The sequence below is a fragment of the Emys orbicularis genome, chromosome 5, assembly GCF_028017835.1.
Source record: "Emys orbicularis isolate rEmyOrb1 chromosome 5, rEmyOrb1.hap1, whole genome shotgun sequence".
NCBI lineage: Eukaryota > Metazoa > Chordata > Testudines > Emydidae > Emys > Emys orbicularis.
Window position 1 is genome coordinate 127,190,381 of NC_088687.1, and position 72,089 is coordinate 127,262,469.

Genomic DNA, 72,089 nt, shown 5'->3' on the forward strand with positions numbered 1-72,089 from the left:
GTTGGTCAGCGCACACGCCCTGGCTCACCTCATGCCTCTGACCGAGGGAATAAAGGACAGGATAGACCAATCGCCTCTCCAGTTCCTTCCTCACCACAGATCAGGGAAGATCTGAAGCAGAGGGGAAGGAGGGCGGGAAGTGGAATACAGATAGGGACCACACATCTCAAAGAACCTCCAGTTACAGGTAACTAACCTCCTCCTCTTCTTCAAGCGAAGGTCCCTCTTGTATTCCGCTGAAGGTGATTAACAAGCAGTGTCTCAGCAGAAGGAGGGTGCGAGGAGGCAGACACTAGGGCTGAGCGAAGGACAGACATTCCAAAGGAGGCATCAGCAGAGGAGCCCTGGACTAGGGCATAACGTCCCGTAAAGGTGTGAATGGAGCTCCACATGGCTGCTTTACCCCTATCAAGGTGGCGCATTTCCTGGAGCGCTGCCATACTCGCTGATTGTGCTCTTGTGGAATAAGCTTACCCCATGAGGTGGGGAGGGAAGACTGGATAGTTGATAGCAGAATAGGATGTAGTCAGAGATCCATTTGGAAACCCCCTGGTGCAGAACACTTGTCCCCCGATTCTTTCCATTAGAGCGACAAATAGTCCTGGGGATTTCCTGACTGGTTTTGTTCTGTGTAGGTAAAAGGTCAAGGCTCACTGCACATCAAGGGCATGGAGTCTCTGTTCCTCTGAGGAAGCGTGCAGTTTAGGGAAAAAACAGAGATAAGCAGATCGACTAGTTCAAGTGAAACTCTGCAAGAACCTTGGGGGAAATCTGTACAAAAATGCTAAAACTATTTACAACACTAAATCCTATTTTAAGGGCCAAAGCTGAAGCTACAGACAGAGAGGTTCTGATCTGGACGATGAGGTGACAAGAAGGAACTGGCGAGGCGGTTGGTCTGCCCCGCCATTTATCCCCTCGGTTGGAGGCAGGTGGTCAGCCAGGGCACATCTGCAGACCAATGGACACTACTTTCAAATTCTCCAGCTCTGGACGCATGGTGCACATTCATAACCCACAGTGAAATACAATAGGGACCATCACTTGAAGAAATCTTCGAGCAGAATGAAGGAGGACTGGTATTGTCACAAGATGTCTGTCCAGCAATATGGCTTCCAGCAGCAGTAGGTTCAGAGCAAGCTGCATTTTAATACGCAATGCAAAGCTAGGAGTTTTTGTGGTGAGAAGTGTCACATCACATGTGCTCTGGGGTTCTTGCAATGAGAAAAATGGATGTAACCATCTTTTATGATGCCATTTAAATATATAAAATCTGAGACTCTGGGTGGATAAAAACAAAAACAAGTCTTTGATCTTGCTGTCTCTATGCAGACTGGGAGACTTGTCTGGGTAGGGACTGCAGGAGTGGGCCCTCTGATGGGAAGGGATAAGCATTAGTAGTCTGTAGCTTGAAGTCCACAGAGATTCTACAGGAAATAGAGGGGATTATCTGGCTCCAAGGCTGGGTCCAGATTAACATGCTTGGGGAAAGTTTCCCCAAAAGTGCAGGTCCAACAACTAAGACTGCACTGGCGGATCCGGTGTTTTTAACCTCTGAGTTGTCTAACCGTACTCAAAGGAGATCTAGCAAACAGCAATAAAGATATCTGAGCCTTGTCTACACTAGCACTTTCACTCCTGCTACCAGAGGTGGAGCGCTACTGTAGCAGCTGGAGAGTTCCCAGTGAATGCCAGCACAGACAGGGCTTAGATTAGTAGGAGTTCTACCAATCACTCTGGTGTCATGGTTTGGCAAAACGATAGCAAGAACTACTTCCTTTTGGAGATAAAGCTAGCGAACAGGACAGACAACAATGGCTCCTGGTGTTCCCACCAAACTAAATATTCCAAAATGCCTTTCTGACAAAGCAGGGGTGACTTCACACAGGCATTAAGAGAAATAAATTTGCACAACAATAAATCTCTGAGAGGCAGCATCTTGATTCCTGTCATTACAACTTCAGGGCCCTGCCCACATGTTTAGAAGTACAGAGTTCCCATAGCACCTTCCAAGTTGCATATTTTAAAAGCGTATCTCGCTTATGCAAATCAAAGGTGTTACAGTCAGAGATACAATAATAATGTTACATTTTAACCTTTTTTTTTTATTATTAAAGGAAGTTGGTGACTTAACTGTGTTTCTGTCTCTGTGGGAGATTAGGGTATTTGAACCAGTTTTGGCTTATCACATAGATATGAATGAGGCATATTACAAAGGCACAGGTATCAAATAAAACCAAGAACATTCTTTTAATTAGACACCCCAATAAAAAAAATTAAATTTATGTATTTTCCCCTTCATTAAGAGACTAGTTATTTTCATTGTCTGGAAAGGTTTTAGTGCAGTGATTCTACAGCAACAGAAAAAAAATAAACTAAAAAAGGCACAAACTTTTTTTTCCTTTCACTTTTGCTAACACTTTATAATGGTCTATTTTTACTCAGGTTAATAAATCACTGAAAGCAGCAAGAAAATATTATGCCAATTTCTGTACACTATACAAAAACCCCTACCCTCCACTTCAGGAGAAATGTACAGCATAGAAAGACTTTTAAAAAATAGATAGTAGCCTGCAAAGAAATTGTGTTAATTAAGCTCTTGGTCTCTTGAAATAGTGCCCTCCATTATCTACTTTTTCCCTTTATTACTGGGACAATATACCATAGAGCACTGCCATTTTATGTATGTTATAGATTGAGGCAGGCAGAAATCCAGGGCTGAGAGTGTGAATTGCTTAACAGAGTAATAGGACAAAAATCTTCTGACTTGGATGTGCCTACACCTACTCCCTGGTACCTCTCACCCTGCTCACTCCTGGATCTGGTATTGCGTATGGAAGCTGGAAGCTGTTCTCCCTCCCTGCCAGCTAGAAGCAAGAGCAGACAATGAAAGAAAGTGCTGGGCTCAGGAGACTAACCTCACGCCCTCATTAGGCTCCAATTTCTCTACTGTGAAAGCTGCCTTTCTCCTTAACACTTGCTAAGCATGTGCAGGCTTCCTCCCTATTGAAAGAAACACCCATGGAGATGCTCCCGCCCTTGGTAAGCAGGAATTGCACAGACACTCCTGAGTTTGCCTCTCTTGTCTAACAGGCCAGTACCATGGGCTACCAGCTAGTTAGGAACTAATGAACTCTGGACCCAATTCCTACCTTTACACTTATGAATCTCAGTGCAGGAAAGACCCTGGACTGGAAGTGAAAGGCTAGCGTTTTAGTTTCCACCTCACAATAGAATTCACATGTGTGTTCCTGTCCCACTTCTTACTAGTTAAGCCTTCTCTGTCTGGTCTTCCTTTCATTCTTTCTAGTAACCTTCTTACTTGTCTCTACTATTTGATTTGACAAGGATAAATTTGTTCCCTCCTCTCTGAAACTCTCCTACCTAGTTGCTTCTACTATAGTTATAAGTGTTAGGAACATATGTTCAGTCCCTTATCAATTGTCTCATGGTTTTCTTTCCCCCACCTCACACACATAATACTTCATAGAATAGTAACTTTTTTCCCCAGGAACTTAAGTTAAAGGGGGTTTCCCTTTAAATGTAATAAGATAGCTGAATCCCACCACCCACACCAAATTAAGTGCAACCAGAAATGTTTTTAATATTTCTGATACCACATTTTAAAAATTAAAACCTACTGATTTTTCCCCGACATAATTCATGCAAAGTTGTTATTTGTTTAAATAAGTTATAAAATTGGTATAGCTAGAAGAAGCTGTAGTCTTGGTTATTCTTTTGTTGGCAGGCACTGTACATACATATTAGGTACAGACACATGCCGAATCTGCTTTGCATTGCTTTTTGCATTGTACAAGTCACAAATCTGACATTAAAGCAGTTATTACCTTTTATGGAAGGCTGCAGTGAGGCCATCTACAATTATTAAACAGCAGCTGGTTAAGATAATATGTATGCTTCCCCCCCACACTCCCAAAATGCAATTATCTGTCACACATTGCTTGTCTGAAGTGTTTAGATTTGTTGCTCACATTAATGTGCAAATGTGTTGCCATAGAAACTGCAGCCCCCATTATGCTTCAATGACACCATTCAGCAAAAGCCAAAACAAATATAAAATTAAAAAAAAAAAAAAAACCCAAACAAACAAACCCAGAAGGCAGCAAAGAGAAACTCCAATGCACATGCGGAAGTCTGGCCCAGGACTGCAGGATATGCATGGATATAGAACAGCGCAGGAGATATTTAAGTTTGATCTTACTTTACAATATGTTACAATGGGGCTCAGAGTTCAAATGGTTCAAGTCTGTTTGCTGGCTTAGGAAGGAAAATGAGAATGGAGAAAAAGTCATGGTTACTGGATGCACCAAGGTTCTTTCAGATATTTGGCAGAATGAGGCACATCCAAAAAAAGTGCAACACCAGTGCCTGGATGGCAGTGCTGTGTGTTTGAGTGCGTGCACACACTTCCTCTTCATGCATTGTAGCAAGCGTTTTTTTCACATTTTCTTTGAAAACTATTAACCAGTAATTTATAGTAAGATGAATGCATATTCTAGTTACTGGTGCATGAAATACTGAGAAATGCATTCAAGTAATATTTCTGCACTTACTGTATTATGAATGTCATCACTACATTATCTTACATTTGAAAAAAAATACTATGTACACCAGACCAGTGGTACTATTATGTTTGTAAGTTTCTGTGCTTTATGTAGGTACCTGGGTAAGATTGGAACAACAGGTTGTAGGTCCACTCTGACCTACCAGGTCATTAACACTGTATGCATTAGGAGAGCAGTACTTCCAGCCTCAGCACCACCACCTACAGCATGCGAGAAAGGATCCTTATTTTGTACAATCAAGCTGTACAAAGCAAATTAAAAATGAAATGAGGGAACGAAACAAAACACAATTGAAAACAAAAACAATGGGGAAAAAAAGGGCAATTTTGGGGGGATAGGAGAAAACACTTTGTTTTGCTTTTGTTTCTATTCTTCACGCAGCTGCAGGCGGTAGCGGTGGTAGCGAAGCTGGAAAAACATTCTCTCTAGTATGGAATGCGTCATCCCAGGGAGGGTGTAGTGTTCAATGATGCCCACATGTTTGAACCCTAAGGATTCATACAGCTTGTGGGCTGCCACCTTGACAGCCGTGGTTCCCAGTATAATGGAGGAATAGTTGTTGAGCATGGCAAACTCCAGCACTTTGCGGCCCAGGGCCTTGGCAATCCCTTTACCCCGGAAGTTGGAATCTACGGACATGCGGCGCAGCTCCATGGTGTTGTCTTCCTCATTGCCTCTCGCAGCCACGATTCCCACCACATTTCCGTCCAACACAGCTACCCAGAAGCAGGAGCCTAGAGAAGACAAAGCAGAGTCTGAAGCTGAAGAATGCAACTGCCCTTCTGCATAAGCCTACCTGGGCTTAATACATCACTTTATGCCGACAGAGCCAGATTACAAAAGTACTGAAATCAATGCGAGTTGGGCACCCAACCTACTTAAGTGCTATTGAAAATCCTACTGGGCACCTATCTGCATATTTAGGTGCTTAAATAGCTTTCTGCATCTGGCCCAAAATTGCTTTCTTAAGACTGATAAGAGATTGTTATTGCCCAAGAGGGAGATCTCCTCCAATTTAAAATATCAGACTTCCTGTTTGAGACCAAAATTGTAAAGGACATTAGACAATACACCTGTGTAAGGTGACCAAGGGAATTTGTCCTCAACCTGCTCCAAGATTTAATTCTCAAGTGAAAGCCTGAAAATGTGTCAAACTCAGGGGCTCACTTTTCCTAAATCATATGGGAATGGTGAAGTGGAACCATCCCATATGCCACCCTGCCCTATTAGAAGGTTATCTGGTATAAAGGTGTTGCACTTATTCCAATAAAGCACACAAAGGGAATTTATTAACTCTCCCTAACACATCAACATTACATATCTTTGGTTTCTTGGAACGGCCTTAGTTAGAGGGAGCTCTGTGTCAAAAGCAGCTGCAAAATGAGCTTCTTTATTGTAGGTTTTATTGCAAAATTCCTTATTTGATATACCAGCATTGTCAAAGGACTAGTTCCATGGGACATGTGAATAGCCTGTGTACAGTATAAATTAGGATAAAGTGAGTAGCCCTGCAGCCAGCCGCCTTCAGCTATGGTCTCAAAGCTAAGTAGGACTAAGTGCACGGATTACTTGGACAAGAGATCAACAAGAAAAACCCAGTAGCTGGAGGAAGTTATGTTAATGATTTAGTAGGCAGCATTCTTCCTCTCTGAGTCAATAATGAACCAGAGCCCGTCACAGTGTTAAGGAGTTACTGGGGATATTGTTGCCTTTCAGGTGAAACGTAAAACCAGTCATGTTATTTAGTGTCCTACAGTGCTTTCCTCCCAGAGTATGGGATGTTGATCCTAAGCGGATGTCAGAATTCCCATTGAGTACTTGCAGTCTGTCTACTTAAAACTTCCATGGCATTGTCAACTGGAAAAAAAAACAACCTACCTTTCCATAACTGTTCTTCGAGATGTGTTGCTCATGTCCATTCCATTCTAGGTGTGTGCGCGCCCACGTGCACAGTTGGAGATTTTTGCCTTAGCGGTATCCGTAGGGTTGGCTGTGGCACCCCCTTGAGTGCTGCGCTCATGCGCTGGTATATTAGGCGCCAACAACTCTATGTCCTCTCAGTTCCTTCTTGCCAGCAACTCTGACAGCGGGATAGGAGAGGGGGTAATGGAATGGACATGAGCAATGCATCTCGAAGGACAACAGCTAAGAAAAGGTAGGTAACCGCTTTTTCTTCTTTGAGTGCTTGGTCATGTTGATTCCATTCTAGGTGACCCACAAACAGTATACTTGGAGGTGGGCTTGGAGTTCAGTCTAGGGCTTGCAGCACTACTCTACTGAAGCCAGCTTTGTCCCGGGCCTGGTGGGTAAGTGCGTAATGGGACAAACGTGTGGATGGACGACCAGATGGCCTCCCTATAGATGTCCTGGATAGGTACCTGGACTAGGAAAGTTGCTGAAGAGGCTTGCGCCCTGGTTGAATGGGCGGTGACAATCACCGGAAGGGACACCTTTGCCTGATCGTAGCAGCAGCGAATGCAGGCAGTGATCCAAGAAGAAATTCTTGGAGTGGACACCGGATGACCTTTCATCCTGCCGGCCACCGCAACGAACAATTGTGTTGACTTGCGGAATGGCTTGGACCTTTCAACGTAGAACATTAGTGCCCTCCGGATGTCTAGGGAATGCAGTCTATGCTCTGCCTCCGACTTATGCGGCTTTGGAAAAAAGACAGGTTAAGTAAATGTCCTGGCCCGTATGAAACTGTGAGACCACCTTGGACAGGAAAGCTGGGTGCAGCCGCAGCTGGACATTGTTTTTGTAAAAGACCATATAGGGCGGTTCTGAGGTGAGCACCCTAATCTCAGAGAGACCCAGCAGATGCATGTTATTGCAACCAGGAAAGGAGAAGGAGAAAGCAGGAAGTCAGAGGTTCCAAAGGGGGGGGTGTCCCGTGAGCTGTGACAGCACAAGATTCAGGTCCCATGGAGGAATGTGGTCCCTGACGTGCGGGTAATGGCACTCAAGGCCCTTTGAGGAACCTGGCAGTCCTATCCTGAGCGAAAACCGACCTACCCTCAAGCAGCAGATGGAAGGCTGAGATGGCGGCCAAGTGAACCTTGATAGATGAAAGGGATAGGCCTTGGAGCTTGAGATGCAGAAGGTAGTCCAGGATTAATTGCAGTGCAGCTTGCTCGGGCTGAATGCCTTTATCTGAAGTCCAACAAGCGAACCGCTTCCATTTAGCCAGGTAGGTCGCCCTGGTGGAGGAGCTGTGAAGGGAACTCCCTCCAAAACAGAAGCAGGATTCTGCCACCACACGAGTGATGACAGTACATGGTCCAGGACCCTGACCACACAGTCCATGCTGTGTCTGTTGGGGATGTAGACCAATGCCAGCCATGCCTGCATAGGCCTGAGGCAGAGCCGCGTGTGCCAGACCACATAAGCGCAGGCCACCATGTGGCCTAACAATTGCAGACACGTGTGAGTGGTGGGCTTGCATGCATAAGATCAGGTCTGCCATCGCTTGGAACCGAGCCTCGGGGAGGAAGGCTCTGGCCTGAGGCGAGGCGAGGACCCCTCCAATGAACTCTACGCGTTGCACTGGAATTAAAGTTGACTTTTTCTCATTTATTAACAGCCCCAGATCTCAATAGGTGGAGCAAACCAAATCGAGATGATGCCGCACCTCATCCCAGGAAAGGCCCTTTATTAACCAGTTATCGAGGTACGGATAAATTTGCATCCCTCAGCACCTCAGGTAAGTGGCCACTGGTGCTATGCGCTTCGTAAACACTCTCAGTGCTGACGAGAGACTGAAGGGCAGCGTCATGAATTGAAAATGGCGGTTGCCCAACACAAAAATGGAGAAAACGTCTGTGCTCCAGGAAAATGGAAATATGCGTCCTTTAACTCGAGGGCAGTGTACCAGTCTCCCAGATCCAGGGAGAGAATAATGGAGGCCAGAGAGACCATACGAAACTTCAACTTCTTGACAGACTTGCTGAGGCGGCACAGGTCCAGAATGGGTCTGAGACCCCTTTTGCTTTGGGGATAAGGAAATAGTGGGAGTAGAACCCTTTCAAGTCTGGAGGGACCTCCTCTACTGTCCCCAAGCGTAGGAGGTTCTCGACCTCTTGAACGAGTAGCTGCTCGTGAGAAGGATCCCTGAAGAGGGACAGGGAAGGGGGGTTGGAGGGAGGGTCAACCATGAACTGCAGGGTGTAACCCGAAGATATTATGTTGAGCACCCAACGGTCTGAGGTCAGCTGCGACCAGGCCGATCGGAAGGGGCGCAGGCGGTTGAGGAAAGAGCAGGGAGGTGGATCCTGGGAAGTGACTGGGGTGCCATCCTTGGGCGCATCCTCAAAATGCCTGCTTCTGGCTTCCTTGGCCTCTGGAAGAACCAGGCTGGGCAGAGGAATGGGAAGACAAAGGGTGATGACGTTTAAATCCTTTGTCTCTGTCCTTCTTTCTGTAGGAGCTGGACCGAGGGACACCTCGTGACCTTGACGGAGGTGGAGGGGGACGGAATGGCTTTCTAGCCTGCTGAGGGGTGTGTAGGCCTGAGGAACGGAGGGTGGCATGGGAGTCTTTAAGGCCATGGAGCCGTGCATTAGTCAGCTCCAAAAAGAGCCCTGCTCCCTCTAACGAGAGGTCCTAAAGGATAGTCTGCATCTCCTGGGACAACCCAGAGGACTGTAACCAGGAGCTGCATGTCATGACCACCGCAAAGGCGATTACCCTGGCTGCTGAGTCCATAGTGTCCTACACCATCTGGAGGGCACCCCTCACCACCGCTTTTGCCATCTTCCACCAAGGCGGCAAACTCCTGGACTCGGTCCTCTGGGAGGCCCTCCTTGAACTTGCTGATGGAGTCCAACAGGTTGAGGTGGTACGTGCCTAGTAGGGCCTGATGGTTAGGATGGTTAGGGAGGCCCTCCTTGAACTTGCTGATGGAGTCCAACAGGTTGAGGTGGTACGTGCCTAGTAGGGCCTGATGGTTAGACACCCAAAATTGCAGGATGGCTGTTGAATAAATTTTCCTGCCAAATAAGTCCAGCCTCTTGGCATCTTTATTTTTTGGTGTGCCACTCGCCTGTCCCTGCCTGTACCTTTTGTTGATGGCAGACATGACCACGGACCTCTCTGGAGGGTGGGTGTACAGGTACTCAAATCCCTTTGCTGGGACATAGTACTTCTTTTCTGCCTTCTTAGAAGTAGGCAGAATGGAAGAGAGGGTTTGCCACACACACTTAGCAATTTTTAGGACCTCTGGGTGGGCGGGTAATGTAACCCAGGCCAAGGTGGAGGAGGGTATGACATTAAAAGAGATTGGACTCCTCCAAGCTCTTTGACCTCCAAGTTTAGGTTAGCAGCCACCCTTTTGAGCAGGGCTTGGTGTTCCTTGAAGTCATCGGGGGGGAGGGGCTTCTTGTTTGCAAGGGGCCTGCCACTGCTTCATCTGGAGACGACAAAGACAACTGCACCGCAGGGGGAGGGGCAGCTTTCCCTTGCTCGTCTGGGGATGGCTCCTTGGGCAGCGGGGCCCGCTGTGTCACCCCAGCATTGGCTTCAGCACCGTGCTCAAACTCCAGTGCCGGCTATGCCAAGGGCAGCTTGTCCGATGCGGTCTGGGAGGAACGGTGGGAGTATGGGAACGGTATAAAAAGGTACACGCCACGGGTTCCAGTACTGCCACTGAGTGGGCCACTGCCCCTGCCACCACCACAGGAGCCACGCCGGTCTCACGGCCTGGTGGTGATTCGCCTTTTTTGGTGAGGGGCTGAACTGTCCTTTAGACTTGGACCATTGCCCTTCCAGTGATCAGGGCAGAGCTGCAGATGCCTGGGTCTGACCCTCGACTGACCCCGGCAAGGAGAGGGCAAGGAACGGTTCCTGCCTGAAGAGCGGTACCGGGGAGCTGAAGAACGGTGCTGCATCAGAGAATGATCCCGCACTGGGGGGAGGGTTCGACGCCTGGGAGACTGCCTAGGCGATGGTGATCTGCGACGTGGCAATCTCTGGTGGGAGGCCCGATGGTACCGTGTGTACGAGGATCGGCGTCATGACTCACATGCCCCGTGCCTTGTAGGTGGAGATCTTGGCATCAGGGACCTGGGTCTTCTGACCAGGGACCGAGGCTGCAGTGCCAGGGTCCTAGGCTGCAGTGATGGGAATCGACGCCTGAGATCCGGGGATGCTCCGCTGCTTTAGGAGGTGGTCCCATAACTGGCTTGCCCATAGATGCTGTGGCCTTAGCCAGGTCCATCGCCTGGCTTGGCGTACACAGTGCTGGCTGGCCTATTTGCTCTTTGGCAGACAGGCCTGCTTTGGGCACAGACGGCCTTATGAGGGGCTGGAACCCCCTGCTGGTCCCGGGAGTCAGAGGTGGGTCCCTGGCTGGGCTACGGGGTCCAACCGCAGTGGTGTCCCCAAGTAGCTCCGGGGCGGGCATGTGGCCTAACAGGTCTTTGCCCGAAGCCCCCTTTTTCTGCAGTGCCGGTACGCCTGTCGACTTCGACCGCTTCTTAGGCACCAGTGAGGAGGAACGGTGCCGGGCGGATTACGGTGCCGGTGATGCACTGAGCGCAGATGCCAAAGTGCCGGGTGTGGAGTCTGATCGAGAGGGCTCCGAGGCAGGACAAAGCACAGCCTCCTTGAGGAGGGCCCTTAAGCGAATATCCTGCTCCTTTTGAATTTGAGGACAAAAGTTTTTAATGTAATGGTCTAACTAAGTACCTAACAACTAAAAACAAAGGAGACAGAACAATGGACTGTAAGAACTGCTAATGCTCTTGCGATGCACGACAAGGCGCTCAGACCAAGCCTCAGGGGCAGTAAGAAGGAACTGGGAGGGTGTAGGGTCGGCAGCACCTAATATACCAGTGCATGAGCGTGGCACTCAAGGGGCACCACAGCCGACCCTCCGGATACCGCTAAGGCAAAAATCCCAACTGTGCACATGGGCGCGCACACACCTAGAATGGAATAGACACGAGCAAGCACTAGAAGAAGAACGTTATTTCTCACTCCTGCTGCGCTGTGTTTTACCCTACAGGTGACTTCACATGAATGGGGAGTGAAACAATCCCTAAGAACAGTAAACGGCAGCATCTATGTGGATGAAATATGCTGTGTAAGGGCATATCATCATAAAAAGGAAATGATGACCTAATAAACAAGCAGGGAATATCCTTCTTCACCTAGTAATTGCTTTCCTAGAAACAGCAAGCAAAGCATGTCTACAGCGATCATCCTTGGGTGCTGCTCTTACGGTAAGAACACTACCTGCTGCGGTACATCAACACACTGCCAGAAACGTAGAGAAGCTGCTAAGCTGGATTACTGGAATGACGATTGTGGACACTTGCTCTGAGCATGCCCACAGAAGACCCCTGGGCAAGGTCTAAGCCTTCCATAAGCATTGTCCCCCTAAGTAAATGTTTCCACCAAAACATGCCGAATCCGCTTTGCATTGTACAATTCACTGATGTGGTTTTACAACATGGGCCATGTCACTGAACCTTCTTATGACTCAGTTAGCCAAATCTGAAAAAGATTGCTAATGTCAGGATTTCCCTGATAAACCAGATGCTGCGCTCAGCTTCCTTGGACAAAATCAATCGAATCAGTTACAAAACTAAATCCAGGAAACAAGCCCTTAGGTCTTGTCAGCATATTCAGATGAAGACATTAGCTCCAAGGACATTCATCTCTGATCCTATTATAAACAAACAGTCATTACACCGTTGCTTTCTAGGCTAACAACAAAATTTTTAACACAGGGACCAATCTTCACTCCTTTATTGTGAGCGGATACAATTCTCCTTTTATGTTGTCATATTGACAACGCTGCACGTTCTGCTGATTTTCTGTGACTTACAAGTGCTGAAAAATGGAAAGCACATTCCCTCTGTACACAAATGGTGGGGCTGCAGCAGGACACTGCTTTTTGCACTGCAGAAGTTTTAAACAACAAGTCCTGTGGTTATTGTGATCAGCCCATCCATCATGCACTCATCTGTATAAGTGTGGTCCATTAAAATACTCCTAATGAAATAGTTAACTCAGATGACTCAATTAGATGGGATAGGATCGGGGACTGCGGGGGGAGAGCGCTCTTTGGAGGGATGAGAAGAGCTGGAAGGAACTACAGGATCTCTTCCCTCCCCCCATCCAGTTCCACATTTAGGGCCTAATCCTGCAAAACATCCTTATCCATATGAGCAAACCCAGTGGCTTGAATAAGGCTAAACAAGCAAGTAAGGACAATTCACAAAAGGGGGGGGGGGGGGAGGTGAGAGACTAGGCCCCAGGTTGACTCCCCTGAATCTTGGCAATGCATCAGGTCAATTCTGGGAGGCGACACGAGCAATATGATTCACTGGGAAGTAATAAGGTGTTCTCTGCTCCCCCAGCAATTCAGATTGCTGCCTGTCCAGCATTCTGACCCCTGCCAGCCCTGGAACCTGACCCATCAGCATGGCAGTAAATAATGGTACCACCAAATCAGACTACAGGGCTAGTTCCAGATCAGATGTGGTTTGTTGTTCTAGCAACACAACGCACCCCCTTTCTCTCTACTCCAGTTACACCATTTCCACTCCTAAACTCGGAATGGAAACTGGGCGGGAAATGGTTTTCCATCCGCTAAAGTGTTCAGATATTTTTTTTAAAGTTTCCTATTTCAGATCAAGAGATGGGTGGGGTGCAAAAAAAGTGTTCAGATTAGCCAATAACCCTTAGGGAAGTCACCTGAGATGTAGGAAACCCTGGTTCAAGGCCCTACTCTGCCAAATTCAGGAATTCCATCCTAGACCTGAGAAGTTATTCTCCACTGAAACACGCACACATTCCCATTAAGTATCAATTTTGACAAATCAGCATTTTCCAACAAAAAATATTTGGTTGAAAAATTCCCGACTAGCTCTACTCTCAACACAATGACATGTGGCACACTTAGGTTTAGAGAAAGACTAGGATGAGGGATGGTGCCCATGTCCACTACACAAATGCCTCTAAGATTTAGAGGCACGTAAATCGAGTATCCTCTGGGATTCCTGCCTTCTTTTTTTTTTTTTAAAGCAAATTACTGCAACAATTTTAAACAGGAAAAAAAATCTATTTTTAAACCTGTGTTAAGAAATTGCTTCCCATTACTTTTTCTTTTTAAATCAAAACTGGCCTTCTGCATGGTCCTGCACGACCAGCAAGCGGGGCAGGCCATTAAGGCTTACCAAGCAAATCACTTCCAAGACTTAACAAATAGTTAGTTTCAGGTTTTTAAATCCATTCCATATTTTAAAAAGAAGTTTTTAAATTTTGGCTTTAGTTCGTTTTCAAACTCCACATTTCTATACATTTCAAGCCCGATACATTTCTGATGCACCCAGCCCATCACCATGGCTTCCAGGCTCCAGACTGAATTAGGATGCATTTTGTTCTGTGCTTTCAGACCTTTGTTTGTGCAGCTGGCCCAGGCTCGGGGGAAGGTGATATGACCACCTCCTTTCTATTAGGTTAAAACTAAGACTTTAAAACCTAATTATAATGATCTTGAGTTTAAAATTAAAAAAAAAGGTATGTGGCACATTACCAGTTTGTGTTCCCAGCCAACAAAGCAGCGAGGATACATCTGCTTAAACAATACAAGCCATATTCTGCTCCCATTTCCAGCACAGCTATCCCAATGACTTAACAGGTCTGTCCCTTCTAGGTGGACTGTTGCTACTGTAGATTTATTTTATCCCACCTAAAGGCAAGAAAAACAGTCAGCCTCGAACAAGATTTCATTTTTGCTGGTGCCAGGTTTGAAGAATCCTTCTTGGGAACCATCCAGTGCACATCTGTTGCTGAGTATTATTCGAAGGGGAGCAAACTGGTGGTAAACTGCTGACCTGAGATCCACCCGCCAAATAAGACACTGGCTCGGAGAGTGAACCACCACATTTCGGAACAACAGGAAAACTCTGCCTTTTCAACCTGTCTCTTAACGGTCAGTATAACCTGTGCTGATTCACAGGCCTATCACTAATTCTTCCTGGTGACTGGTCCTTCCATCTTGCTGAATTAGTTCTAGAAGCACTAAAAAGAATCACTACCCTCAAAAGTTCAGTTCTACACATCCTGAATGAGGACATGGCAAAGGCATTCAGGGGGGAAAGCCTCCTATTCTTTCCCTGTTGACTTTTTTCGTCCGTGGGGTGGAGAACGTGTATCTCCTTCCCCCATCTATTCTGAAATTACAGGTTTGAGTCATAGGCCTGCAGCCTTTCTGCTTTTCATACATTTTTGTCTGGACTGAAATAAAATAGCTAACAGATCTTTCTTGGCAGAAGTAGGTAACAGAATTAATAGGGTGCTATTAATACCAGGAGTTCACATTTTATTCTCGCATAAATTGGCTTTTGCTGTTTGAAAATAATCATCACTGGAGAGATGAATAAACATCTTGTCAGCGACGAGCCTCCATTGCGAAACCTGTTCCTTTTTAATTTTCCTCAACTTCACCCTCATCTACCTTCATAGACTTAGAGAGACAAGGTGGGTGAGGTGATCTTTTATTGGATCCACTTCTGTTGGTGAAAGGGACAACAGAAATTTGTCCTTTAAAAGATACTAACTCACCCACCTTGTCTCTCTAATATGCTGGGACCAACACAACTACAGAAACAAACATCTGCAGGCTTAGCTCCTTTCCATCATCCACCACTTCCACCCAGCTTAAAATACCCTCAAAATTCTTGACCTTGGCCAGTTATTGCATGAAAATCTCCTTAAACGAGCCCTTCTTTACAAACATCTATAACTGTGTTCTTTAACCACCTTGTCTTTATAAATACCATTGCTTTCTTCTTCTCTTCACTGTTTCCCTGGTATAATGACCGTTCTCGGGCCATCATATGGTCAGTGCCTTGAAAAACAGCAGGGCTTCCCAGGTGTCCGTTACATAACAAAGGGTATGTCTAGAGTGCAATCACAAGGTGCTATTCAAGCTAGTTTGAGTACGTCTTCTCAAGCTGCAATCTAGCTAGCTCGGATCTTGGAGCAGTAAAGCCGTGGCAATGCATGCTTCAGCACGGGTGATACAAGCCAGCCTAGAATCCTGAGTAATTACTTGTAGGGCTAGCCCAGGCTGAAGCCCACAGTGCCCCAGGTTCGCTGCTCAAGGACCCAAGTGAGCTAGATTAAAGCTATTTCTGGTATAGCTACTGGAACTGCAAACACATCCCATGATGCCAGTACAGACATATGTCAAGGAGGAGGATGGATGGGCCAGTGGTTGAGGGAGCTCATGTAGGACTTGCAAGATCTAGGTTCAATTCCTTCTTCTGCCACAAGCCTTCCAGTGTGACCCTGGGCAAGTCACTTAGGATCTTCTCTGTAACATGGGGGTAATGACGCTACCCTGTCTCACAGGGGCGTTGTGTGGATAACTACATTAAAAAGACAGTGAGGCACTCAGATACTGGGGGCCAGATAAGTATCTAAGGTAGATAAAAAAGCTCAGGTTTTAGATAAGACCCTTCTAGAGCAGCAGTTCTCAAACTTGATTGCACTGCGACCCCTCTGAGAACAAAAATTACTACACTGAAGGGGAGGGGAAACTGAAGCCTGAGTCCACTCAAGCCCTGCCGCCTTTACTACACAACCCCAGGCAGGGGCCTATAACCTGAGCCCTGCTGCCCAGGGCTAAAGCCCTGAGGCTTGAGCTTTGGCCCTGGGTGGTGGGGCTTGTGCTTCGGCCCTGGGCCCCAGCAAGTCTAAGTCAGCCCTGGCAACCCCATTAAAATGGCGTTGCAACCCACTTTGGGGTCCCTACCCACAATTTGAGAACTGCTGTTCTAGTGAATGCTAACTACCATGGGCCAAATTTTTATTGGGATAAGCTGGTCCAGTTCCCTTGGCTTCACTGGAGCATAGCCAATTTACACCAGCAGAGTATTTGGCCTTATCTGACTACAATTCCAAGGGCTCCAAGAAATTTGGTGCCTCTAATACAATAAGCTTCGTCCTCTACTCCTGTGATCAAAGAACTCAATGGACCAGAATCACTGATGTGCTCCAGCTGCTTTGCGCCACTCTGGGTTTACTGCTGCTTCGCATCGCTAATTTAACTGGCCACTGGCAGGTTTATGGCTGCTTTCGGCTGCCAGAGAAGCACAAAGCAGGACCAGAGTGTACTGGTGAATCTAACCCCTTATTTCTTCCGTTGTCAGCTACATCACTTCAGGTGACTACTACCCACAATCTTTCTGTCCTTCCAATATCTCTCTGCCACGAGGTCCTGTCAGACAACAAAAGCACCTCACGCCTTCATCCTATTCTCCTTCAAACCTCACCTCCCGTATCCCAGGATAATTAACCACCTGCCCACTTGTACATTCCCAAATGCCTTCAGTGCGTCACACCTCTCTCAAAAGTCCCTTCAGACTCCTTTGAGCAGTCTCCCCGCACAGCCTTCTTCAATATTCTCAGCATGGTTCACGCTCCTGTCACTACTGATTCATGATTATTTCTCCTCAGACATGGCTTTCCTGCCTTAGCTTCCTTGTATCCAACGTGGAATTGAGATCAAACGATCACCACCTCCAGCCCAGCACAATTCCCTGAAATGCTAACCTTCTCACCCTCCTGGTTTCAACTCCAGCCACTACAAACAACCTTTCTGTAGCCCACAATACACCCTCCTCTATCACTCTGCCACTAAGCTATTTGAATATATCTGCTCCTGTTTATTCTAAAATGCAACACACTTAATTCTAATCTCTCTCCACCCCAAGGGGAAAAAAAAACCTACCATGATACCCAACATATAAGTGAATTAACTGTAACACAGCCCCTTTTCGGCCTACCCCACCCTAAGAGTTATTTACTTCATCATAATATCCTTCATTCAGTAGATCCAAAATAGGCAACTCCCTGATTGTTAAGGTGTGATGTTTTGGGGTCCACCCAGACCACTATAGGGTTCTGTCTCTTCCCACCCTTTAACTTCAGGGGTCTTTATGCTGGGCAGCTTTGGTTCAATTCCCTGACATCAACAACCTGCCCACAAGCATAAGGTTTCACCCCATCTCACCAGCCTAGTTACATCTTAGGGTGACACCAACAGCTCTTCCAGTCCTGGGTTTCCCCATGCACATCTTTCCCACGTTCTTAATTACCAGACACTCTGATTGATCCCCTCTGGTTTGTCACCCCCGAAGGTGATATACCAGCCTCACAGTTATCACATCACTTTGGCACACACACTCCATATGGTTTGCACAGAGATCTGCTTGGGATAAAAACAAAGTTTATTTAAAAGAAAAACCACATATTCCAAGATGAAATAGTAACAGAAAGCAAACACAAGTTACACAGAAAACAAAACCAAGAGACAACTTCAGTCTTTACACTTTCATATTAGATAAAATCCCTTTTCTAATAAGTTATCTATTGTCTTAGAACAGTTTCCAAGCATACCCCCTAGCTATGGGAGGGCTCCCGTGTTCACAGACAGCATCCCACCTCGAGCAGTCCCCCAAGTTCCAGATAAAAACAAAGACAGACACCGCTCAGTTCCAAGCCAGCTTTTAAAAAGCTTTTTTCTCCCCTCCCCTTTGTCCACAGTGACTCTTGGTTAATCAGAGAGGGGAAATGGCTTCCTGACTTGATGTTCTTTTCCATTTTGAGTTGTCTCAATGTCATTTCACTATCTCTAATGGTCCACCAGTGTCTTCTCCTGGGCTAGGCAATGGATAGTTACTCAAAGACAGTTTCACGTAGACAACAAGTTTAGGGGGTGCCCTTCCCTGTTTGACATGGAACTGATGCCGCACCAGTTTTCTACACACAAATACATACGCTCATAATCAAGCCTGTATACATATCTCATAACAATTACTCCATTTAGAACATTACAAGCTTTCATAAGAGACCTTATTGTACTATAAAAACCTATTGATTAACATAGTATGCAATCAGTTGGTTTTACTGCTTATCTGGGGGGTTTCAGCCTTCTGTTCTCCCCCTGGTATGTCTGGACCCTAATTGTCACATAGGGGCATCATTGAGCTCAACTTCCCATCTCACGCATGACACCCAACTTCACTATCCTCCCATAAGGAATACAGAGGTTCGTTTCTGCTCTCATTTTCTGGATGGTCACATTTCTGTAAATTCTATTACAGTCACACCCAAAACATCCCCACATGTGAACTTTGCCAAAAAAGGGGTTACTTAGATCTTCACCCTCTTTTGTCTTTACTTCAACTCCCAGGCTTCTCAAGTCCAAATATTCAGCCTCTCTAAAAATGTACTAGCTCACCTTCTCATTCATACTCAAAAACACAATCACCTATCCAACCCCAAGTCTTCATTGATCCCCAGCTTGGGTATTCTGTCGTGATTCTCAGGACTGCATGAGGGTTCATGTTTCCTTCACTTAGGAAGAAAAAAATCAAATGGGGAATAACTGTCTAGCAATATTGCAGAAAAAGAGCTGGTGTTATAGGGGATCAAAAATTGAACATAAATCAATAGTGTGATGCTTTAGCACAAAAACAAAATGTTATTCTGGGATGTATTAGCATGAGTGTTGTGCATAAAACATGGAAGGTAATTGTCCTGCTCTGTTTGGCACTGGTGAGGTCTCAGCTGAAGTAGTGTCTCCATGTATGGGCACCACACTTTAAAAAAGATGTGATCAAATTGGAGAGAGTCGAGAGGAGAGCAACAAAAGTGATAAAAGGTTTAGAAAACCTGACCTATGAGGAAAGGTTAAAAACCCATGTTCAGTCTTAAGAAAGGAAGCCTGAGAGGGGACCTCATAACAGTCTTCAACTAAGTTAAGGTCTGTTATAAAGAGGACATGATCAGGTGTTCTCCATGTCCACCCAGGGAAGGACAAGAAGTATTTGTCTTAGTTCGAGGCAAGAGAGATTTAGGTTAGATATTAAGAAACAAAAAACTTTCTCAGACTAAGAATAGTTAAGCAAGGGTGAATGGGTATTCCACAACCTCCCTTGGTAACTGATCATTGGAGGTTTCTAAGAACAGGTTAGACAAACATCTGTCAGGGACAGTCTAGGTATATTTGGTCCTGCCTCAGCACGGGTGGATGGATTAGATGACCTCTGGATAAAGCACCTCTATGACTATGATAAAGCAAATGAACATTCGCTATCAGTAGGTAGACCGCTGTACCGCCACTGAGGATGCACAAGTTACAGCAGTATAACAATGTGTCACTAGCTATTTTGTACTGCTATTCAGATGCCTCTTCATTCAAATCAAACAGGTTTGAATTCAGCAGAAACGAACAGCTCAAAGCTACATTAAAAGCACATATGGATGGTGATTTATCTCACAACCAAAAAAAAAAGGGGGGGGGGAGTTAAGGTTACGCAGCATCCTTAAAAAGATGATCTTGGACAGTCCTGTTTCAGATATTTATTGCAAACATGTTTATACATCTTCCTCCATTCAGTCATCTTTTGAGGTCGATGGTCAGCCAGAGAGGTCACTGCAATTACAGTGCATACCAGTGGTAGGTAGAGAGGCAGTTTTAATCATGTAATGCTGGCAGTGTATTGAGCTGTCAGGACATTCTCCAAAAAGCAGCCGCCCCCCTCTCTTAAAAGGCCACATTAAGGTATCTCCAAGGTCCACCACAGTACACTTTTGCTTGAGCTGTATTTAAGTCCATGGGTCACAAGTCAATTTAGAGAGCATGTAAATGTTGACATACGTTATACATCAGGAAGTTGGTGTTGCTCAACAGGCCAAGACAGGGGTCATAACAGGATAAGGAAAGATCAATGCATTGCAAGATAAAGCAGAGAAGCTGGCTCCTTTTATCTTATGCCTTCTTACAATTATTTGCACCATCTTTGGTGTGCTAGAGACCAGTTGTTTTATCTTAACTTTTTACACTCTCTTGTTGGTTGTTTTTCCTTTCTACAACCACATCTTACTGTATCCTTGGCAATAAGTTACACCATCCTGCTAGCGTGTAACAAACATCTACATCAACTGAATCAAGTCCCAGTTCTACTAAGCATCTGAACTTTTGCTGGTTCTCTGGATGGTCACGAAACAGGTTGTACTGTAAGGAGTGGAACGAGGCAGTCATAAAACCATAGCATGCACAAGGGCAATTTCAGCAGTGTAGAAACCACACCAACAAAATGATAGAAAGACTAATGTTCTAAACATTTTATATTTGGTTTCTTAGCTTTTGAAAGGCTAGTATTACACTAAGACATGACCAGCACACATGGCAGTCTTTCTAGTCTACCTGCCTAGATTTAAGAGTGATTTTCTGCTTCTGGGAATTTCTTACTTTCCCAACAGATTGTGGTTCATCTAACCCTCCCTTGACCCCCATCCCTCATTGCTGATTCCCATCTCAGATTACTCCAGTTCCCCCTTCCACAACATAGTGTAGTTTGTGAAACACCATCCATTTCTACTCCTCTCCCTGGCTGCACAAATCCACCCACCGTGTGCCGCACAGCGACAGCTCTCTCCCACAAGCCATCGGGGGCGGTGGGTGAAACTAAAATGATTTATTTTTATTGCAATTTCTTCTGCCTCTTTAGGTGAATGAAAGAGCAATGGGCGGATGGGTGGGAAGATTGGAGCCAGCAGTGGAAGCAAAGAAGAGAAGTGAAAGCAGAGAAGTGTAAGAGGACAGAAAAGTGAGACACTACACAGGAAAAGTACTAAAGAAATTGATTTTAAGTTTATTAAATTCTGAAGGTTTCTTGAGACATTTAATAGGAGTCTACAGAAATTACCCTAAAAACTAGTAAAATTTAACAACAAATTAGGTCTTTCCTCTATAGGATGATTGGGGGGAAAAAAAACTATAGGAAAGTTATCATTTTCTTTTATATTTTACCTAAGGGTGTGTGTATATGTGTTTTAAATAAGGGCAGGGAGACCCTTCTGTAGTATTTTTGGTGGGAAATGGTGCAGTGGGAACATGAGAAATTCTCAGAGGTTTCATTCCCAGAAATGGACAAATTAAGCTCTGAAAGTCTATAAATGCATTAAGACAGCCTCTGCTCCCCACCTTGGAGGTAATGTTAGTATTTCATACTCCCATTTTATTTAAAGGAATCAAGCTGATATGTTACAAAATTTCTCCTTTGTATTTCACTTATTCTCTTTCTGGAAACCCCATTGATTCCTACAGAAGTAGCTGCTGAGGCACTGGTATAATCTAACCTGTGAGGAAACCTTATTAATTTTAAACAGGGGAACCAACAGCAGCTCTCTGTGAAATATTGTCAGCTTGGAAGTCAAGTCATGTACAAAAAAAAAAAAAGACAGACTGATAAATACTTTCAGATGCTGTACCTGAGCCTGACAGCTGCTGCTAAGTTTTGCCCATTCAAGAATGGAATTTTCTAAAATACTCACTACTGGCCTAATCTTGCTCTTACGGGTAAAGCTGCCATCAACATCAATGGAACAGACTTAGACTAAAACTGAGCACTTCTGAAAACCCCACCCTAAAACCAGATTTTTCTTAAGGGCCAGACTGCCAACCCCGACTGACACTGCTGATCAGTTACTCACACAACCAGACCTGACGACTGCAGTATCACGACTTGCGTAAGTAAACTGCTCCCCAATGCAAGTAGGATGTTCACAACCTGACCCCAAATGCTTTTCTCTTCCCTGCTGTTCTGTGAAAGCTCCACACGGACAGGAGAAATTGATTATACAGGGAATAAATGTTGCCAAACGTAAGTCTCTTTCAGTTTGATAACCTTAGCTACTACTTGTAGTACATAAAGTATTTTCAGACAGAAATATGACTTAAGTGGACAACGTCCCTTTAAGGATGCCTGTAAATGAACGATTATGTTCCATTCTGTTTTAGCAGATCTCAGTAGCATAAACAATCAGCAGATGTACACCTACAACTCAAAACCAGTTGACCAAGCTACTGCAGCACTCTGTACAATATGATGTACTACAAATATAATTTACCTGAGACAGCCAATGGGGAGGGCTGCAGGGGAATTGCAGCGAGGGAAACATGGAAAGCAAAGCGAACACTGTGTGTTCATTGGAACCAGGGAGAGCACACAATGACTGGGAAACGGCATCTGTTGGAGTTCGAAATGGAAGTTAACGGCAGCCTAGAAGGTCCCCTGCCTCCCCCTTCTCCCACGTTCCACTCAGGGAAGGTCCCATCCAGGCACATAACTCCATGCAGAAAGGGGGTCTCTGGCTCCTGTATGGCATTATCCCCCTTCCTGTCTTCTGTCAAAGGTGACCTGTGGGTTTGAACTAAGGGAAGCGGTGGGGAGTGGCTAGGGCCTAGGGAAATGCATGCCATTCCTGCCCTCTAGCTCTGCAGATTCACGGCAAGAGATAACACAGCCAGGAGTTCTAGAACAATCTTTTCCATAGAGCAATCCCCACCCAGTAATCTTCCTCCTGCACTTTGTAGAGGGAAAATATCACCCTCTGGGCTCCCCAAAGGACAGGGCCTGCAATGGTGACAAGCCCTTGTGCAGTGCGTGTGTGTGGGGGGGGGAAGGGAGTGGTCTCTCTCAGCACCCCTACTCTCCTGCACGCCCACCCAAAGGCCTATCACAATCTGGTCCCTAATTAGCAAGATGAATTGGCATGTCTCAAAACCCCTTCTCCAAAAGCCCACAAAAGGTGATGGCATGAGGACATACTGATCCAATGCAATGATGTTGCATTGCTATGTCGTGACATTTCAGTGCAACAAGTTGCAACATGATGGAGCCTTAATTATATCCCCTTGGGCAAACACTAACTTAGAATTCTTGAATTCCAATTCCATCTCCCCATGAGATTTTGGGCAAGTCACCTGGCCTCTCAGCTGCCCTATCTGCAAAGCAGGTTTAGTAACAATCACCTACCACACAGCAGTATTTGAGGATTAGATAGATAAAGTTCATAAGGCACTATATAAAAGTGCTATGGTGAGTATAATTTTCTTGTTTCTCATGTACCTGTTATTGACAATCACAAATTGTCCTTCACAGCCTGGGAGTTGGTCAATATTTAGAAATGACCAGGTGGCAAACGAGGGTCTGTATCTCACCTTTCCACCAGATCCTTTATAGACAGTGTTAAGGTGAGAAAGAGACAGATATCATGGCAGGAAATGCATTTAGCCGTATGGAGTGGAAATCCATCAACTTCATGAATTAAATTTGTTAGTCTCTAAGGTGCCACAAGTACTCCTGTTATTATGGCAGGAAGTGGGCACAGAGGAGATCCCTAGGCCAAAGCATTCTGTGCAGAGCCATGGACATTTGAGGTGCTATTTAAATCATTTTGACCTTTTATCTTGCGGGTATGCTTAAGAGAGAATAGAGCAACTTGCCAGCCCTGGCAAATTTCTCCATTTCTCTGTAATGAAAGGGACATGCCAGCCAGATTAAACGTATGTCAAACAAGAAAGAAGAGACTTGTGGGGAAAACATTGTCTGTTGCAAAATAAATGAATGCTGCTGATTTTACAAGTTTCAGGCATATATACACGAAATCTACCTTCTGTCTGATCACAAAATCTAGATGCTCTCGTATGAAGAGAGCTACCAAGGCTCGATGGCATTTGTACCAGTTGTAGATGATTGCAATTGTGTAACTAATCAGCACAAAGGCTGACATACATTTTTACAGGGCATCTCTTCCTTTCTCTCTTTCTTTCTGACATTTAAGTTTCTCTCCATTCTCTGGGCCTGCCCTTGTATTTTTCCTCTTGATTTCAGTGGGGCCAGCATTTCTTTCACTCCTAGTCACAAGTCTATATTGGACCTAGGATGAAAGACATTATTGTAGAACTTTCTGACAACTAATGAACTTTACAATAGTTTGTAGCTGCCTAGCATTGTTGCTCAAGAAGTGCTACATTTCAGAGATCCTGGATACCCAATGGGACCTGCTAGTTCTAACACCTGTTAGCATCCCTCTCAATCTGACCAGGCCTAAATGGGGAGATAAAAATACCTAAACTGAAGGGGACACAAAAATTATTCAACATTAAATTAAGAATGCTGCGGGATCCCTTCCTTGATGTTAATAACTCCGTACAACCTCACTTTCAAGATTCCTTATTTCTGATATAAATAACGCTCAGCAGTAAGAATGAAGGGCACTAAATCTGACATCCCTTGAATCAGGCAACATTTGAAAGACATGCCTGGGAGAGCTGCTGTCTAGATGAAACCCTAGAAGGAGATAGATGTAGAACAAAAGGATCAGCCTCCAGCCAGAGATGGAGCTCATCTAGCTATCCTTGTTCCTTCTCTCTTTTTGTTTCCTTTCTCTTTGTCTGTCTTCATCTCAGGATGAATTGTCTGGTGGTAAACAGTTTTTACTAATTTAATTAAACTGTAAAAAGATCACATGCTCATTTGTCTCCCCGCTATCAGGCAAAACGTCTGAAATTGTACCATCAAAAAGAGCAATGCTCAGAGCACACAGAACTCCTGTAAGAACTCCCTTCTCGTCTAGAAAAAGACAGCCATCTAACACTTCATCCCCCAATGATCTTCACTCATAATCTCTGCTCCTATACATTCCACTTCAGATCAGTCCTGGACAGGTCACTTCATGTGCATGTTTAAAACAGAGATCAGAATTTTAATGCAATCAGTGAGATTTCATAAAAAACTCCTACACTGAAAACAGATTTACTATACATTACACATAGCCAGGGAGTTGGGACTGAACTCTTGTCCTTGCTCCCCAAATACAGGCCTCTGTCACTTGAGCAAAAGGAAAATGGTTAACATGCTCTGGTCTCATATCCTCTGTGGGATAGTCGCCAGTGTTCACCATCACTCACCTCAGTCATACGCACAATCCCCCTACAAGTATTACAGCCAGTGCATTGCAAGATTCAATCATCTCCCTGCATATCAGAAAACTGCCCCAAGAGAGGCCAATCAAGAGGCAGAACACTAGCGCTGCTCTCATGATTATACTTTGTCTGAACCTATCTTTTCCATGTCAGCATCTGAGCCCAGGCCTCCTGTGAAAACTCACCACATAGTGTGATAGAGTTTGTTGCAGATCCAGACTCAGGTGCGAGTAGCTTGCACAGTACCTGGCTGTGCTATTTATGGCTTCAGCCAGTCACGCTAAGTCAATCACTTTTTTCACCTAGAAGTTCATTCACAAGCATTTTAAATATGAGAAAGGAGATTAACAGCAGAGGTGCCCAGGCATTGCAAGACAACCACTCTGATCTAAGTCTTTAAGAAATGGAATAAAAAATAGCCAGAAATACATATTTATCATTCATATTTAATCTTCAACTAAGCATTGAGAAAATATTAAGTGAATGACTTTGTTTCTTTTTTAAGAGAGAGAGAGGGGGGGGTGAGGAATGTTATCCTTCGGAGACCCCTACGGAACTTGGAACTGTTGCACCTGGGTCATCCTTATGAATTCTACATATTTTTTCGTACAGTGATGATACAATTATTTAACCTGGATTTTGATTTGGCTTGGTATTTGGGAGAGGATTTATTGTCAGTGCGGTTGAGCAGAAAGATGCAAGTGGTGAGGGTGGGTTTGATTTATTGCAGTGGTCAGAGAATCAACCTAACAATACTTGCTCCTCTTCTCAAACTGCCCCCAAAGTAATTAGCGGACTTCCAGAACATTTTGCCATTTTATCTAATTTGTTTTGTCCCAGAAGTCACTCACTCTCACACACAGAGAGCTAATTTCTCAAGATTTCAGACTGTGTGTTAATCTCTAAATTATAAATAGTTATTAAATACTTATTTGCCCAGAAAACCCCCCCACCCACACATCACAGCTGAAGCTACGCGTATCAAGGCTCAGTCTATAACTCTTTGAAGCCGTAAAGGCCAAATCCTACCCACAAACATCTTCCAGCTGAAGACAATGGGAAGAAGGCAGAATTGGGGGATTTATAGCAGAAGACATTAACCACTAGGTTAGGCCCTAAAATAATGGAAATGCTGGACACAATTCTCCTGTAAGCTTCACACTCCTATATGTCCACTGACTACAGCGAAGTTATTGTAGTAAGTGAAAGGAAAAGTGGGCCCAAAGACATTACTTAGACTAGACCCTTGAATTAATACAATCAGCCCAGTGCTGGCATAGCATTTCTGCGTCTTACTGTTTAGTTGTTTGATGAGGGCCCAGCCCCGCACGATGCTGAGTGTCCTGATCTTGCACTGATAACAAGGGGAGGGAATGGTGCTCAGCAACTTTCAGGAACTGCTCAGCACATACCAGGATCAGGCCCCTAACGAGACAGCTGGAAACATTTTTCAATTGAAAAGATGTAGCCAAGAGAGTGGAGAGAAGGCTCTGATGAAGCACTGATTATGTGAAATCTAGAATTGCAAATAGCAGGAATTTTAAAATGTGCATTTTGGCCTTTTTGTTGGTCATGGTATGCCAGATTATTCCTTTAAAGGCCTGGGCTGTAGGAAAGGGAGTGCAAAGCCACACCATCTCAAGGGAAGCACCAAGAGGCAGCCAAATGGCCCAGGTACCTTTCTGTAGAGGACAGCGTATTCTACAACACCCTGTTAAAAGGTACAGCATACTCTCCACACCATGGCAGACCAGCTACGCTGCCCAGTACGTAAGGGGATGCACATAAGATACTCCTGGGGAATTCTCTGAACAATATGTTAAAATTCCGCAAAATTCTGCATATTTTATTTGTCAAAATAACACTATATAATCACACGAGTTTCATTTTGGTAATTTATTTCAGAATACCTGTCAGCTACTGTGACTGTAACAATATAGACAACAAAAAAGATTCCCCCAAGAGTAGAGTTAAAAAAACCCTACCTAGTTCCTGTTTCACTGCCCCCTCCCGCTCCAGAGCCCAGCCATGGGGCCCCCTCCAGCCCACCCACCACACCCTTCCCACAGAGCCTAGCCGTGGGACCTCCTCCTGCCCACACACCCATACTCCCTCATCCCCAGAGCCCAGGCATGGAGCACCTCCCAGCTAAGACACCCACTTCCCCTCCCCCCCCCCCAAGACCACAGCCGTGGGACACCCCCCAGCCCAGAAACCTTCATCCCCTCCCCCCAGGTCCCAGTCACGGGGAGCCAAGCAGGCCAGACACTCTCATCCCCTCCCCCCCAGACCACAGCCACAGGGCACCCACCAGCCCAGACACCCTCATCCCCTCCCTTCCAGAGCCCAGCCACGGGGCGCCCCCCAACCCAGACACCCTCCTCCCCAGAGGCCAGCCACGGTGTAACCCAGACACCCACACCTCCAATCCCCAGAGTCCAGGGATCCAGAGGGAGAAAGCCTGATGCTGGGTCCTGGGCTTATATGTACTTTCCTGTATGCCACCTCCTTCCCTCAGGATGACCCGGGAACTGCAGCTGTCTGGAGCCCTCCAACTCCCCCTCTCCTTCCTCCCCCATACAGTGTCCTGTATTTGTAAGCTGGGCTCTGCCAGGTCCGGCAGCCCCTAGTGGCACTCAGCAGCTCTTCAGCATCAATTCTGCAGAGGAAAAGGAAATTCTGTGCAGAACATTAATTCTGCGCAAATTCTGCACTGTGCAGTGATGCTGAAAGAATTTAATGGAAAACCAGAAGAAATTAGCAATGTAGTCCACCAAAAAAAAGTACCATCTATCAGCCAGCCAGAAATAAATAACTGCAGCCTGTCTGCTGAGAAAGGATTAGAAAACACTCAGGGGCTAGGGTAACACTACAGACCTATGTTGATATAACTGTGTCACTCAGGGGTTAACGTACCCCCTCCCCCACCTCCCCGTCCCATGTAGACGGCACCATGTGAACGGGAGGCCTTCTCCCACTGACATAGCTACTGCCTCTCAGGGAAGTAGATTAATTACACCGACAAGAGAAGCTCTCCCGTCGGTGTAGTAGTGTCTTCACTAAAGCGCTGCAGCATCGCAGCTGCACTGGTGTTAGGGTGACCAGACACCAAGGGTGAAAAATCGGGATGGGGTGGGGGGTAATAGGCGCCTATATAAGACAAAGCTCCAAATATCGGGGCTGTCCCTATAAAATCGAGACATCTGGTCACCCTAACTGGTGTAGCTGTGCCACTTTAGTGCTGTATGTAAAGACAATCCCTCATTCTGACAGTTACAGGAGGGAAAGCAGGGCTTCCCAAACTATGGCACATAGTGAAGCTTGATGTTCCACCCATCCACAATTTAAGACGATGGCACGTGAACCATAAAGTCTGGGAGCCATCGATTGGCAGAGCATGCTTCCCCCCACCCCTTCAATGAGCAATTGTTACCGTTAACCAATAAACTGAAGTTGCTTTAAATGTAGGCATGAAAGCCTGCTGAAGCATTTGATAAAGCATGGAATACCAAGATGTACAATTTTGGCCAAATGCTGTCATCAGTACCAACTATATAACCTCAATGAAATCAACAGGGCTGCACAAGAGGAGGGAAGGCAGGCGTCTTATCCAAAAGTCAACCAAAAAGGAGAGGGGAAAATTCAAGATTTTGATAATGAAAGGTATAAATAGAAGGATCAAATAAGGTAGACACCTGATTTATTATAATTTAGTTATGCAGAAAAGATTTGACATATTAGGGATCTGATTCTGTATTCCTTACGCATCCAAAATTCTCAGTGAAGCTAATGAAATGCAGGGTCAGACCCTTTGTAAATTAATAATTTAGGTGCTTAAAAAAAGGTGCTTAAAAAAAAAAATCTAAATCTAGCCACACTTCATATGTTAGCTTTACATCTGGACTGTATCTTCCCAGTGCCAATTCTGAAAGGCAGCTGCTAAAAATTGGATTCTTATGCTATTAGTTTACAAAATAAATTTTATGTTGCTGTTTTGGGTTTTTAAAGTGAACTATATAAAATGAACATTGTTAATGCCTGGTTTCTACCATCCTGTATAAATCTACTACTGTGACTTTATTGCTTTCTGGGTAAGTATTAAACATAGATGAGCATCATTCAATTTCCACAGATTGAAAGAACTAGGAGAGAATTAGAGAAGATCTAGATTTATTTGTAAACTCCCTGGTTTATATTACAATGTGTACTTTTACTGTTATAAAGACAATAAACAATAGTCAAATGACTTAGTCTTAGTTCAGAAGATGGCTTAATCATCGATTAAGAAAAACCTTGGATAAAATATATTGGTCCAAATCCTGTTCACCTTATTCACATAACTTGTTCTGTTAACACTAGCACTGGCCAGAAAGCAAGAATTCCAGTTCGTGAAAAACTGGAGTTTCAGAATTTGTCTCCATTCCACATCAGGGTGAAACCAAAACCTTTTTCTTTTTTTTTCTTTTCTTTTTATTTTTTTTGCATAGAGAAAGACAAAAACCATACAAGAGACCCAGCTCCCAGTGCTTTAGGAACTCACCTTGGATGTGGGAGACCCATGTTCAAGTCTCTGCTCTCAATGTCAGGCAGAGAAGGGACATGAACCTGGGTTTCTCATATCCCAAGTCAGTGCTCTAACTACGTGGTCAGCCTCACTCTACCCCAATTAATATTTATTTATATGAAGTGGAACAGCTCTAACATGAGGCACAGAGAGAAAATGACTTGAAAGCCCAGTAGGACTTGAACCTGGGTCTCCCACATCACTGATGAATGCCTTAACAACTAGGCTACTTTCTCTCTCCCTCCCAAAATCCTATCCTGGACCCAAGAAACCCTCCTGACAAAAGTTTCATCAAAACTAATACATTTCTGCAAACAAAAGTTCCATTGAAAAATTCCCAACCAGCTCTAGTTGACACCCAACGAGCAGGACATGGCCCAAGATACTTTAGAGGCACAGTCTAAATTACACACATCTAATATGAGGCATAAATGATGCTTTAGGATAGAATAACCAATCACTAATTCCAGCCAGTTAGAAACAAACTAAATATTTTGCATATTAAAATAAGTTAGAACTTTAACATTTTTGCTGTTGTTCATTGTGGGCCTTACTCCTGTTCCCACCAGCATCAGTAAGAGTTCTGCCATTAACTTCAGTGAATACAGGGAGGGGCCCCTCTATTTTTTTGTTAATTAAATGGTCTCATTTTTATTGGGTGTAAATTCTCTCAACCTTGACTAGACTCGTATACATTTTATTGCATTCACTAATCAGCACTGCAAACAAATATGTGCAAACAAGTTATTTTTAATTCAAATGAAATAAGGAGGCATGGCCAGGATTTGCTTGTGCTCCACAGGCAGGAGACATACCACTAACCGAAAGAATCACGTATTTAATTGTAAAGTGTTTGAATGACCTGGACACGTTTATTTTTTCCCCTCTTCCAATGTGGTAACTGGAAAAACACCCATTGACTTCAACTGGTTTCAGATCAGGACCCTAGTTACTACAGGAACATGTGCTAGCTAATAAATAAATGACACTTTAATGGTATATAGCAAACACCACTGGCCTGAAAAATCTTTGACATCAACATTTATCTTTATTAGTTTATCTGCTTTACTTTCTTGAGTGTGATGAAGTTTTTTGGGTGCTTCACTGCAGAGGGAGAACCTACTGTTGCATTTTCTTTAATCTAAAAATGAAAAGCTCATACTGCATTGTATGACAGCTTGCGTTTCTTCCTGCGGTTAAACCAAATTAAAAGAGGGTGACATCTTTCAGCTAATACAAAACATAAGACTGCCTCCAGCCTCTATTAATAATCCATTGGACTGAACAACCATCAGTAAAGAAGTTATAGCTTCTTTAAAACCACCTTGAAGGATGTGTTACTCAAATGCCTCTAACTGCCAGAAGCTGGGAGTGCAAGACAAGGAATAGATCACTAGATAATTGCCCTGTTCTGTTCATTCCCTCTGAAGCATCGGGCATTGGCCACTGTCAGAAGACAGAATTCTGGGCTAGATGGACCTTTGGTCTCACCCAGGAGGGCTGTTCTTGTGATAAAACAATGAGAAAAGAAAAGGCTCAAGCCACAAATTCAGTACAAACTAAAAGTACACAGCTGGTTTCCTAGAACCAGTCTCAGGCAATGATTCCCCTTTCCCCCCCCCCCCCCCCATTTCTGGCACTGTAGCTCAGAACTGCAACCTGTGTGTGCGAACACATACATACACCCTCCCTGGAATAAAATCAAGTATTAAATAGGCGGACAGTTAAAAATCAACCACACCCAAACACTCAGATCACACATTTCATACCATGGAGTTATACCAATATGTGCAACATCGCATATCAAAATATGGAGTCTGCCACAATATACCGTAGAAAGTGCAGCGCTATGATGCTTTGCTGCATTCCTCTCAGACACATCCCCAAGAGATGCAATGGACAGCTGCTTCTCATTCTTGAGGGCCCTCATTTGTGTGGTTATTGCACAGATCAGTACTGTCCCACCTCTGCTTCGATATCGAGATGAACCTCCTTTGGAGACACAGACAGGGCTACAGGCTTCATTGGCTACTATCTACACCCAGCTCCATATCTCCACCTCTGCAGACACAAAGACATTATCACAAGAACACCTGGATAAAGAGTAGATGGCTCAAAGTAAGCCCTGGAAAGACTGAAATGATGCTGTCGGAAAGGGGAAAGCACTTTGATGAGCTAACCAAGACAATAGCCCCTCCCTCCTTTGAAGCACCCAACTTCTGTACACAAAAGTACTACACGGTCTTGAGGCTAATCAGGCTCATTACTAATCCTGGTCACCCAGGTAGGAACAGTGATGAGAACTGCAGTATTCTGCATACAGCTTGCAAGGAAAACATGCCCTTCCCCTTTGGGGTGGAGGAGCTAGCCAGAATGTGCCATGCTAGTCACCTCTGCATCTGGGAGGTAGAAGCACTGCAGAAACCCCAGTTTATGCAATTTTGCCCACCTCCTGAGCAAGACAATCCACTGCACCTTCCAATGGCTCCCAATTTGCCCCCTGTGCCTTTTCAAGGCCCTGGACTTTAAGGTCCTCAAATACTTGAACACTGCCTACCTCAGTGACTCTCCAGTCTCGACCCACCAGTGCACAAATACTCTTCCAGAACAATGGAGCTGACAATGAAGCATTCAGCCCAATACACAGCTTCGTACATTAGAGGTGCTTCCCAGTGGAACAACCTACCAAGATAAGGCTGCAATTCTTAGTAACAGCACACGGTGCTAAGTTATCATGATGATCAATAAGATGGATAGCATAAGGCAATGCTGCCAACAAGCCCTGAGCATGTCAGTACAATTCTTTCTTCTGGCCTGACTTTTAAAAGGTGTTGAGCACCTGCAGTTCCTGTTGACTTTAGTGGTACCTGGGAGTGCTCAGCACTTCTGAAAATCAGGCCACTAATGTCCATTAATAAGCCCAGCAACATTGCAGGAAATAGTAACACTAGTCTCTTATGGAGAATAAACCAAGGTCTCTTCCATTAAAGATGAAAACACCCTATGAATTCAATTCAACTGTAGCATCCTTCCTTGGTTCTCTCTCACTCCATGCTGTAATCTAACACCTTCTTGACTGCAGTCTGCCTGCTTTCCTGGATCCATTGTAAACAGAGTCCCTTGGGGATTTTTATATTCATACCTACCCCATACAGCCAATTCCATCTATGGTGTAAGATTATTTTGGTGGAATTGCATCTGCTTATGGTAGGGCTGAATTTAGCCCATTTATTCAACAACTTGCTGATAGGAGCATTACAACAGTGGTATGATTTAACAATGCAGCAAATCACTCAAGGCTTCACCTTGTTCTGTCGTTTGTGAATTATATGACTCATGAACACAAAGCTTCCTGCACTCCCAAGTATCTTCTGTCTCTGCCTATCTGAAATAGCGCCACAAAAAATAAAGAACCCATTGAGCAGTTTCTCTGGAAAGCATAGGCCCAATTTATCCCTGCAATACTCCAATCTAACTCCCATGAAACCAATGGAGTTACACTAGTGTAAATCTGGAGTAATGCAAAAGTGAATCAGGCTTGTGTGCATATTACTACTGTCTGTTTTTGAGAATGATGTGCCACTCTTCTTTGGTCAGATCACGCTGAATTCATCCCAGCTGTAACTCCACTGACCCCCTCTTACACCAGGGATGAAACTAGCTCATTTATTTTAAGCGTGATGTCATTCAGGAGAGAATTCTGCATCCATAAATACATGAACCTCTCTCAGGCTGGGCACAGGCTACAGATCTGCTCTGTATGATGCATTAACATTAAGTAAAAATTAGGGTTGTTGATTAATGGCAGTTAACTCACGTGATTATCTCAAAAACTTAATGGATTAATCACAGTTTTAATCACACTGTTAAACAATAGAATACCAATTGAAATATATTAAATATTTTTGTATGTTTTTCTACATTTTCAAATATATTGATTTCAATTACAACACAGAATACAAAGTATATAGTGCTTATGTTATTTTTATTACAAATATTTACACTGTAAACATGATAAATAAAAGAACTAGTATTTTTCAACTGAACTCATACAAGTACCATAATGCAATCTCTTTATCGTGAAAGTGCAACTTACAAATGTAGATTTTTTGTTGTTGTTACATAACTGCACTCAAAAACAAATCAATGTAAAATTTTAGAGCCTACAAAGTCCACTCAGTTCTATTTCTTCAGCCAATCGCTCAGACAAACAAGTTTGTTTACATTTACGGGAGATCCGGCTTCTTATTTACAATGTCACCTGAAAGTGAGAACAGGCATTCGCATGGCACTTTTGTAACCGTCATTGCAAAGTATTTACGTGCCAGATATGCTAAACATTCATATGCCCCTTCATGCTTCAACCAACATTCCAGAGGACATGCTTCCATGCTGATGACACTCATTAAAAAAAGTGTTTTAATTAAATTTTGACTGAACTCCTTGGGGGAGAATAGTATGTCTGTTTTACCCGCATTCTGCCATATATTTCATGTTATAGCAGTCTCAGATGATGACCCAACACATGTTTGTTTTAAGAACACTTCACTGCAGATTTGACAAAATGCAAAGAAGGTACCAATGTGAGATTTCTAAAGATAGCTACTCGATCTAAGGTTTAAGAATCTGAAGTGCCTTCCAAAATCTGAGAGGGATGAGGTGTGGAGCATGCTTCCAGAAGTCTTAAAAGAGCAACACTCCAATGCAGAAACTACAGAACCTGAACCACCAAAAAAGAAAATCAACCTTCTGTTGGTGGCATCTGACTCAGAGGATGAAAGGGAACATGCATCGGTCCGCACTGCTTTGGATAGTTATCAAGCAGAACCCATCATCAGCATGGACGCATGTCCTCTGGAATGGTGGTTGAAGCATGAAGGGACGTGAATCTTTAGCACATCTTGCACATAAATATCTTGCAACGCCAACTACAACCATGCCATGCGAACACCTATTCTCACTTTCAGGTGACACTGTAAACAAGAAGTGGGCAGCATTATCTCCTGCAAATATAAACAAACTTGTTTGTCTGAGTGACTGGCTGAACAAGAAGTAGGACTGAGTGAATTTATAGGATCTAAAGTGTTACATGGTTTTATTTTTGAATGCAGTTATTTTTTTGTACATAATTCTACATTTGTAAGTTCAACTTTCATGATAAAGAGATTGCATTACAGTACTTGCATGAGGTGAACTGAAAAATACTATCTCGTTTTTTACAGCACAAATATTCGTAATAAAAAATAAATATAAAGTGAGCACTGTACTCTTTTGTGTTCTGTGTTATAATTGAAATCAATATATTTGAAAATGTAGAAAACATCCAAAATATTTCAGTGGTATTCTATTATTGTTTAATAGTGCGATTTAAAAAAAAAAAAAAAAAAACTAACCGCGCGATTAGTCGCTTGACAGCCCTAATAACAATTGCACATGGAAATCCCTGATCAAAAGTGATATCAACCCTTTTGTTATATGCTCAGACCACACCATTATGATCAAAAGGTCACCCTATAAATCTAGTCCAATTATTCACAACTTTGTAAATGTTGCTATATTAACATTACAATCAAGTTACACGTTGACAGGATTCCATTAGCTGTAGCTTCAGATTAAAGATCAATCAAGAGATGTGAGGACTTGAGAGAGGTATGTAAAACAAGTCAATGTGGTATAAATCCTCAGTGTCTCCACGCCTCCCCACTATACCTAATTATGTGAGTGAGGGGAACACAGAATGCAATTAGAGGCAGCAACTTTAGGGCTACTGAAAGGAAACACTTTTTTATGCAGAGTATAATCAATCCGTGGAATGCCCTTCCCTGGGATATTTGAGGCTGGCAGCTGAATAAGAGTTGAAAGAGGATCAGACTCATGAATGAGATTAACATCTGCTGTTGCACTAGCTAGGTTTATGAGAAATAACAATCTTAATGAATCAGAGCATAAACTTAACAGCATTTAGGATCAGGAAGAAGTCCCCAGTCCCATGCACTATGAGGGAGTTTTCTCTTCCTCTAAAACATTAGGCTTAGACATTATGGTGTCTCATGCTTAGACATGGTAGAATGAACATTCACTCTCAGTCACTGTCAAAGATAGGACACTGAATTAGTTGGACCAACTGTCTCTTCTTGTGTGCCAGGACCTGGGTTCTCCCGTAGGAGATAATAAACTCATTGCAGGGGCACTGATAAGAATCCAAAGCAGTCCCCTGAAGTTATGTTTATTCCAGCATTGCATTAAAAATGCTGTATGGTAATGTTGAGACAAGATTTCTATATAAACCCCCATCTGTCACTTACAGGCCTGGTCTACACTACAAACTTAGGTCGACATAAGCCGTGTTAAGTTAATCTAATAATGTATGTGTGTACACTACCTAGACCCTTCCACCTACCTAAGTGGCCTGTAAAGTCGACTTCTGTACTCCACCTCCGTGGGAGGTGTAGCGCTTGATTCAACATCCATGGGTCGACATAGGGATAGTGTAAACACCACATTGTGCAATTCGAATGAATTAGCCTCCAGGAGGTGTCCCACAGTGCTCCACTGTGACTGCTCTGGAGAGTGCTTTCAACTCCACTGCACATCAGCCAGGTACACAGGAAGCAGCTGCTCCCCTATTAAAGCCCCAGGAACTTTTGAATTTTCATTTCCTGTTTGATCAGCGTGGGGAGCTCGCCAGCACAGCTGATCATGGAGACTCAAGGCCACAAACGCGCTCCAGCATGGAGTACACAGGAGGTGGTCGATCTTATTGCTGCGTGGGGAGAAGTCTGTGTAGACAGAGCTCCGATCCAGCACAAGAAACACTGACATCTATGCCAAGATCACACAGGGTATGGGGGAGAAGGGCTACATCAGGGACACGCAGCAGTGCAACATGAAAGTAAAGGAGCTTTGGCAAGCGTACCAGAAGACAAGGGAGGCGAACAGTTGTTCTGGTTCTGCCCCACAGAAATGCTGCTTTTATGAGGAGCTGCATGCGATTCTCGGCAGCGACCCCACCACTACCCCAAAATGCTCTGTGGATACCTCCCAGGAGCCCTGGGCAACCTCGAGTAACAATGAGGATATTGTTGACAAGGAAGAGGAGGAGAATGTGAGGCAGGCAAGCGGAGGATCCATTCTCCCCGACCGCCAAGAATGGTTTTTAACCCTGGAGCCCATCCCTTGGCAGGACCAGTTGGCAGTGGAGTGTGATGCCGGGGAAGGTGCCTCTGGTGAGTACACATTTCCAATCAAACTGCAGGGGTTACATGCTATTATTTTTTTTGTTTAATCTAAACAACAACAACAAAATAGGTGTAGTAGAGGCCGCTCCAGCTACCCAGATGGTGCTCTCCGAAAAAGACTGTTCATGTGCATGGGGGATCCTCCATGGAGATCTCTAGGAAGCTTTCATGGAGGTACCCTGCAATCCTTTGCAGAAAGTTTTTGGGAAGAGCTGCCTTATTTCATCCACCACGGTAGGACACTTTCCTGCGCCACTCCAGTATTAACTCTGCTGGCATCATTGCAGCACAAAGCATTGCAGCATAAGGACCAGGTCTGTATCCAGACGCTTGCAGCATCTGCTCTCTTGCCGCCTCTGTTACCCTCAGGAAAGTGATATCGCATAGGGTCACCTAGGGGAAACGGGAAGTTTTGAACGCTAGCCCTTAAACCACAAACAATTCAACAAGTAATTTGTCACCTGTTTGGTGAAATCTGGGTCACACAACTACGCCTTCCCAAACATGCCATGGTTGTGGTTGGAAGGGATCACCATATATTGCAAGCAGCATTAAAGGGGGGGGGGGGGCGCGCAGGGGTGGCGGCTTCCTGTTTGTCTCCCTTCTCCCCCCCCCCCCCCCGCCCCCAACCCAGTGTCGCTTCTGTAACAAACTATTTGGGGGCTTTACACTGGTATCTATCCTCAAACACCATCCAGGTTGCTAGGGGAAAGGAGTGCCCCTTTCGGTTTATGTACTCTTTGGCAAGGTGATCTGGTGCCAAGATAGGGATATGCATTCCATCTATCACCCCACCGCAGTTAGGGAACCCCATCACGGCAAAACCATCCACTATGTCCTGCACGTTGCCCAGAGTCACTACCCTTCTTAGCAGAAGTCTGTTGATGGCCCTGCAAACTTGGATCACAACAGATCCCATGGTAGATTTACCCACTCCAAACTGATACCCCACTGACTGGTAGCAGTCTGGCATTGCAAGCTTCCACAGAGCTATCGCCACTCGCTTCTCCACTGTAAGAACAGCTCTTATTTTACTATTGCTGTGCTTCAGGGCTGGGGAAAGCTCTTCACACAGTTCCTGGAAAGCATCCTTATGCATTCAAAAGTTTTGCAGCCACTGCTCATCATCCCGTGACTGCATAACGATGCGTTCCCACCAGTCAGTGCTTGTTTCCCAGACCCAGAAATGGCGCTCAACCGTGTCAAGGTGATGTGCGACTGTCGCCAGCAACTGCGAATTGCTCTGCTCTAGGTCTTCCAGGAGGGCTCCTGGCATGGCATCACATTGTTCCATGCAGCAGCTCCTATATCGGCTGTGTAAATGCTGCAGGATAAGGCGCAAGGTATTTGTAATGCTCACAACAGTGTACAGCTGAGCAGGGTCCATGCTTATCGTGCTATGGCATCTGCGCGGGTAACCCTAGCTTGCAAAAAAAGGCACGAAAAAGGCTTAGTTTGTTTGCCACTGATTTCAAGGAGGGAGGGAAGGAAGGAGGGTGGAGGTAAGTGCATCATGGGAAGCTAACACCATGTTCTCATAACCACCCGTGCCAATGTTTTGGTTCCATAAGGCATTGCAAGCCCAACCCAGAATTCCACTTGGCTATGTGCACTGTGGGATAGCTACCCACAGTGCAGTGCTCCATGCATCGATGAAAACCCCGCTAGCGAGGATGCACTCCGCTGACACAATAAGCCTAGTGTGGACACGCAAGATCAACTTGCTTAAATCGGAGGCTTGATGTTGATTTACATGAAGTCGACTTAACTCTGTAGTGTAGACATGGCCACAAAAATATGAAAAGAACAAAAGAGGAAAACCTCCACAAAATGTTGGCCCTAATTCAGCAATGCCTTACCCCAAAGTAAACAAGTAATCCCATCTCTAGTCAGAGAAGCACAAAGCATGAGCTTGACTCTCACTGACAACAACTGGATTTAAGCATGCAACTGAAGTTAGGCTTGTACTTAAGCACTTTGCTGAATTAGGCCTTTAATCTGAACTTTCTCCTACTTCAATCTCAGCCCACAAGTGAACTTTTTGGATAAACATTTTCAGAGCCTTTCTCCTGAATGAAAACCACGGCCTTTGAGATGCTGAAAGACACAGCTTGATGTGACCCTTGGAACACCTGCAGGTTCTGAAACAAAACCAGATTATTTTTTCCAGACCCATTAAGTGAATCTAGTTGACTTCAGAGGCAGGAGAAGTTTGAAATGACACTTTAAAGAATACATCTTTTAAACAGTTTGGACTTTTTAATTCCACCTGACCACTGTTAATCGCCCTTTTTTTACATCACTAACATTCCCTGGTTTTCAGCCTTACAGAGTTTTATAAAACTGTTATACCACTAGCTTTATAAACACAGATAGTGCCACAATGGCTTACTCTTTAGCTAAGCCTGTTTAAGCCTGGTGAGTGCTTGGATGGATTAGTGCCTGGAAATGGTAGGTGCTCTACATTTGGTTTTTGTCTCGATGGTATCAAAAGCTGCTCAGGACTATTTTATTATTTATTTTATTTTATTTTGGAAGACTATATAGTCAAGGTCTTCTCCAGTGTTCCACTAGTAGTGTTATGCAGTGTTTCTGATGCTGTTATCTTGTTCTCTGGGGGAAATCAATGAAAAGAACAAAATAACCAATAGCCTACAGCTATATTGCAATTGACTGTGATTTTTCTACATTTCGTAAGCTAAGCAAGATTTGTAAGTACCTGGAAACCTCCTAAAACCAACAACCATCCCATGAGACATGTCTCTTTTGCACTCTTGATTTCAGTGGTTATTTTACATGTCCTATAGAACCACTTCCTATAGTTCTGATTGTACTTATCCTTCTCATAGGACTGCCACGCTGTATTGGACCAGTGGTCCGTCTAGTTCAGTTTCTCTATCTGACAGTGACTAGCACTGGGCACTTTAGAGGAAGGGACAAGAAACCCTAGCTGTCTGCAGTTAAACTGGCTCCAAGGAAAGTGTCCTCCTACCCTCCATGTGTTAAGAGGCTGCTTTATGCTCTGAATCATGAGGATTTATATCCCTTCTAGACCTCTTGGTTGTGTATTGTTGGGTTTTTTAAAAAATATTTATTATAACTCTGGATGTTCTCATTTTCCATATAAATGAAGAGGCACTATGATAAGCATCCACAAGTATCTGAACATTGTAAACTCCAAGGAAAGAAAGACCTTGGCGGGGGGGGGGGGGGGGAGAAGAGAGAGAAAGAGAAGGAAAGAAGGGAGAAATGTCCTGGGCTGTGGAACCGTCACCCTAACAAAATGTGGGAAACCTCCATGGTTACAAAAACTTCAAAACAAGTCCAAATTCACTGGAGAATATGACATGGGGATGGACAAGATAGCCTAACAGAATTATAGAAATTAGAGATGCCGTCTATTTTAGCTGACTAGTGGGACATAACTTGCTGATCATACACTGAAAGCACTGGGGGATGGGGAGGGAAGAAAAAGAAGGACAGGTAGAAGATAACTCAGAGACTTAGTAACCAGTCACCAATCATTCAACACTACTATTGAATTACATAACAGCTGTTCAGATCTCTATTGTATGAGAGATGTGGTGGTGGTCACTTTCTGGTGGACAGCTGTTCCATCACAAAACGCAACTAGCAGTGAGACCTACAACTGCATATGCAGAAAGGTAAGTACTCGCATCCATGGGGGTGGCTTCCAAGTCAGGTTCAAGTACATTGATGGGACAGAGCTGGAGAAGCTTCCATACTTGCCACTTGTGATTCTGGATCTCTCTTTGTCTCTCTCAGAGAGAGAAAACTCCGTTTCCACTCATAACAGTTAGGTATCTCACACAAGCCACATAGTCACTTTAAAAAAGAAAAGAAAAGAAAAACTACCTGCTGGTTGTTTGCTTTATATTTCTGGAACTCTTATAGCTCAGTGGTTTGACCATTGTCCTGCTAAACCCAGGGTTGTGAGTTCAATCCTTGAGGGATCTGTGGCAAAAATCTGTCTGGGGATTGGTCCTGTTTTGAGCAGGGGGTTGGACTAGATGACCTCCTGAGGTCCCTTCCAACCCTGATATTCTATGATTCTATAGTGTTTTAATCCATATTTTCCAATAGTAAAGTCCTGTTCAGTTGATTTTTTTAAAAATACACAAAGCCAAACAAATCTTTTCTGTGATCCATTTTTAAGAATTCATATTTTTCTACTTGCAGAATTAGGTTTAAAAAAATATCAAACCCTAACTTGCTGTTAAGTTGTAGGAGCTCTCACACCTGTAAGAAGTCAGAATTGTCATTTCCTACCACGTAATTCTACACTTTCCCTTCTTAAGAGAGACTTTGGTCAAATTTTATATTGAGGATACATTGAAAAATTGCTTATAAAAAGATTAAATGATTAGCAGATGTTTTAATAAATGGTTAATCAACTGATTGTGAGAGTCCAACAGGTCAACAGGCTGCTTATAAACTTGTCTTATGATCATCTAACACCAGAGTATGTCTACACAGCAAAGGCTATGCATGGACTAGCCTGCCCGAGCTAACTCAAGTCCAGCTAGCGCAGGTAACAGCAGCAGCGAAGACAGTGCAGCGCAGTCTTCAGCACAGGCAGTACATGCCTGGCACACATCCTGGACAGGTACTTTGCTTGCTAGCACGTTCTGAAACCCAGGTTGTGCTACTGTTACCCAAACTAGCTGGATGCAAGGGAGCTCAAGTAGGCTAGCCTGCACACAGCTTTTGCTGTTTAGACATACCCTTATAGCCCTGGTCTACACTTTAAAATTTAGATCAATCTAGCTATGTTGCTTTGGGGTGTAAAAAAATCCACACCTCAGAGCACCATAGTTAAACCGACCTTACCCCCAGTGTAGACGCAGCTACGTCAATGGTCAATGCAGGTTCCCTATCCTGACACAAAAACCCCTAGGAAGAGTCTACACTACAGAGGCCCCGTGGCAGCTGTACCACTGCAGTGCCTGTAGTATAGATATGCCCTAAGCCTAAGAATCACATGTTTATTACCATCTACAACACGTACCACTCATCTGTATCATATATTAGAGCATTAGAAACGGTTTTATAAATGTTAAATTATTATAATAAAGCACAACTGAAGCTTTTTAGTGATTTCATTTTGCCATTATCAAAAGTTGTATCATGATTGGCACCGAATAGGAATAACAGATGTGGGGGGGAGGAGGGGAGACTTTTTTTGCTGGTTTTAGATCAGAAGATTAAAGAATGATCTCACTAAGCACTTGTCAGAACAAGATTCCGGAGTAATTCCTTGCTTCTTACAAGAATAAACTAAAACTATGCTATGAACCACTGGTGAACTTTCCACTTTATTCCTTAGGTCTTAAAAAAAAAAAGGGGGGGGGGGGGGGAGAGAAAGCACAACCAAAGGCTTTACACTGCTCTCCTAGCTACAGGACCAGGTACTGACAAAATGTTTGGCTATTTTGCTCTGCCCTGCAGTAGTCTGGGATTACATCTGATGATGTAGCAGTACACAGCTTTGTTGTGATTGTTAAAAAATCTTCAGTAATACTGCAATACAAAAAGAAATCCTGTGTTAGAGACAGCCATGGACAGTACAGCTAGGGTAACAGTACAGCCAAAATTTTCAAAAAAAATAAGTGTCTAAACTTAGGTCCCTAAATCTACATAGGCATCTTATATGTAAATGGAACTGAGTAGCCACGCACTACCTCTCATTGAAGTCAATGGGAACAAATAGTTTTTGGCACTTTTGAAAATCAGAACTTTTATTTAAGTACCAAATAAGGATGTAGGGACAGATTTTCAAAGGTATTAAGGCGCCTAAAGATGCAGATAGGCACCCACTGGGACTTTCAAAAGCACGGAGATGCCTAACACTCATTGATTTTGCCTATCTGGCTCTTAAGGGTACAGATTTTAAAAACAGGCACTAAAAATCAGACTCCTAAATCCAAAGTTGTGTCTCAAAAGGTGTCAGCACTTCTGAAAATTTTGCCACTTATTTAGGTACCTAAGCACAGCACCTAATTTTAAGACCATCTTTGAAAATCTTAGGCTAGGAACCCAACTTTTAGGCACCCATTTTGACAATTATTCCTAGGCAAGGGGATGAGAGGAAGGAGAAGAGGACAAACATGCAACTGGGGGGGGGGGGGGGAAAGCCGTTAATCAGCCAGCCAGCCACTGGTTGCAGCCATTGATGCCAATGCTTCACTTTCAAACTGGGTATTATATTTCCACACAGCCCCTTAGGACATATATTAATACACACAAGAGAAGCTGGCTAGTAGAATGGAGTCAGAAAATTTTATGAGAAATCAAAGTGTTTTTAAAAGCTACTAAGATGTAGAGCAAATAGAAATGAATGATGCTACTGTAATTTTACTTTTAAAATGTCCTTGAGTTGCTTTTGTTTGAAAGTCTTGAAAAAATAATTACCTCTGAATAACTGCTGAGATCTACTTTACTCCAGTTGAAACTTACAGCATTACAGTTTAATTAATGGCACTTTTATAAATGGGGGCTATTAAAAGCCTTGTAACACATGGCTTGTTATTGGATTCAAAAAAATCACAACCCACCAATCCCATTACTAATTTAGATAAGTACCTATTACCTATATATATATATATATATATACACACATATATACACACATATACACACACATATACACACACATATACACACACACACACTTACAAAGAAGAAAAGAAAATAAGCAGGGTGTACAATTATGGGCTATATTTTAATCCAGGTTTTCTAATAACACAAATAATTTGTTATTGCATATTGCAAAATGTACCATTTAGCAAAAATGGAACAGACAGACAAAGCTGAGGGATGCAGCTTGATAATGCACTTCTGTCCCATTTTGCACATATGCAATCATGCTCTTGAAGAAACCCAACAACCTAGTTAGGCAAAACGAACAGATGACATCAAACTTTGCAGCATTTCAACCTTTACTTTGGGGACTTTATTTTCAAGCTCAGGTGGGCAATTAATAAAAAATGGCACTTCAAAGGAGATAACACTTTAATTGTGGTAGCCATGAGAGTTTCTGTATCTAACACACCAATGAAGTTATACAACAATCTCGGGGGGGAGGGGGGAAAGAGAGGGAATCTTACAACCAATTTGTTAACATGGCAAAACATATTTTTCTCTAATCTCGCTCTTGGAAACAGCTGACCTGTTTTTGTTAATTTTTTTTCTAAGAAAAATAAAATAAATAAATCCTATCAACCTGAGGCAGACACCCACTTAGCATGGAAAATTTCAGCCCAAACAGTTTAAATTGGGCAAAACAGAGCCTTATAATGGAAAATATCAGGCAATTTTAACTACAGGTGTTACTACCTTCATCCTCTTTAATAAAGCAATTGTGTGAGGGTTTCAAAATAGTTTTAAGGATCTCACTTCTCAACATAAAAGAACCTCTAGGGTCCTCTAGGACCCGGTGGGGTGGGAGGGTCCGAACGCCCAGTCTGCAGTCCACACCCATAAGTCTATACAGTATTAAAAGAGCCCCACAACCCAAGTCAGCTGGCACAGGCCAGTTGTGGGTTTTTCTTTGCCGTGTAGACATACCCAGCACAACTCTACTGTATGCAATATGGCTACCTGCCCATGAAATTTTTTCAGGCTGGGGCCCTTCATTTAAAATCAAGGGGTCAGGTTCTGAACTCTCTAAACTGGTAAGGAGATAAATGGTGTTCCAGTGGCATAAACCCATTGTAAAATGAGAGGAAGCAGGCCCAAGAACGACAGCATAAAGCACAGAATTCTCTGATCTCTAGCTAGACAAGAGGCCACCAAAAAGAAAATTCCGAGATAAAATAAGTTACCAATACTCCTCTGTGTAACTGACCCACTACTTAGTTAACTGACAAATAAACTCACTGGACAAATTTCTGATCTCAGCTAGGACTAGAATAAAGTCACAATACTGGCAAAACTTCTATCAAATTCACTGAAGTAGGACGGGGCATACCTCTCTGGGTCTCTGCCCTGTCTAGCTGTGCCACTCAAGGAAGAGCCCTGGAAGAAATTGTACTTGAGTCACCACTTCTCCCTTGCTCCTTTTTCTTGCATACAGGGTGCATCTTACATTCCCCCTTGTGCCAGCCTAACTCTGCCCACTGGTGCATTTAGGACAGCGGTACATGCTCTGCCCATTTCCTTGTAGGGGAAAAGGGTGGAGGGGACAGGGAATGCGGGGGCTGTGCTCAGCACCAGACCTGGATTCAGGAGGGCGGGGTCTTATGCCCCCTTACTCTCCTGCCTGAGCATGTAAGACAAGATCACAATCTAGCCCACTGACTTAGCTGGTAACTCTGAAAGCCTGCACCAATTTAGTTAAATAAATTCAGTTCAAATGGTTTAGATAAACCAATATAAACTCCTGTCATTTCAATCTAAGAGTAGCTTACTTCACTTTAGATTAAACCTATTCCTGGTCAACTTAAACTAAACTGAAATAGGAGTGTGTTCATATTCTTTTGCATCAGTTTATAAGTTGCAGCAACTCAGAATACAGAAAAATCCTAAGTAGCCAGGCTAATGTCAGATTTTAACACATTTAACCAGAATTCAAATGATAGAAAGGCTAGATTTACTTGGATTAAAAGTGATCATCCTTTTTAGTGGCAACTATTTAATTTTCCATTGGTTTTCCAGTCAAGATCCCAATCTTTGAAGAATTCTGAGCCACTGCAAAAATATACAAAACAAAACTGTGAAAGAATGTTACAGTTAAAACTTAAGGAGACACTGTGAAATTGATTAGGCAACAAAACTGTCATACCACAAAAGTAATGTACACAAAAACCCAGCTGTGCACATCTCATTTATGTTAAGAGCTACTAAAGGCAGGGTTCAATTTCAAATTAACTTCTCACTGTTGCAACTACTGATTTAAAAACTTAATTACATCATAGAGCCCACACACGACAACATTAGACTCAGAAATTTTCTAAAGACAGACAAATGAATCTATCATTAAATGTAAGGCTAGTCACTTTCCAAAATTCAGCTCATCAATTTCCCTGACAGGCAATAAAGATTAATTTCTTTACACTAAAACCCAGGTCACTCACAATTAACAATGATGCTCTGTCATCTGTAACGTTTTCCCCACTACTCTTTCTTAGTATCTGAGAAGAGAATGACAATGCTACCATTTCAAACATGAAATGTTATTCTTTTCACATTTTTTAAATTAGAGAGACAAGGTGTTTTAACAATCTGCTCTTATGCACTAAATCCCCAACCCTGGAGAGTACTAAACATATAAGTATCCTATTAAAGTCAGTTGCAGTGCTTGTGTGCTTACAGTTAAGTGTGTGCATAAGTGCTTTGCTGGATCAGGTCCTTAATAATGGGGCAAGTAGGAGAGAAAACTGAAAAACTGAGTTTTGTTAAATCTAATTCTGCAAAACTCCGATCAGCATTATGTATTTATCTGTATATACAGAACCCATCTCCAAGTATCTGATCACTAGAGAAAACTTAAAAACAAGCAATAACTAAAATACATTTGGGACCAGTGGATCAGAGAGAAACAGCTACTCTACAAAACACGTGGAAAGAAAAAATAACCCAACATGCCAGTAATGCAAAGAATTGCTGAACATTGGGTCTTTAAGCCTGGTGAGTAAGTAAGTAATGCATCTATACCAAAGGTCATGAAATAGCAACACAGGCAATTCCTTTCAAAGCTTCCTTTAGTAATTACTCTGGCTGGGATTTCAAAACAGCCTAAGGGAGTTAGGAACCCAACGCCCATTGGAAGCTATATCCTTTCTGGTTTCTCCATGCATCTGAAGAAGTGGGTTTTTTACCCACAAAAGCTTATGCCCAAATAAATCTGCTAGTCTTGAAGGTGCCACCAGACTCCTTGTTGCCTTTCTGGTTAGTGTCTGTAAAAGTGACCCCATATACTGCCTACTGAGTCCTCTATACATCAGATCTTTTGGGTCATTTTTAAACAGCGTTTTGTCATATTTGTTCACTGTGGGCTATTGCTATATCTGGCATATAACTGCCATATATACCACGTCTGTACATCTCACTGTACAACAGGGCTCTGCTCCTCATTAGGGCCTCCAGGTGCTAGTGCACTACAAATAAATAATCCTGATCCCATGGAAGTTAATAGCAAAACTTCTTCAATGACAGCATGATCAGACATTATGGTTCTAGCAAGTTTCAAGACTGGCCATCTGTCCTTTTTCTGATGTACCACTGTATGAAACAAGCATTGTCCCCATATCCTCCACGTTCAAATTCAAAAATAGCAAGCACTTACAAAGTGATTATCCAAGGAGCCTAAAGGAGTTAGGCACCTAACTCACTGAATTTAATGGGAGTTGGGGACCAAGTATTTGAAAATCCCAGCCTTAACATTTATCTGTCTTGATGTTTATGTTCCATTCAAATATTATGATTCCCTAATATTTGTGTTTTTTCACTCAGTCCTGAGGGCAGCACGTATTCCCTCCATACGTGCAGAGAAAGGTTTGCATGTCTGGTGATGATATAGGAATATTTTCATGGAAAAATAAAGGGATTTAAATCCAGTTTTAAGCAAAATAATGGAGAACACAGAAGACTCTGGTGAGCTTGTGAAACTTATGGGAGTTCACTCACACCTTGGTTTCAGAAAAGGTGTTAGCAAATTATCTATGTAGTTGCTGTCAGTACTGTACAAATTGTAACAGGGAGCCAGCACTTTTCATTTGAGAGCACTGTAATAATTTGTGGCTTGTGTCCGAACAGCAGATTATGAGGAATAAAATACTTGTGATTGGAATTTGTAGATCATCACAATGTCTGCATGTTGCACAAACTGATAGAATATAATTGGCTTGGCATACAACTGACTACTCATCCACACTCCAAGCCACCTCCAGGATGTAAACAAACATTAAAATCTCAAAAGCCTACCAGATTCACGGCGGCGCTGGAAAAGTGACAGTTCGTCTTGATATCTTAAATCAAAGGGAGGGAGTGTGAAACTGAAAGCTGTATATGTTTTGGGAATAGGAGGGAAGGATGAATTTGATGCTCATGAAACCGAGACCAGCTAGCATTAGATAGGGTTCCACATTGAATAGGTAGGTGAATTGAAAGCTTCCTCACACAGTATAATAAAGCTTGCACCTAATAGCTTCACCACTAAGCCTCCCTCAGTCCTGACCTGCAGTTTCAATCCTGTTCTACCCCTGAAGCTCTCCTCAGCAGAGGCTACGAATTGTGCCAACTTGTTCAACACTTCTGACATGAGCAACCCTTTAATAAGCAGTACCGATACCATAAAACTGGCGTAAGCCGGCCATTTAAGGCACATTTGAACCCTGCCTACCCATGTTTAAATTCTGACAGATTAAACCAAGAGGGAAGTCCATGAGTTTATTCCAAAATTGAATGACCCATGATGTCAGTAAATAAAGGCAGAGTATAATGCTGTAAAAATCAGTTGTGTCTCATTCATAGTGAGAATGTGATTGCCCTGATTACTTGTTCTCCATACTAACGTAAAGCAAATACTACTGACGTTTCTCACTCTTCATCTGAGTACATTTTCTATACATGCTAATGTTGTAAATATATTCATTGAGATTCATAACTTCAGCGTTAGCCATACAACTCACAAGCGTTAATGAAAGATGCATGTCTAAAAACACTTTTCAAATTCAGATTATACCCTTTGTCAAGAATTCCAGATCACTTTTCACAAAAGCTGCACAAGATCGCACACTACTTTCTTTCATTAATAACCACTGCAGAGGTTAAACATTTTTCAGTTTGAACCCTTATTTTTAAGGTTGCACCTCCTTTAATGAAGTTTGACATTTTAATTACATGCACACTATACATCCGCCCCAAATCAGTCAATTGCTATAAAACACAGATCTTCCCAATTTAAATTTGACACTGTAGAATCAGACATAATATTAGTGAGAACCACTTAATGTATTTAGATGAGAAACAAGATCTGAAAGAAATTGTTCAAAGGCGTATTAATATTTTTATTACAGAATGAACAATTTTTTAAAATACTGAATGTTGGAAATGAAGAGAAAACAAGTACTTGGTTGTTGTACTATAATATGTTAATCCTCTAGAAATGGCCAGTAGGAGGATCTTGCACTTGCAGAATAGCTATGTTGCAGGGGGGAAATGAAAACACATTAAAAAAAGTCTACAGTAGCAATAACAACCTGGCCTCAGAAAGTTACTGGCCATTAGCTTTGCACTCCTAACCAGTCATTAATGAAATATGTGTAGCCTCAAATATTAATCACCCATATTAGAGATCAAGGGGACTCAAATATCCCTATATATTGGTGCCTATCATAAATGAAAACAAAAAAAATATATAAATTAAATACAAGGTTTTCCCTTTCCTCTGTTTCTTTGACAGATTCCTGTGACAATCCACCTTCTATTAATGAGCATTGAGACCCTAACAACATATTTACATAACAAAAAGTAAGAATTATATAACACACAGTACACACACATTATGAATATATAAATGTATATGTCACATGTGCAGATAGACAGTATCTCTTTACTTACCTGCTTCATACCTCTTCCAAAACACTTGTTTATGGGGAGTTCTTCTTGAATGACACATGTAAATATACAGACTAACTAAAACGTATGGCTCCCAAGTCTGAAGTGGTGGTATGCATGTGGGTTCTTCTAAGCAGTTTTGTTAAAATTCCTTCCATCTCCCTCTCCCACCCCGTGCTGGATGCCGTCAGTTGCAGGATGCATGGGCAACTTATAGAGTCCAATGGATATAATTCGCATTAAATAGAACAGACGGGCACAACCACCTTTAATACTGCATCCCAAGGAAACTATAGGTCCAGCATGCAGTGCTTCCCCACGATCTCAGCTACTATGCTAGAATGCTGAAATTGAGAGAGCACTGCATTCTGGAACCTGTAGTCTCCCTGGGCTGTATATCTGTATTAAAGATTAGGGTGGTTCCTCATATTTTGTGCAGCCAGCAGGTTGCATTCTGGCCATTTAGAAGATTTCTCAGTGCTGTTGACATGAGAAAAGCTATTAAATGGCCATTTTTCCATGAGCAGGATTTGGTGAATGTTCCCTCCATGGAATTAATACTCACCTGGTGGTTTCATGTAATAATTCTCAATATCAGACATGTCCGTATGCAGCACGCACTCGAGATAGCTGAGGATAACTTTTCTACTGAAGTAGTACCTCATACCCATCAGAAAGATGGGCAAACAGCAGGTCAGCAGCAAGGACTTGGTCACAACAAAGCATATTACTATGGAGATAAGGAAGAGAAATAAACGATACCTGTCAGAAAAGAGAATTTAGTGTTGATTTCGGAATACAAACCCATTTAAAAAAAAAAAATCACAGACATAACATACATTTGTACAATATAAACAAAAGCTAATCAATTTACATTTTCACAACAACATATTTTAGATTAATAGCACATTTTTCCTTTAAGAACAGCCTGTAAAAAGTTTTATTTAACACTCCCACTTCACAAGTTACTTTAAAAAAAATTCAACTATAATAATTATATCACATTTGATGAAGGATTTTGCAGTGTGTTTCTGTAAAAACTCCCATCCAACTTGCCACAGTTGAAAAATCCTGCAAATATTATTGTCTCACACAAATATCAAAGACAGATGTCTCTCTCTATTAAGATATGTCTGCGATTGCTGCTCAGACAAGATTTGACTGCAGCACCAGTTCCTGCAGAGAAAGCAAAGCACTAAAACCAAGATGCCCACATGTGGCTTTTCATTGGCACAGCACTACAGGGGACAAAGCACAACTGTGACTAAGGAAGATATTTTGCACACACCACCCAGTAGCTGCGTGCTTATTAATTAATTATTTTGGTCACTGGGAGATATACTGGTTTTCCAGAAGGCCCCTAAGGGCCAGCCGTCCCAAAACCTTACACTAGCCTGCTTCAGTATCAGGAAGCAAGGTAATGCAGGACACTGAAAATAATATAGCAGACAGCACTGAGATGGCTGCTTGCCCCATCATCACTTATCACTTTGAAAGCTGTGAATCTTAAGCAAGGATGTTTTTAGATCTCATTGGCACATAGAGAGGCGGGCATAGACTTCATTGTTCTCAGGTGCATTTAGTATCTTACCAATAATTTAAAAAGTTACCTTACTTTCTTTATCATTCCCTTCTCTCTCCCTGGCCCAAAAGGTGAAGAACCCAGCTGTCTTGCCGCATGCAAAGGGCAAGGGCGTGAGAAAAAAGGGTCCACGTGCCGTTTTCTTTGGGGGGGCTTTTGCATTGATAGCAACTGACATTATCTTACAGAGGTAATTTTTTTTCATTTTAAACCCCATCAAGCACCAAGTGAATATCGGAACTATCTAGTTTCCTCTCGGTTGTCAGCTGGCCGAGGCAGGGATCCCGCCTTAGTCTACGTTTTATGAAGCGTTGTAACTTGCATCAAACCAGAAGACGCAATGTTTAATAAACTAATAAGGCACGCAGCTTTGAATTAATACTAAACCGGCAGCTCTTTGCAATACGCGCTGGTTACAAACAACGTCTCGCCCCTAGACCCTGCTGAGGTCAGGGCCCCGCGCGGCTGCCTGCAGGAGGGCGACCCCAGCAGCAGTCTCTGCAGCCAGGAGGTGGCGCGAGACCGCCCGGGTCAAACGTTCCCCAGCAGCTGCAGCCGCTCGAACGCGTTTCGAGCCCGAGCCCGGCGGTCTCTAGGTAACGCTGGAACCCGGCTGCAGCCGCTGCCCCGCCCAGGTGTCTAGAGAGAGCGGGGAAAGGTGCGGGCGGCGGCGCGGCTTCCATTCATCGCTTCACCTCCCCCTCCCCAACAGAGAGCAGCATCCCGGCCTGGAATAACTGGAAATGCGGGTCTGGCTGCTGCGGGCAGGGCCCCACCGCCTCCTCCCGCACAGGCGGCAGCAGCTCCCAGTCCCACTCCTGCCAGGCTGCGCCGAGAAAGCGCCATGCGCACCGCCCCAGGCAGCAAACCCCCACAAGCCTGCAGAGAGGAGCACCCGCCCCCGCACCGCCCCATACACACACTTCTTCCCCCAAGTGCAGCAGAGAGACGCACACAATACACACCCCGGCTGCACCCCCTTCCCCAACCAGCTGCAGGGACCTTCCCCTCCCATTGCGCGCACACATACACAGGCAGAAGCAGAACGCGCAAGTCCCTGCCCCCAAACCCAGTCCACTAATACCTCTCCTAGACATACAGAGCCAGCCGCACGCCCCTCTCCCTCCAGAGAGAAGCCCCTTGAACACGCAGCCTCTCGAACCTGCAGAGAACATCCGCCCCCAACTTATCTCCCCAGAGAACGCTCCCCATCCCCCAGCCAGTAGCCACGCGCACCCCATATGCAAGCAGGGAGCCCTACCCACACGTTGCTCGCAGGCTGGCTGTTGCCTGCAGGCTGGGTGCATTTAGTGGCGTTGCACACACTCCGCTCTTCAGTGATCTCCAAAGCGTGGCTCACGATCCAGTGCTTCATTCCTGCTCCTCGCAATCGCCCGAGGTACAGATCCGCTGTTTGCAATATTGCGACTTTTTAACTGGCCTGACTTTTGCACCATGACAGGATAAGATGCTGAGGCTGCGGCTTTTCTTTCCCTCCAGCACCAGCACCACTGAGACAGCAATTCTGCACCAAATATTAATAGGATCGATGCAGGGATGGGTTCTCCATCCTTCAACACAGATCTTATTACCACGCTTCCTTTTTATTAAAATTGCTGAACAAGTGTGCCCCTAAAAAAAAAAGTGAATATACTTACTAGCGAATATCCCATAGATCAACTGAATGAGGGGCTGGTGTTTTAACCCTCTAAATGCGGTGTTAGGAATCCTTTCCATGATTCCTTCATAAAATATACGGCGCACCACCTCTTGCTCGGAAGGATGAAATTCTCGTATATAAACGTGGTCTTTCTTGAAATCCCCTTCCACGCCACTCAGAGAAGCTGGGGGAGAGGAGGAAGGTGAGCCGGATAAGGAGGGCCACATCTGGGAGGAAGACACAATGATCGCATCTTTTTTGGATCCTGAAATGGATTCATGATCTTCCGCCACAATCTTAGTCTCACAAACCATTTTGGGAGACGAACAATGCATGCAAACTGGCCGAGAAACAAAAAAGGAGCCCGGCTTTAAATAAGAAACAAAATACGCCAAGCAATAACTGAGGCGCAGCTTTTATGAGTGCGAAACAAACGGAGCTGGGTAGAAAGCGAGAAAGGAGGGCCAGTGCATTTTGGAGAAGTATTTATAATGCAGCAGAGCCGGTGCAATTCGGAATCAGGGGGTCCCTCAGGGTCCTAGCGTCCTTTGTATTGGCTGGCAAGGGTCACCATGTGATCTCCAGGGGTGGGGAGGAGAAACACCTCCTTTGCCTTGCGTTTTATTGCTCATTACTACAGCATGCATTTCATTTCCTCTTCTCCTTTTAACTATCGAAGCCCTGCTGAGGTATACAGGTACGACGCAGATCTGTCAGAGGTGGGCCTGTCTCCTTGGAGAGGGAAAAAATATGACTGACTTTGTTTAGCAAGGGCTCTGACTGAGGTTCAGGTTGACACGTTGCAGAGTTCGCAGCATAACATGTCTGGCATTTAGATAATCTAGAATTCTTCTTGAGAACTACCTGCTCCTTAAAAGACTACCAATTCCTGTTTGTTTCAGTAAAATCTATGTAGGAAAAACACGCACAGATAGTCACTATTTCTAGAACAATCTAAAATCTAGCTATAGATATACATGCTGCATACATTTAAATGGGTGTATTTATATAGATTCTTGTGTATGCATGCGCATATATAGGCAGTTATCTAGAACAGCTGTCTAAAAATCCACTGATCTATACCTATACATTCATTATTCTGTAGCATGGAATCTCATTCATGGTCTCAGGTAAGTGGAAAACTTAAGGTTGATTTGGCACCTAATCGTAGTGATTTCGGATTTTATGTCTCAAAGTATGTATCGTTAATAAAACACGACGTGTGGTGTGTATGTATTGTCTTAACAACGCCTTATATCAAAAGCGATAGGGATGACAAACTAATGACAACTTTGAATTTTCGTTAGGGAACATTCTGGTTTCTAAATGCATTTGCTTACTTCTTAAAAACGTAACACCTGGCTCTATTCCTGCTGGAGACCACATTCAGCTGGGGGAGCTCGCTTTTCTGGAGTGGGAGAGCGAGTCACTCACCACTGCGGATAGTTTCCGGGGATTAACTCTTTCTTTCCTCCCTTCGTGCATATAAAAACAGCACTCTCCACCCCCAGCCCCTATTTCTAAAAATACACCGCGATCTCGAATCCACGTGAACAATAGTCAAAGTGATTTTGGTGCGGCAAACATTAGGGGATTGCTTTGCTCGCGCGATTTCTTCTCCCCCCCCCCCCCCAAAAAAAAAACAACCAAAAGAAACGTTTTCAGTTGTCATCAAACAACCCCCCACACACACGCGTGGGTCGCGCTGAACTTTTCCCCCAGCTGGAATCCCGTGCCTTGTACTACGGCGCTGCATTGTTTTCAGCCTGGCGTCAATCAAGGTGAGCAACGTGCCCCGGCCCCCGCGGTAGCCAGAAGAGGGGGCGCACTCCGCCAGCAGGCTCCGGCGCCCCACTCCCACGATGATGCGCTCTCGCGCCTCGGACTGCCAGGGCAGCGCGTTTTGCTTCGCTGGCGGCTACACACAGGGTGAGGGTCTCCCTGCCCGGGACAACCCTGCCGCACGTTACGCGGGGTGTGCATTGGACTGAGCCTCCCCTCGGGGCATCCTGGAGAACTAGGGCTCGCCAACTCCTGCAACCCACAAGGAGCTGGGGAGGGGGAGTGGCTGGAGGAGGGGAGCGGACCCGCAGGAGGAGGAGAACTTTAGTCTCCGCAGCGCCCAACAGCTCAGTCTATCCCGGTTTAAACCGGCCGGGACAGCATCGCTGGTCTCCCCCCACTCCTCCAGCTCCCTCCCCCTTCCCTCCGTTTGAAGCATGCGCCTTGCAGCTTCAGTGCAGGTAGCGGCTTAGGCACCGGCTTGCGCGCAGCGCGGCTCGCCGCTGAGGGCGAGGAGGAGCGTGGGGAGGAGGCTGGCGATGGCGCTTTCCATCTTCATTAATGCGGGCGGAGAAGAAAGGAGCAATCCGCCCGCCTCTCCCACTGGACCACGGGCTGCTGGAATGAGCTGTCTTCTCCCCAGGCCGCCAGTTCCCGCTGGGTTTTACTGCAAGAGGCTGGAGCACCAGGCGCTGGCTACAAACCGTGGTGCGGGATTGGATCCAGAGAGATTTTAAATTTAAGTGCCTTGCGAGTGGAGCTGCTCTTCCGTTAACAGCCATGAGATCAAACAATAGGAATAAAGCCCGGCAATAAAGGACATGTTTGTGGTTTCATAACTCTTGAATTATAATCGCCCTATGTTTATACTGCTGCTGAGAACTTACTAGCCAACAAGACAAGAACAGCTGCTGTTCAGTGTATTGATGAGATCAGTAACTGGTGAAAAGCTAGGAAACAAAGGTAGGAATAAAAAGATCAGTTTTCACAGTGGGGCGAGGTAAATAGCATGGTCACCCAGGGAACTGTACTGGGGCCAGTGCTGTTCAGCATACTTCTAAATAAGCTGGACAATGGGGTAAACAGTGAGGTGGAGAAGTTTACAGACGATACAAAATTACTCAAAGGTAGTTAAGTGCAAAGCTAACTACAAAGAGTTACAAAGGGATCTCACAACTGAGTGACTGAGCAACAAAATGATTGATGAAATTCAGTGTAGATTAGTGCAAAGTCATGGACATTGGAAAACATCATCCCAACTACACATATAAAATGATGAGGTCTAAGTTAGCTGTTACCACTCAAGAAAGATCTTGGAGTCATCCTGGATAGTTCTCTGTGAAAACCTCTGGTCAATTTGCAGCAGCAGTCTAAAAAGCCAGCAGAACATTAGGAACTGGCTAGATAATAAAACAAAATATCGTAAAGTCACTATATAAATCCATGGTATGCCCACACCTTGAATACTGTGTGCAGTTCTGGTTGTCCCATCTCAAAAAAGAGATACTAGAATTGGCAAAAATGATTAAGGGGATGGAACAATTTCCAGATGAGAAGAGATTAAAAAGTCTGGGATTTTTTCAGGTTGGAAAAGAGATGGCGAAGGGGGGCTATGGTGGAGCTCTGTAGAATCAAGAATGGTGTGGAGAAAGTGAGTAAGGGAGTGTTATTTACCCCTTCCCATAACACAAGAACCACAGGTCACCAAATAAAATGAATAGGCAGCAGGTTTAAAACAAACATAAGGAAGTATTTCTTCACACAAGGTCCAGTCCACCTGGAGAACTCATGGCTAGGGAGTGTTGTGAAGGCCAAAATTGTTACTGGGTTCAAAAAAGAGTTAGATCAGTTCATGGAGTATAGGTCCATGAATGGCTGTTAGCCAGGATGGTCAGGGACACAACCCCATGCTCTGGGTGTCCTTAAGCTTCTGACTGCGAGAAACTGGGACTGTATGATGGGGTGGAGCACTCGATAATTGCCCTGCTCTGTTCATTCTCTCTGAATTATCTGGCACTTGCCACTGTCAGAGGACAGGATGCTGGGCTAGATGGACCATTGGTCTGACCATTCTTATGTTCTAGAATCTAAAGGCAAACACTGAGCTGAAGTATTCTTTTTAATTTACAGCCCCTTACGGCTTGTCCACACAGGAAGGTTAATCTGCATCTTTTTGCTGCGTCAGGTAACACACATTATGCAAGCTGCAGTAATAAGGTGCACACAGGATGGTGTGCCCTGTCAGTCTGCATCTTTGTGTACATATGGCAATCGTTTGCTGCTATGGGCATGGTATTCTTGAAGAGTATCCTGTTCCTAATGTTCTGTTAGCTTTTTTGACTGCCTGCCGCTGCATGTTGAGCAGAAATCTTCAGAGAACGATCCACGATAACTCCAAGATCTCTTTCTTGAGTGGTAATAGCTAATATAGACCCTGAAAACTACAGACCTCAGGCAAGATCTTTATGTCTTAGAAGTATATTTTAAACAATATTTAATTTTCATATAGCTAGGCTATGTAGAAATCAGAGGTCCATATATATTTTTTTGTTTGATCTCTTCTAGTCAGACATTTCACCTCCCTGAGACATAACTACCAGTATGCAATTGTTGTTTAATAATTAGCCAAGATACATAAAAATCAGTAGTAAGAACCCATCCCATTCCTTTTTAAGAAAAATAATGTCCTGGATATATTGTAATCACTGAAGCTTCCTTCCTCCCATCCCGCCCAGGACTCCCCTATTTTACCTGTCTGAGGGCTTGTGTACATATGGAGTTATTCCTGATTAACTCGATGTGTGGACATTCTTATTCCAGAATAGGAGTTAATCAGGAATAACTCCATGTGTATGCAAGCCTTTAGCACTTATATGGTTCTCATCTGTAGTATCTGAGTATCTCACAAAAACTGATTAATGTATTCTCTCAACACTCCTGAAAGTACTACTACCCTCATTTTGCAGATGGGGAACAGAGGCACAGAGATATTACATTACTTGCCCATGGTCACACAATGAGTCTGTGACAAAAGCAGGCATCGAACCAGATCTTTTGAATCTTGGTCCAGTGGTGTAATCACAAAACTGTTCTTTCTCCTTTATTTTAAACCTAGATTTTCAGATTTCACTAGAAACTGGAGGAAACTAGAAGCTCTAACTCTGTCGCTGAGCTGTGGAAAAGAGAAGGAGGAATTAGTGAAAGAGCAGGCAACCGTGACTGACTGAAGCAAATGTCAATGAAAAGTCAGGGCCCAATCCTGCTCTCATCCTGCAAAACTCCAATTGACTTTAATGGGAGCAGATTTGGGCCCTAAGAAAAGAAGGGAAATTGTTAAAACAAATGTTTGGCAAGCCAACTGCTTTGCCAGGGGCTTTGAGTATTTTAGAATGCAGTTGTCATCCCAAGTCACTAAGCATTTTTCTCTTCATTTGCTTCTGCTTCTGCAGAACCTAAGGGTGTATCTCACCAGATGGCATGACCTTCCAGTGAACCTGATGGATCTAGCTAATTTAATTAAGATGGACATTCTTTTTAGAGTCCTGAATTTTATTCAGCTGTTGTCAGCCCTTCTCCCTGTTTGGTATAAGACGACATTTTTAATGGATGTTTGATGCATTCCTGCGGAAAGGCAAAAGCCCCAGAATCAGTCTGAGTAAATAACACAATGTTGAGGATTGGAGAGATCTGAATATTCTACACAAGAAACTTTACAGTTGGGTGACCCTATCTAGGACTGACTCTACTTAGAAGAATTGGAGACTAAACATATCAAGCTGGTAAGCACTGGAAGTGCTTCAGATTTGATCTGTGGTAATGGGGAGTCACTTGCCATGGCACTTTACAGAGCATAAGAACAAAAGAATGACCATACTGGGTCGGACCAAAGGTCCATCTAGCCAAGATACCGACAGTGGCCAATGCCAGATGCTTCAGAGGGAATGAACAGAATAGGTAATCATCAAGTGATCCATTCCCTGTCGCCCATTCCCAGCTTCTGGCAAACAAGCTAGGGACACCATCCCTGCAACCCAATCATAAGAGAAACCCTGAAGGCATGGTACTTGATCACAAAATCTTTCTATCCCACCCCAGAGAAATGCACTACATGCCCACTCTGTGAAACTTCTAGGTGTTGTGGGGAAATAGAGGAGGGGGGCTTTCTTTTTGATAGCCAGAGCTTTGAATCTGAAGGCCCCAAAATAAACCCTCCAACAGAGATCTGTTATGCTGATGGCCTTTGCACAGAGTAGGGCAGGCCTAAAGCTTAAACTAGACTAAACTGCACAGTTTTCTGTCAAACTCGGTCAAGGGTCATGTCCAGAGGAGGGAATGGGAGAATAACACCCCCCCCCCCCCCGCAGCAGTACTAATGAAATATGTTCATAACTGATGAAATATGATAACCGCAAGCTACGGAAATAACGTAAGATGCTTGTGATTTGTAAATTGTTTTGCAGAGAGTTAATCATCCTTGCTGCTATAACTATTTGCAATATTTTCCAAGTCCAGCTATCTGCAATTTAACCAATGATAGCTCTCCTTTAAGCGTCCCCTGGAAACCCCCGCCCCCTTAAGCCTTTGCTGAAATCCCCCGGAAAATGACATAGTCCAAGTCTTGAGAAATGTACCCAAGCTAGGGCCGAGCACCACCCCTGCGGAAAACCACCAAGCGCCCTTCTACCCAAATAAACACCCACTCCTCGGAAATTAAGTCAGAGGGTAGGGAGGGGGGTGGGAGGACTGACCCCAACTCATGCTCCTTAGCTCGTGATCAGCTCATGCTGAACCCATGCCCAGCTTGTGATTTGTCCCCAATTTCTTAACTCATGACGTATTGTTTGTACCTTGCTTGTGGTTTAATGGAATAAAAGCAGCCTGTGAGCTGCTGCTCGGGGTGTTGGTCTCCGGACTACACCCCAGTGCACTGGTTTGTATGTCAATAAACTGGCCTCAGGCATGAGTCTTTGAACTAAAGTGACTGCGTGGGGGTCTTTGACCACGACAGTGTCAAAGATGGGAGTCAAAGGGAGTGAGCCAGATCAAATCTTTTCTTCTAACCCAGATTACTGCAACCTTTAAACAAATGAAACTTCCTCTGCTAGAAAAGGGCTTTTATATGTTCTTCCAAACAAAACATTTTATGCATATGCAATTTGGGAGACAAAGCTTGTATTTAAGAGCATCCATGTTTAAGGAGAGGTATACCCCAGAGCAGGTCCCCTTTCAACCAAATCTTTAGAGACAAGGTGTGTGAAGTAATATCTTTTATTGGACCAACATTAGGGTTACCATAGGTCCGTATTTTCCCGGACATGTCCGGCTTTTTAGTTGTTAAATTGCCGTCCGGGAGGAATTTTTAAATATGTAAAAATGTCCAGGAAAATAGGGACCTATGGTAACCCTACCGTGAAAGTGATGCGGGGCTGAGCGGAGGCCGCCGGGGTGAGCCGGGCAGGGGCAGCAGGGGGCGCTGGCTGGGGGCTGGGTTTACTCCTGGCCTGGCGTTGCGATGATGAGCCAGAAGCCGCAGCCTGGCCCTTATCAGCAGGTGGCAGGCGGGGCTGGGCTCCGGGCTCTGTGCTCCGGCTCCATGGGTGGTGGGGGCAGCGGCTGTAGGTGCCTCCTGACAGAGCCGGGAAACAGCAGCAGCAGCAGGGCCTCTCCTGCCCCATGGCGGGCTATGCTCCCCGCTTGCCCCTGCTGCCGCAGAGGCTGCCGCCACCCTGGGCTCGGGCCACCCGGCTCCCCCCAAGCGGCGCCCGGTTCCTGCTGCTCTCGGCTGGCAGGTGCGTGGCCCCAGCCAAGCCCAGCCCCTTGCGTCTTCTCCGCGGCGGCGCCCCCCACTCCGCATCCTCCCGGGTGGCTGCGGTGGCAGTGGCCCGGGAGCCCGAGAGGAGGAGCGGCCCCTGGGCAAGCGGTGGAGACTCAGAGGTGAAGAGGCTGCTGGCCCTGGCGCAGCCCGAGCGCTGGAGACTGACAGGTAGCTGCCCCTGCCCCATCCCGGCACCGCCTGCCCCCCAGCCCAGTGAGTGTTACCTGCCCCACCAGCCTCAGCGCCCTGCCCCATACTGTCAGCCACCCCAAGCTCACTGTGACACCAGTTTTTAACCTTATATGGTCAAGGCTAAAGTCAGGGCTGATTTTTCACAGGTTTTTCTGTCATTCACGTAAAATGCTCACTGGTGTGATTGTTCTTTGTATTTACAGAGCACCTTTCAGGTAAGGATCTGAATGAACTTTACAGATTGGCTTAATGAGATGGGGAGGGAAGTTTTACAGTACCCATTTTACAGACAACTAAATTAAGAGGTTAAGTGACAGCATGTCTATGGAGAAGTGATTCCAAGTCCATTAATCTAGACTAAATTTGATATGAAATGTTATGATGAAACATTTTGTTCCAGGTCAAACTCATGTTTTGTTCAACCCCAAACAATTTTTTTTTTACTTTTCAATTAGCTAAATACTTTGAAACATTTTGTTTCTGAATTGACTCAAAATGATTCCCCCCCCATCCCCCAGTTTTTCAGAATTATCAGCAAACTGAAAAAAAACATTATTCACACAACTCTAAGAAGAACCCCACAGTAGGCAGATATGGCCAATCTCCCATCCCTCTACCCCCTGATTTCTAATAGAGATCCCTGAAGAATAAGTTTTAATAGCCCTTCTGAAATGTTTGTTGTCATTAATTATAACAACTCTGGATATTCTTGATAGCCACATAAATGCCTAATCCCTTTTTTTAATCTTAAATTCTTGACCTCAACGACTTCCTGTCACAATGTATTTCCCACATTTTGATGTCACTGAATAGCCTCTTGGTCTTGTGTTACTGGGAGGTCTAGGTGTGCAAGCAAGGCAAAGTGGATTTTTAACCCTACTTAACACATTCTTACTGGGTGTGTGATGTGCAAGGGAGACTCAGTGAACAGAAAGTTGGGAAGAAGTTGTTGGGATTGTGGTAAAAATCAATCACAGGTTAAGGTGAAATAAAGCAACTTTAATTTATGCCCCTTGTTTTCACCATACAGGGAAGAACAGGAATAACTTGCTTGCAGGGACATACTACACTTACGTATCTACTGTCTCTGTTATTGGTCAAGATCACTGCAGGAATCTGGAAGAATTTCTTCCCCTCCCCCCCCCCAACGTCTCCCCATATACAGCACTGCACAGCGCTAGATGCATTATGGGGGTTTTGCCTTTCACTGGAGCATCACTGCTGGAGTCAAAATACCAGAATAGGTGGATCAGAACCATGTGATTTTTGAGTATATCGACTCTTATGTCTCATATGTAAATCCTTGCTGGAGAATTGGGATTCCCAATTTTCCTAGTGCAGGCAAGGTCTTAGAAGTCTAAAACTGATATCTCCTGTGAAATAGCTTAATTTAGCTCCACCTATACCATTGTTTTGCTTACAAAGGGGAAAGTGGAGGCTGATTGCTGACATTCGGGTGCTCCTTCTTTTTCACAGTGTTGTAATTGTAGGGATCCTGACCCAAAAAAGGAGTGTGGGGGGGTTGCAAGGTTATTATAGTGGGGAGGTTGCAGTACTGCTACCCTTATTTCTGCACTGCTGCGGTGGAAATAGGCAGCTGGAGAGAGGTGGCTGCTGGCTGGGAGCCCAGCTCTGAAGGCAGAGCCGCTGCCAGCAGCAGCACAGAAGTAAGGATGGGATGGGATGGTGTTGCCACTCTTACTTCTGCGCTGTTTCCTGCAGAGCTGGGCCCTCAGTCAGCAGCTGCCACTCTCCAGCCACCCAGCTCTGAAGGCAGCAGGGCAGAAGTAAGGGTGGCATGGTATGTATTGCCACCCTTCTGCACTGCTGCTGGCAGGTTACCTTCTTCAGAGCTGGGTACTCGGCCAACAGCCGCTGCTCTCCAGCCACCTAACTCTGAAGGCAGCGCAGAAGTAAGGGTGGCAATACCGCGAATCCCCTAAAATAACCTTCCGACTCCCCTGCAACTCCCTTTTGGGTCAGGACCCCCAATTTGAGAAACGCTGGTTTCCCCCCATGAAATCTCTATAGTATAGGGTAAAAGCACACAGAAGACCAGATTTCACTTGGGGAGGGGAGGGAGGAGACCAGATTTCACGGTCCATGATGTGTTTTTCATGGCTGTGAATTTGGTAGGGTCCTATTAAGAACATCTCTGCTCCTCCTCTAGCTCTCTTGGCTTGGCCTGAGCCCCTCTCCGGGCTGCTCCTTTTGTATTCATCTACCTCTCTTGTCTTTGGACCTTCTTCCACCCAGCATGGAACCGCCTCCCTTGAGTATGCCAAGCAAACCTCCTTCCGATCCCTTCTCAAATCTTCTGCAAAGTCTTACTCTACCTCCCTCTCATATTGGCATGCCAGGTGCTATTTCAATCTGATTTGTCTTGTCTGTGTCCAGACTAGACTGTAAGCTCCTGGGAGCAGGGTCTGTGTTTTGTGTATTTGTAAAGAGTCAAGCACATTGCTAGGGTTCAATAAATAACACCCTATCTATATTAGGGGTTTCTCTAGCACCCATCACATTAGTACTTAATAGTACAGCTTGTACTATGGCTGTTCCTAACAATGCCTAGCCTTTATCTAGTGCTCCTCATCAATGTTTCCAAAGCGCTTTATGAAGGAGGTCAGTATCATTATCCCCATTGGATAGGTGGGGAAACTGAGGCACAGAGAGGTGGCGTGACTTCCCAAGGTCAGCCAGCAGGACAGTGGCAGAACTGGGAATATGGCTTGGGTGTCCTGAGTCCAGTGCTCTATTCGGTGTTATATGTACAGGTGTATTATAATTGTATATAACGTTAAGCATATTATGTGGCCGTCGGTAAAGGTAGTGTTAAAAGTCTATTTTTATGCTACACTATGACACACGTTTTGCAGTTATTTCCTTTCCAAGCAGAGTATGGCCTAAATTCTCCCCTCCCAAGGAGCCGGGCTCTTGCCCAGCCTGTAACCAGGGCTGGTCCTAGAGGCCAGCGAGCAGGGCAGCCACCCTGGGCACCAGCTTCCAGGGGGCACTGGACTGCTGTGCCACTTGGCTTTTTTCCCCCTCAGCTCTGATGGGCCAGCCATTTTTGCTCTGCTGATTGGCCATCCCTTCCCCCCCCCAATTGGCTAGTGGGGTTTTTTTTTGGTTTTGTTGCATGGCCACTAGGGTGAGGGTGGAGAGGTGACTGAAATTGTTTTCTGCCCTGGTCAGTTGGGAGGCTACTGTCCATACCCCTGATCTTCTGGCACACCTCTTAGAGCATCAGCTAAAACCCTTTTATTCCCCCATTGCTACCACCACCATTGCTGAGCAACCAGCAAAATCCTGAAGTCACTTAGGATATGTCTACACAGCAACTGGAAGGGTGCTTCCCAGCATGGGTAGACAGACGCACTAGCTCAAGTATAGTCCCACCCACCCTCCTGTGTACATACTCCAACAGCTAACACACAGAAGCACCCTCCTAGCTGTGTGTGAGCGGGGGAAGTTAAGGCTTCTTTTGCAAATGCAACTCTTGCAATTTTATCACAAGTCTCGTGATCTTGAGGATTTTGTCAAAGCTCTAGCTCCTAGAGTCATGAGATTGGGGAAGAATCTCATCTTCCATTAAAAAAAAAAAAAAGGAGAGAGAGAGAGAGAGTAACTCTCTGCCACTATGAAGCTTGAAACTGTGACCCAGGTGCACCCTAAAGGCTCAGACACTAGAAAGCAAATAAAATGAGCCACAAAATTATCATTTAAAAATCTCATGATTTTTAAGCTAAGCTCATCATATTTTCAGGCTTGACTCATGGTTTTTGAATGCTTGCGACCAGCAGTACTGCTTACCAGAGCGGGTGGACCCTTCCCCCATGCCTAGACTACAAAAACTGGGGGCCCAACCAGCAACCTGAGGGCTGGATCCAGCCCATGGGATGATTCCACTCATGCCCCCCAAATGATTTTCAGCTGCCTGCAGCCCTGCTTCCTAAGGCGGCTGTGAGGCCTCTGCCAGAGTCTCCTCCCTGAGTTGGGAGGGTAGCTGTTTTCAAGTTTCTGCTGTGAGCCTATCTGTGTATTGTGTTTATAGTGGTGTGTGCTTTGTGAATTATAAACACAACACATTAAAACATGATGCAACACTGATCCCTGTGCAAGGGTACAAGTGACTGCAGGCAAGAAAAGAAAAACTGATTCAGAGAATAGGGCATTTCAAACTAAGTTGTCAACATCGTTCATCGAGGAAACACCACAGAGGCACAGAAAATTTATCCATTTCCTTCAGGAGTTGAATGCAGAATATGATTTTCTTCTCTGTTCTCAAGTTCAGTGACTAGGTGCAGGAAAGTGCCTTCTACATGTTTTCAACTTAGAAAGCAGATCCTTGCATTTCTGAAAGAAGAGAAAATAAGCAAAACCATCCCATTTAAGAGCACTGGAAAGACCCAGCATTTCTTTGCTCACTGGCTCCTTCCTAAAAGATGTAACAACTCATCTCAATATGCTCAGTCTCAGGCTACAATATAGAGATCAGAATATTTCTGCTATTAGGGGCCATGTTGACACCTTCCACAGAAAACGTGGAATTTTCAACGCATCCCTTCAGAAGAACGACATCACTTATTTTCCATCATGCAAGGAATTCTCAGCTGAGATTGATGAAGCTGATTTTTGCAGCTTCTTGGAAATTATATCAGATAGCTCAGTTGAGTTCAGTATCAGTTATGCAGATTTTGCGAGTTTGAGATCCAGCATTCAACTGTAGTACAACAATCTGATGGAGGCACCACCTATTGCCTGCCCACATCTGAAGGCCCCTCCCACAGCCTAAGAGGAGGAGCTACTTAACCCAGGGCTCAAATAATGACGGGGGACAACAAATGAAAAACAGGGACAGGAGTGAGGGTCACATGTTCAAAATCAGGGATCCAGAAGGGAACACCGAGCAGAGGACCCCAGACAGTGCCCACTGCTCCTCCTCTAGGGAGCCAGCAGACGCAGCCCAGAGGAACTCTGCCCAGGTATGTGAACCAAGGGAGGAATGGTAATAGGCCCCACAGTCGCAGAGCGCCTCTCTGTCCAGCATCCTCCTCCTGATGGAATAGATGGCCGATGGAGGTACCAGTTGAGCAGCAACCACAAGCTCTTCAGCTAGAGCTGTGTGAACTGCAGACTGATCCTTATTTTCTCTCCATGAAGAATGAATTGCATGGAAACATGTCCCTAAGGCTTGGTTTCCCAACTTAAGACTATGCACTGAAGCTGTGTTCAGAAGCACATACATCTGCAACAGTGCAGTCTCAATAAGGAAACGTGAAGTCAAAATATGGCAACGAGCTGGAGAGTGAAACCCTTGGCTGCTGTCTCCAATTTATCAGTATGAATATTGATGTTGACTTTGGTGCGAAAAAATCCTTTTCCTCAGGGTTCTCACTGTGAGGTGAGCTATTCTCTTATTTAATGCAATTTGATTACAGTACTTCTTAACCCCATTAATGCCTTACTGGCTAAATCCTCCTAACTCGGGGGGGGAAAAATCTGATTCTAGAATCTGGAATTATATTTCTGTACCTGGCCCGCAGTGGTGCCCCAAAGGTCACAGCACTGAAAAGATTGGACCAAGTCTGTAAAACTTAAAATGGATGAAAATAAATTTTCAGAGCTGGAAGGAATAGAAAACAAGATGAAAGATAGAGCCCTAATAATACAAAGTCGGTCTGGGAGTTTCAAGCTTAAATCAGAGAAATCAGTTCTCTCCAAACAGCTGGAATGCCCAAAACAAGTGTAAAGAGAAGTATAGCTTTCACAAACAAATCATCGGCAACAGTGTACAGAGCATCATAAACACAGGAAGGAGAGATCAGGGACTCTCAACACCAAATTTACTGATCATGTAAGCGGATGCAACTCCATTCAAGTCAAGGTAGTTATGACTGCTTATTTCAGCTGTGAATTTGTCCTTTTGACATCAAAGGATCACCAGTGGAGCAAAGTGATTTCCTGCAAACGGTATGTGATGCTCTCTGTAACTGAGTTTATATTAAATTATATTCTAGCAATGCAGTCATCCCTGTTTAAACAGTGTTGTGATGTAATGAGTACAAGATATGAAGGAAGGTGGATGCCATAGTGATCTGCAGTCATGTCATCTCATGCAAGGATTCTTGTCAGTTCTGGCAGCTAAACAGGGAAGGAATGGGACAATACTTTAGTACTGCCAACCTTACATGTTCTAGCATCATGTGTCAGGACACAAGAAATCATGAGATAAATAAATGGTGGGTTCTTTTTATCTGCCTTCTGAGCCTTTAAGATGCACTCACTTCCTGTTTTCAAGCTTTTCTCCACAACCAGGAGAACCAGAAATGTCCCTTAAAGAAAAAGAAAAGACAAGAAAGACAAGAGTCTCATGCAATCTCTTGATTCCAGCAGATGGGGCTTTAAGAAAAACACCAGCTGTCATGATAAAATCGTGGGAACTGGCAGCACAGATATTTGGGTGGAGAGTCTTTTACATGCTGCAGGATATAGTGTAGGGTATTTGGTATGTGACACTTTTATTATTATATGTTAGGTGCTGACAGGCTGCTCCACACTGTACAAGACACATAAATACAGACAGTTCCTGCCCAAAGGACTTTACAATCTAAAGACTAAAGGCACAAAGACACCTAGAGGAGAAGTTTTACTCTTTCCTTTGAGTCAGCACTGACCAATGCCACAGCATGGTGCTAGGGGGCAGTGTGGGGCTGGATGTGCCATCTTTCAGATAAAACTGAGGTCTTCATCATTTGTGACCATTAACAATCCCCTGGCACTTTTACAAGAGTGGAGGTGTTGGAACTTGTCCAGGGCACTCGTGCTAACAGGTGTAATTATATCTGTTGACAGTGATGAGCGTGGTATAAGAACTGACACGGGAGAGTACATAGAACAGAATAAATTATCCCTGCAGTTTCAGCTGGATACGGTGGGACCGCTCCTCAGCTGCTGTAAATTGTCCTGGAGTTATGATCATTTACACCAGTTGAGGATCTGCCCTGGTATTCTTGGCTTCCCGTTCAAAACAATTGTGTCCCGTGGCTGTTCATTGTCAAACAGCTGCTGTGTTTATGCCTCTCAGTTTGCAAAGTAGGTTTGCCTCCTTTTAGGATGAGAATTGCTATATAAACATACACAGCTATTATTATTTTGATAGCATTTGGCAGTAAACAAGCTTATTTGAAAAAGCAATCGCTTGATTGAAAAGCTACTCAAGGAAGCTATGATAGAAGAGCTTGTCACATCCAAAAAGGGTTTCTGATGGTGTTCAGAAATGTCATGCACCAGAGAAGTAAGGAAGGAGATAATACAGGCCTGAGAAAGCAGGATGCATCCCAACTAGAGCTGTTGATAGCTGTTATACAGGTTGCCCTGAGAGAAGGGAGAAGAGGGGGTGAGGGAAAGTTGGCCTCCTGGGTTGCCTGGATGAAGAGATACTCGGTCAACCCTAAAAACCCCAGCCCTTACCACCACCACATACCTCTGAGTCCTCACCCAAGGAAATAGATGAGATCCTGTCCTGAAGGTCAACAGATTCAGGCTCTTTTGAGCCATGGGGAAATTAATTCTAAACTTGAGGGCCCCTGGTAGAGGACATCCTGCAAGCAGCTCCCTGGATATCAAACTGACGGGGCTCTGCACTGAGGCCTTCTGCTGATCTCTCTGCAGCAATACTGCAATTATAAAAGATGCCCATTGATGTCTTTTGGACCCAATCCAGGTGAGCCTCCCACTCCTCTTTTCTTCTTGGTTTGTGTCTAATTTTCTCAACCACAAAGGCTGGAGTGTCTTGGTACCCAGAAGGGAAAACTGGGGCAGAAACAGAGAAAAGGCAAAGTTGTCTAGCGGCAACACCCAGTACTGAGTTGGTTAATTCCACTGAATTTAAGAGATTTTTTTCCCTATGGGTAAACACAACAAAATTTGGGTAGATGAGGAAGGGTTGTAATTACAAAGGGTTGCTTCACCCAGTTCCCTCGAGAAAGCTCAGCGGGTCAAGGTTTTGAGGAGCTTGCTCTTCCAAGGATGCATACTTCACTGAAAGATGCTAAAATTAAATCTCATGTCTTTATCTCGAGTGCACTGAGCTTCTCTTCAATATCGTGCAGTGCTGCTGGGTTTTTGACATTATATATAAAATCATTTCCCTTCTCTGGCTAACATATAGGGCTAGATATTCTTTTTCCTTTTCTTCCTGGTAACAAGATTGCTCCAAGACCCACTGACCCAGTGGCAAAGATATGCATCTTTAGCAGAGATGGCTTCACGCTTCACAATTCTAATGGTGATTTTGAATTATACAGCATTCTGGTCCTGGTGACTGGTATTTGGAACTAGGCTCCGCTCTGCTTCTTAGTGTTAATGGTGCATAGCAACACCGGAGTTTGAGACAGTCAAGGCGTAATTTCATTACTAGAAGTTACTGTAGCTGTCGAGAAAATAACAGCATTTAAATTATTTTTGTCTCCCTGAATTTAGGACTATAAGTAAAGTGACCTCACGTGGTAGGACTGTGGATTAATCCTCACGTTAGGAATTCTCAGTGCAAATGTAGCAAATAGTCCCAATACAGGATTGGCTTAAAGGGTATTAACATGCATTTTGCCTTCAGGACATAGACTGCTTGTCATCCAAAGCATGAGAAACAAAACATCTACAGGGAAGAACAACAGTATGCATCTATCTTGTTTCTAGTCCAGTCACCACCATAGTATTTAATTATGAGTAGCCACAAGATTCTTTTAATGGCCAGTAGGATTCTAGCTTTTAACATCTGGGTATTAAACGGAACCCCAGTATCGGATATGGTTATTTGTTTGCTGGGTTGTACTCTGAGTGCTGCAGCTACCAAAATAAATCCGGTCCTGCTTTCTTTGATGGCTTCCCTGGATAACAAAACAAAACAAAACAAACAGCTGTATTCAAGGATTTAGTTACCCTGGACAAGAATTTAGATGAATTTTCTTTGGACTCTTTCTGCTACAATATGAAATGCTTTACCTGTTGAATGACTCTCTATTCAGCCTTGGTTTTTCAATACAATTTCACAGGGTTTTCCCCCTACCCTTTGCTGTACACAGATTGTGCAATCTGTGAAAAGGGCAAATTTATCTGAAAATTAAAAGCAGATATCAAATTGACTCTAACTGCTTCTTTCTTGTTACCAGATCTTATGTTCAGAGACCATATCAACTGAAATAAAATCTTTTCGTCTTAGCTCCATGTAGCTTTACATTGAGACATTGCATATTGAAAGGAACACCGGTGAGGGGATCGGGGGGAAGAGGTCGGTTGTCCGTCTGTTTGTTAATATATATGAATTAGCCCTTATGAAATGGGTTTGATTCTTTGGGCTCTTGAAGTCCTCTCTGAAAAACAAAGGCCCTGGTAGTAAAAACTACAGCACAACAGCCACAGCCTTGACTCTGGACCTGGAAGGATAGTTAGCAGTGAGAAGGTAGTTGTCTTCTTGCCCCATGGCCTATCAGCTGAGACTGTCAATAAGGGTGTCAATTGTGGTGGGGATATTTTACTTTTTGATGGACACTGGTTCATCAGGATTGAGCTCCCCATTGTGATACAAACAAGCAGGAAGACATGGTGCCTGCCCTGGAGAGCCCATAATAATGATCTGGGCTGGAGGCAAAGTTCTAGTGTAAAGGTGAAGGGTTCCTGTATCATATGTCGATGGAGGTGGGGGTAAATCAGCTAGGAAACAGATTTCAGTATAGGGTGACCATATTTCCCTATGCTGAATACGGGACACCTGGTAAAATTACTCGTAGTCAAGCAAGTTCAACAGCAATCAATCAGAACTATGCAGTACAAACGTTCAAATTAACGTCAAGTTGACTGAGCCCGTTAAAAAGAAATACTGCGTAGTTGGATTCTTTTTATTTACCTTCTTATCTTTAAGGCTTTAGGGTTCACATGGGGAGAGGTGACACACGCACACTCCCATACACCTCTCTCACACATGGAGGATGACTGACCAACCGGACCCTCCCTTCCCAGTGCTCTCCGCCCTCCATGCCTGGCTGGGCCCCTGGGACGAACCTGCCTCTCTTGGTACCTGGTGCCGTGTTTTCCCGAGGCAACACGTGTGTGTGTGTGGGGGGGGAGGCTTGCAGGGTCACATGCCCCCCTCCCCAGATTTCTGTGAGGGTTCACACCAGAATGTGGCCAGCAGCAGCATTTTGGCACTGTGAGGGAGGGAAGGGATTGGAGCTGCTTCCAGCTGCAGGGGAGGTGGGGGGAAGGGATGACCTGGCCCATTTCTTTGCAGAGCTCATCTCTCCCCCCGCTACCCCAGAGCTTAGCTGAGGGGCAGAGAGGCTTCCCCGTGGCAGCGCTGTCCAAGGTTTTCGCACATGCAGGACTCGGCTACTGGCCAGCACCCCAGGCCAGAGGATCTTGGGCTTTCCTTGGGCGCCAGCCCAGCCAGAGGCAGTGGGGGAAGGAAGGAGCCTGCCAGCCTGTTGGTGAGCTGAGCACTCCAACCAGGGACTGGTTCTCTGCACAGCACTGGGAGCGGGATGCGGCCCCACCGGGGGGATATGGAGGAGCTGCAGGGGGTGAAGGGGCAAAGCAGGGAGAGGACAGAGAGAGGGGGAGCACGTAAAGGGCTGATGAATGTGCAGCAGAGGTGACACGTAACTGGCCACCGCCTGGCACCTGCCTTGCAGTCACCAGCCACCACAGCATGCAGTGCGCAGCCAGTGCCGGCCAGAAATGGGATGGGGGATGGGCCCTGCTGTCCGAGAGCTGGCACGCAGTGGGGGCTGCACTGATGGACCAGCAGGGGGAGTGGCCGGCCCTGCATGCTACAGCTTTGCCCAGCCACTAGCCTACTGAGCCCCATTGTGAGCCACTGGACCCCCCCAGTCACTGCTGGTGGGCGGCTGGCTAGCAGGGATCCACCCAGCAGCAGGACCTGCCAGTACTGATGAGGGGGAGGGGGAAGAGACAGAAAATTCAGGACAATTTGCCCATTTTTAAGAAAAAGTTAGGACACCTGCAGGAGGGCTTAAATATGGGACTGTCCCTTTAAAAACAGGACATCTGGTCACCTCATTTTAGTATCAATCTTCCAAAGAGTTATTTTAAATAGAGAAGGGGAAATGATTTTATATATAACACCAAAAACCCAGCAGCACTGTGCACTATTGAAGAGAAGCTCAGTGCACTGGAGATAAACACAGAAGGTTTAATTTTAGCATCTTCAAGTGAAGTATGCATCCTTGGAAAAGCAAGCTCCTCAACACTTCGGCCCTCTCAGCTTTCTCAAGAGA

The 72,089-nt window shown here is 44.4% G+C and overlaps 1 protein-coding gene across 1 annotated transcript; it reads right to left on the reverse strand.

Moving 5' to 3' along the window:
• Positions 1 to 4,952: 4,952 nt before the first annotated feature.
• Positions 4,953 to 53,338, reverse strand: NAT8L (N-acetyltransferase 8 like). The gene is made up of 3 exons (XM_065405692.1): positions 53,002 to 53,338; positions 50,327 to 50,491; positions 4,953 to 5,320 (listed from the first exon to the last, which is right to left on the reverse strand). Exons 1-3 carry the CDS (start codon positions 53,336 to 53,338, stop codon positions 4,953 to 4,955), a joined length of 870 nt encoding a protein of 289 aa, XP_065261764.1.
• Between the last annotated feature and the right edge of the window lie 18,751 nt (positions 53,339 to 72,089).

Excerpts from the sequence above, each read along its gene's own strand:
- NAT8L (XM_065405692.1), bottom strand. The coding sequence starts at position 53,338 with ATGCATTGTTCGTCTCCCAAAATGGTTTGTGAGACTAAGATTGTGGCG. Across the intron at positions 50,492-53,001 it reads GATCTATGGGATATTCGCTA|TAATATGCTTTGTTGTGACC; the intron begins GTAAGTATATTC and ends TTATCTCCATAG. Across the intron at positions 5,321-50,326 it reads TTATTACATGAAACCACCAG|GCTCCTGCTTCTGGGTAGCT; the intron begins GTGAGTATTAAT and ends TGTCTTCTCTAG.